At 44.6% G+C, this 55,863-nt stretch overlaps 1 protein-coding gene, 1 long non-coding RNA gene and 1 other non-coding gene across 3 annotated transcripts; 2 read left to right on the top strand and 1 right to left on the bottom strand.

The window, feature by feature from the left end:
- The first annotated feature begins 14,241 nt into the window (after positions 1–14,241).
- trnat-ugu (transfer RNA threonine (anticodon UGU)) lies at positions 14,242–14,315 on the top strand. Its single transcript has one exon. It is a non-coding gene; the product is annotated as a tRNA-Thr (tRNA).
- A 449-nt stretch (positions 14,316–14,764) lies between these two features.
- Positions 14,765–49,924, bottom strand: hexa (hexosaminidase A (alpha polypeptide)). Its single transcript, NM_001140458.1, is given in 14 exon segments — positions 14,765–15,149; positions 19,938–20,045; positions 20,738–20,828; positions 22,978–23,158; positions 25,285–25,357; positions 25,549–25,635; positions 31,273–31,453; positions 35,323–35,455; positions 39,475–39,576; positions 42,049–42,159; positions 43,136–43,182; positions 43,273–43,338; positions 48,742–48,849; positions 49,598–49,924. Coding segments are annotated over 14 exon segments (1,620 nt in total). The 5' UTR covers positions 49,866–49,924; the 3' UTR covers positions 14,765–15,085.
- A 20-nt stretch (positions 49,925–49,944) lies between these two features.
- On the top strand, positions 49,945–51,737 carry LOC145858679 (uncharacterized). The gene is made up of 2 exons (XR_014379162.1): positions 49,945–50,272; positions 51,407–51,737. It is a non-coding gene; the product is annotated as an uncharacterized LOC145858679 (long non-coding RNA).
- The last annotated feature ends 4,126 nt before the right edge of the window (positions 51,738–55,863 follow it).

Below are 55,863 nucleotides of genomic sequence, written 5' to 3'. Positions count from 1 at the left end.
TACCTCTATAACGGAGGTAGATGAGGTCCGTACCTCTATAACGGAGGTAGATGGGGTCCATACCTCTATAACGGAGGTAGATGAGGTCCATACCTCTATAACGGAGGTAGATGAGGTCCATACCTCTATAACGGAGGTAGATGAGGTCCATACCTCTATAACGGAGGTAGATGAGGTCCATACCTCTATAACGGAGGTAGATGAGGTCCATACCTCTATAACGGAGGTAGATGAGGTCCATTCCTCTAGTAGGTAGATGAGGTCCATACCTCTATAACGGAGGTAGATGAGGTCCATACCTCTATAACGGAGGTAGATGAGGTCCATACCTCTATAACGGAGGTAGATGAGGTCCATACCTCTATAACGGAGGTAGATGAGGTCCATACCTCTATAACGGAGGTAGATGAGGTCCATACCTCTATAACGGAGGTAGATGAGGTCCATACCTCTATAACGGAGGTAGATGAGGTCCATACCTCTATAACGGAGGTAGGTGAGGTCCATACCTCTATAACGGAGGTAGGTGAGGTCCATACCTCTATAACGGAGGTAGATGAGGTCCATACCTCTATAACGGAGGTAGATGAGGTCCATACCTCTATAGCGGAGGTAGATGAGATCCATACCTCTATAACGGAGGTAGATGAGGTCCATACCTCTATAACGGAGGTAGATGAGGTCCATACCTCTATAACGGAGGTAGATGAGGTCCATACCTCTATAACGGAGGTAGATGAGGTCCATACCTCTATAACGGAGGTAGATGAGGTCCATACCTCTATAACGGAGGTAGGTGAGGTCCATACCTCTATAACGGAGGTAGATGAGGTCCATACCTCTATAACGTACCTATATAATGTAGCTAGATGAGGTCCATACCCCTATAACTGAGGTAGATTTACATTTACATTTACATTACATTTACATTTAAGTCATTTAGCAGACGCTCTTATCCAGAGCGACTTACAAATTGGTGCATTCACCTTATAATATCCAGTGGAACAACCACTTTACAATAGTGCATCTAAATCTTTTAAGGGGGGGTTAGAAGGATTACTTTATCCTATCCCAGGTATTCCTTAAAGAGGTGGGGTAAGGTAGATGAGGTCCATACCTCTATAACGGAGGTAGATGAGGTCCATACCTCTATAACGGAGGTAGATGAGGTCCATACCTCTATAACGGAGGTAGATGAGGTCCATACCTCTATAACGGAGGTAGATGAGGTCCATACCTCTATAACGGAGGTAGATGAGGTCCATACCTCTATAACGGAGGTAGATGAGGTCCATACCTCTATAACGGAGGTAGATGAGGTCCATACCTCTATAACGGAGGTAGATGAGGTCCATACCTCTATAACGGAGGTAGATGAGGTCCATACCTCTATAACGGAGGTAGATGAGGTCCATACCTCTATAACGGAGGTAGATGAGGTCCATACCTCTATAACGGAGGTAGATGACGTCCATACCTCTATAACGGAGGTAGATGAGGTCCATACCTCTATAACGGAGGTAGATGAGGTCCATACCTCTATAACGGAGGTAGATGAGGTCCATACCTCTATAACGTAGGTAGATGAGGTCCATACCTCTATAACGGAGGTAGATGAGGTCCATACCTCTATAACGGAGGTAGATGAGGTCCATACCTCTATAACGGAGGTAGATGAGGTCCATACCTCTATAACGTAGGTAGATGAGGTCCATACCTCTATAACGGAGGTAGATGAGGTCCATACCTCTATAACGGAGGTAGATGAGGTCCATACCTCTATAACGGAGGTAGATGAGGTCCATACCTCTATAACGTACCTATATAATGTAGCTAGATGAGGTCCATACCCCTATAACTGAGGTAGATTTACATTTACATTTACATTACATTTACATTTAAGTCATTTAGCAGACGCTCTTATCCAGAGCGACTTACAAATTGGTGCATTCACCTTATAATATCCAGTGGAACAACCACTTTACAATAGTGCATCTAAATCTTTTAAGGGGGGGTTAGAAGGATTTCTTTATCCTATCCCAGGTATTCCTTAAAGAGGTGGGGTAAGGTAGATGAGGTCCATACCTCTATAACGGAGGTAGATGAGGTCCATACCTCTATAACGTAGGTAGATGAGGTCCGTACCTCTATAACGGCGGTAGATGAGGTCCATACCTCTATAACGGCGGTAGATGAGGTCCATACCTCTATAACGGAGGTAGATGAGGTCCATACCTCTATAACGGAGGTAGATGAGGTCCATACCTCTATAACGTAGGTAGATGAGGTCCATACCTCTATAACGGAGGTAGATGAGGTCCATACCTCTATAACGGAGGTAGATGAGGTCCATACCTCTATAACGGAGGTAGATGAGGTCCATACCTCTATAACGGAGGTAGATGAGGTCCATACCTCTATAACGGAGGTAGATGACGTAATGATGCCACAAAAAATTGAGCGCTACACAGAACAAAAGCAGAAAAATACTAAGCGCACACTTTCCAACAACTAAACAAGTTCAAGTCGAGCAGTCATTTGAAAGAGTAAGAACATTTCAGAGAGACAATTAACGACAAGATAATGGAATTCATTGGCCTTGACAATCAACCGTTCTCTGTCGTGGATGACGTTGGCTTTCGCCGACTGGTCGAGCACCTCGAGCCCCGGTACACACTACCAAGTAGGCGCTATTTTTCAGATGTTGCCCTACCAGAGTTACACAGTATTGTTGAAACGCACATCCACATCCTTGTTATGGGCGTCACTGCTATTAGCTTCACGACTGACATTTGGGCCAGCGATGTCAGCCCCATGAGCATGCTGAGTCTGACAGTACAGTGGGTCGACGAGGATTTCGTACTGAGGAAATCCGTATTGCATGTTGAAGAATGTGCTGGTTCTCATACCACTGCTGCCATTTCAATGGCATTTGAGAACATGTTTGAAACTTGGAAACATGAACACACTCCTAGCGCCATTCGAACAACTGACTGGAGAAATAAGCTCATCAACTGTGTCAGCAGCAGATGTGATCCCCTGTCATGGCATTGAAACACCTGCTCTATAACACAGACCGTGGGGTTAAAACTTACAAAAGTACTTTACAAGAGGCTGTGAACAAGTGATTTGGGGGCATTCTCTCTTTACTGTATCGCCACCATGCTCGATGCTAGGTACAAGGACCTCTACTTCGATGCAGACAAGAAACCGGGTTTACATTGAAATGTTACAGACACAGCTGGACAAGATGGAAACAGACACAGTGACAGTGCGTACCGAGGAAGAGAGGCCACGGACAGACAGAGCTGAAACTTCACTACTTGACTTGAAGAAATCCTTGTTGAGACTGAACAAAAGAACAATGAAACAGCACAGCAAGTAAGTGAAAGAAATAGGTTCTGATTATGTTTTACTGGTCATGGGAACATACGTAAATGTCAACAAAATAACTTTTTGGTGTGTGTGTGTTTCAACTATTTAACTGTACTGCCTTCCTGAGCGGTATGACGGCTGCATGGACCCATGGTGTTTATACTTGCGTACTATTGTTTGTACCGATGAACGTGGTACCTTCAGGCGTTTGGAAATTGCTCCCAAGGATGAACCAGACACGTGGAGGTCTACAATTTTTTATTCTGAGGTCTTGGCTGATTTCTTTTGATTTTCCCATGATGTCAAGCAAAGAGGCACTGAGTTGGAAGGTAGGCCTTGAAATACATCCACAGGTACACCTCCAATTGACTCAAATGATGTCAATTAGCCTATCAGAAGCTTCTAAAGCCATGACATAACTTTCTGGAATTTTCCAAGCTGTTTAAAGGCACCAGTCAACTTAGTGTGTGTAAACTTCTGACCCATTGGAATTGTGATACAATGAATTATAAGTGAAATAATCTGTCTGTAAAGAATTGTTTGAAAAATTACTTGTGTCATGCACAAAGTAGATGTCCTAACCGACTTTCCAAAACTATAGTTTGTTAACAATATATTTGTGGAGTGGTTGAAAAACAAGTTTTAATGACTCCAACCTAAGTGTATGAAAGCTTCCGAGTTCAACTGTAAATAGTGAAGAGAACAGATCCCAAAATCACCCCCCGTTGTGCAACTTTAGTACTTCAAGAAATTCAGACTTAACCCCATCAATCACGTTGGCCTGAGTTCTGTCACTAAGATAATCATGAAACCACAAACATGTGTCTGAGCTCAGACCAATCGAGGACAACTTATTCAATAAAATAGTCTGATCAACAGTATCACAAGCTTTTGACAGGTCCACAAACAAAGCAGCACATTTCATTTTAGTGTCTAAAGCATTGACAAGATCATTAACAACTGATTTGGTTATTGTAATAGTACTATGTCCAGGACTAAACCCTGACTGGTTTACATTCTAAATACATTTCTCAGATGTGAGGAAAGTCCATATATGTTATTTAATAGTTTTGATGCCTGTAGAGTCATTGACTACAGCTCAGCATTACTACGGATATTGCAGGAGTTTCCTCTTGAAATCAGACATGGTACGGAAAACTCAGCATTACTACGGATATTGCAGGAGTTTCCTCTTGAAATCAGACATGGTACGGAAAACTTGGATGCCGATTGTTTTCAAGGGTGGACAGTCTAACTTTTGTGTGTAGCCCAGACTCAACTTATTTGGTCTTTTTGCAGATTCGTTTTGTTTTGGTTGCGCTCGTTCCAGGGGGATGAGAGTTTTAGAAATGTACATTTTACCAGTTTTTCAAAACACACTTTTGTACATCGCGTTGTAACATACAATTGACCTTATTTTAGTGCCCCAAAAAAGTAATACTTCCAGGTCACCTGTAATATGAATACCATTGTAAAGCACAATTTCTCCCCTTTCCAGCAAAATCAATGAGGAGACCTTCGTGCTGCCTGTCTCTGCATGATGGAAGGCGGCAATGAGCTCCGTCGGGTCTTTTTCAAAATGGCGGGTGGGGAAGCGAAACCTACGACGTGAAAGGGAGAGATATGTCATGTGGGGAAATGGCTTTTTTCACCCGATCTGTCCAACTTATCACCTCTAAAATGTAAATAAAACACTATAAAGAGTTTATGTGTCATTACATACCTATTACATTCCTATTTAAAGGTTTGTGTCGGATTTGAATCAGGTTTTTAGGGCGGCTCCAAAGTTATCTTCAGAAGTAAACAGCGGCTGTCGCAGATTTTGAAAGTCATGATGGCTTGTAGTGATGATGCAAAAAATGAATGCATTCAGTTCTACAATTGACTAGACACCCCCCTTACCCTGTCCCTTTCTTGTTTTGAGAGAGAGAGAGAGAGAGAGAGAGAGAGAGAGAGAGGTGCTACACCTGGTGGAGAGAGGCTGCACAACACAGAATGAGTTGCATTATGGGTGCTGTACATTACGGCATGACACGTCACAATTTAACATACAGCGTTGGAGGGGTCCGTTTTTTCAGCTTTTCTCCAATACTATCGTTCTATTACCATGTCAATCAACGCTTGAATAGAACATAGTTCACTGACTACAGCAACACCACTAGACCTGCTGACTACAGCAACACCACTAGACCTGCTGACTACAGCAACACCACTAGACCTGCTGACTACAGCAACACCACTAGACCTGCTGACTACAGCAACACCACTAGACCTGCTGACTACAGCAACACCACTAGACCTGCTGACTACAGCAACACCACTAGACCTACTGACTACAGCAACACCACTAGACCTACTGACTACAGCAACACCACTAGACCTACTGACTACAGCAACACCACTAGGCCTACAGCAACACCACTAGGCCTACTGACTACAGCAACACCACTAGACCTACTGACTACAGCAACACCACTAGACCTACTGACTACAGCAACACCACTAGACCCACTGACTACAGCAACACCACTACACCTACTGACTACAGCAACACCACTAGACCTACTGACTACAGCAACACCACACCTACTGACTACAGCAACACCACTAGACCTGCTGACTACAGCAACACCACTAGACCTGCTGACTACAGCAACACCACTAAACCTACTGACTACAGCAACACCACTAGACCTACTGACTACAGCAACACCACTAGACCTACTGACTACAGCAACACCACTAGACCTACTGACTACAGCAACACCACTAGACCCACTGACTACAGCAACACCACTAGACCTACTGAGTACAGCAACACCACTAGACCTACTGACTACAGCAACACCACTAGACCTACTGACTACAGCAACACCACTAGACCTACTGACTACAGCAACACCACTAGACCTACTGACTACAGCAACACCACTAGACCTGCTGACTACAGCAACACCACTAGACCTGCTGACTACAGCAACACCACTAGACCTACTGACTACAGCAACACCACTAGACCTACTGACTACAGCAACACCACTAGACCTACTGACTACAGCAACACCACTAGGCCTACAGCAACACCACTAGGCCTACTGACTACAGCAACACCACTAGACCTACTGACTACAGCAACACCACTAGACCTACTGACTACAGCAACACCACTAGACCCACTGACTACAGCAACACCACTACACCTACTGACTACAGCAACACCACTAGACCTACTGACTACAGCAACACCACACCTACTGACTACAGCAACACCACTAGACCTGCTGACTACAGCAACACCACTAGACCTGCTGACTACAGCAACACCACTAAACCTACTGACTACAGCAACACCACTAGACCTACTGACTACAGCAACACCACTAGACCTACTGACTACAGCAACACCACTAGACCTACTGACTACAGCAACACCACTAGACCTACTGACTACAGCAACACCACTAGACCTACTGACTACAGCAACACCACTAGACCTACAGCAACACCACTAGACCTACAGCAACACCACTAGACCTACAGCAACACCACTAGACCTACTGACTACAGCAACACCACTAGACCTGCTGACTACAGCAACACCACTAGACCTACTGAGTACAGCAACACAACTAGACCTACTGACTACAGCAACACCACTAGACCTACTGACTACAGCAACACCACTAGACCTACTGACTACAGCAACACCACTAGACCTACTGACTACAGCAACACCACTAGACCTACTGAGTACAGCAACACCACTAGACCTACTGACTACAGCAACACCACTAGACCTACTGACTACAGCAACACCACTAGACCTACTGACTACAGCAACACCACTAGACCTACTGACTACAGCAACACCACTAGACCTACTGACTACAGCAACACCACTAGACCTACTGACTACAGCAACACCACTAGACCTACTGACTACAGCAACACCACTAGACCTGCTGACTACAGCAACACCACTAGACCTGCTGACTACAGCAACACAACTAGATCTACTGACTACAGCAACACCACTAGACCTGCTGACTACAGCAACACCACTAGACCTACTGACTACAGCAACACCACTAGACCTACTGACTACAGCAACACCACTAGACCTGCTGACTACAGCAACACCACTAGACCTACTGACTACAGCAACACCACTAGACCTACTGACTACAGCAACAACACTAGGACTACAGCAACACCACTAGACCTACTGACTACATCAACACCACTAGACCTACTGACTACAGCAACAACACTAGGACTACAGCAACACCACTAGACCTACTGACTACAGCAACACCACTAGACCTACTGACTACAGCAACACCACTAGACCTACTGACTACAGCAACACCACTAGACCTACTGACTACAGCAACACCACTAGACCTACTGACTACAGCAACACCACTAGACCTACTGACTACAGCAACACCACTAGACCTACTGACTACAGCAACACCACTAGACCTACTGACTACAGCAACACCACTAGACCTACTGACTACAGCAACACCACTAGACCTGCTGACTACAGCAACACCACTAGACCTGCTGACTACAGCAACACAACTAGATCTACTGACTACAGCAACACCACTAGACCTGCTGACTACAGCAACACCACTAGACCTACTGACTACAGCAACACCACTAGACCTGCTGACTACAGCAACACCACTAGACCTACTGACTACAGCAACACCACTAGACCTACTGACTACAGCAACAACACTAGGACTACAGCAACACCACTAGACCTACTGACTACATCAACACCACTAGACCTACTGACTACAGCAACAACACTAGGACTACAGCAACACCACTAGACCTACTGACTACATCAACACCACTAGACCTACTGACTACAGCAACACCACTAGACCTACTGACTACAGCAACACCACTAGACCAACTGACTACAGCAACACCACTAGACCTACTGACTACAGCAACACCACTAGACCTACTGACTACAGCAACACCACTAGACCCACTGAGTACAGCAACACCACTAGACCTACTGACTACAGCAACACCACTAGACCCACTGACTACAGCAACACCACTAGACCTACTGACTACAGCAACAACACTAGGACTACAGCAACACCACTAGACCCACTGACTACAGCAACACCACTAGACCTACTGACTACAGCAACACCACTAGACCTACTGACTACAGCAACACTACTAGACCCACTGACTACAGCAACACAACTAAACCCACTGACTACAGCAACACCACTAGACCTACTGACTACAGCAACACCACTAGACCTACTGACTACAGCAACACTAATAGACCTACTGACTACAGCAACACCACTAGACCCACTGACTACAGCAACACCACTAGACCTACTGACTACAGCAACACCACTAGGACTACAGCAACACCACTAGACCTACTGACTACAGCAACACCACTAGACCCACTAACTACAGCAACACCACTAGACCTACTGACTACAGCAACACCACTAGACCTACTGACTACAGCAACACCACTAGACCTACTGACTACAGCAACACCACTAGACCTACTGACTACAGCAACACCACTAGACCTACTGACTACAGCAACACCACTAGACCTACTGACTACAGCAACACCACTAGACCTACTGACTACAGCAACACCACTAGACCTACTGACTACAGCAACACCACTAGACCTACTGACTACAGCAACACCACTAGACCTACTGACTACAGCAACACCACTAGACCTACTGACTGCTTCAACACCACTAGACCTACTGACTACAGCAACACCACTAGACCTACTGACTACAGCAACACCCCTAGACCTACTGACTACAGCAACACCACTAGACCTACTGACTACAGCAACACCACCAGGACTACTGACTACAGCAACACCACTAGACCTACTGACTACAGCAACACCACTAGACCCACTGACTACAGCAATACCACTAGACCTACTGACTACAGCAACACCACTAGACCTACTGACTACAGCAACACCACTAGACCTACTGACTACAGCAACACCACTAGACCTACTGACTACAGCAACACCACTAGACCTACTGACTACATCAACACCACTAGACCTACTGACTACAGCAACACCACTAGACCTACTGACTACAGCAACACCACTAGACCTGCCGACTACAGCAACACCACTAGACTTGCTGACTACAGCAACACCACTAGACCTACTGACTACAGCAACACCACTAGACCTGCTGACTACAGCAACACCACTAGACCTACTGACTACAGCAACACCACTAGACCTACTGACTACAGCAAGACCACTAGACCTACTGACTACAGCAACAACACTAGGACTACAGCAACACCACTAGACCTACTGACTACATCAACACCACTAGACCTACTGACTACAGCAACACCAATAGACCTACTGACTACAGCAACACCACTAGACCTACTGACTACAGCAACACCACTAGACCTACTGACTACAGCAACACCACTAGACCTACTGACTACAGCAACACCACTAGACCCACTGACTACAGCAACACCACTAGACCTACTGACTACAGCAACACCACTAGACCCACTGACTACAGCAACACCACTAGACCTACTGACTACAGCAACACCACTAGGACTACAGCAACACCACTAGACCCACTGACGACAGTAACACCACTAGACCCACTGACTACAGCAACACCACTAGACCTGCTGACTACAGCAACACCACTAGACCTGCTGACTACAGCAACACCACTAGACCTACTGACTACAGCAACACCACTAGACCTACTGACTACAGCAACACCACTAGGACTACAGCAACACCACTAGACCCACTGACTACAGCAACACCACTAGACCCACTGACTACAGCAACACCACTAGGTCTACTGACTACAGCAACACCACTAGACCTACTGACTACAACAACACCACTAGACCTACTGACTACAGCAACACCACTAGACCTACTGACTACAGCAACACCACTAGGACTACAGCAACACCACTAGACCTACTGACTACAGCAAAACCACTAGGACTACAGCAACCCCACTAGACCTACTGACTACAGCAACACCACTAGACCCACTGACTACAGCAACACCACTAGACCTACTGACTACAGCAACACCACTAGACCTACTGACTACAGCAACACCACTAGACCTACTGACTACAGCAACACCACTAGACCTACTGACTACAGCAACACCACTAGACCTACTGACTACAGCAACACCACTAGGACTACAGCAACACCACTAGACCTACTGACTACAGCAACACCACTAGGACTACAGCAACACCACTAGACCTACTGACTACAGCAACACCACTAGACCCACTGACTACAGCAACACCACTAGACCTACTGACTACAGCAACACCACTAGACCTACTGACTACAGCAACACCACTAGACCTACTGACTACAGCAACCCCACTAGACCTACTGACTACAGCAACACCACTAGACCTACTGACTACAGCAACACCACTAGACCTACTGACTACAGCAACACCACTAGATCCACTGACTACAGCAACACCACTAGACCAACTGACTACAGCAACACCACTAGACCTACTGACTACAGCAACACCACTAGGCCTACTGACTACAGCAACACCACTAGACCTACTGACTATAGCAACACCACTAGACCCACTGACTACAGCAACACCACTAGGACTACAGCAACACCACTAGACCTACTGACTACAGCAACACCACTAGACCTACTGACTACAGCAACACCACTAGACCTACTGACTACAGCAACACCACTAGACCTACTGACTACAGCAACACCACTAGACCTACTAACTACTGCAACACCACTAGACCTACTGACTACAGCAACACCACTAGACCTACTGACTACAGCAACACCACTAGACCCACTGACTACAGCAACACCACTAGACCTACTGACTACAGCAACACCACCAGGACTACTGACTACAGCAACACCACTAGACCTACAGCAACACCACTAGACCCACTGACTACAGCAACACCACTAGACCTACTGACTACAGCAACACCACTAGACCTACTGACTACAGCAACAGCACTAGACCCACTGACTACAGCAACACAACTAAACCCACTGACTACAGCAACACCACTAGACCTACTGACTACAGCAACACCACTAGACCTACTGACTACAGCAACACCAATAGACCTACTGACTACAGCAACACCACTAGACCCACTGACTACAGCAACACCACTAGACCTACTGACTACAGCAACACCACTAGGACTACAGCAACACCACTAGACCTACTGACTACAGCAACACCACTAGACCCACTAACTACAGCAACACCACTAGACCTACTGACTACAGCAACACCACTAGACCTACTGACTACAGCAACACCACTAGACCTACTGACTACAGCAACACCACTAGACCTACTGACTACAGCAACACCACTCGACCTACTGACTACAGCAACACCACTAGACCTACTGACTACAGCAACACCACTAGACCTACTGACTACAGCAACACCACTAGACCTACTGACTACAGCAACACCACTAGACCTACTGACTACAGCAACACCACCAGGACTACTGACTACAGCAACACCGCTAGACCCACTGACTACAGCAACACCACTAGGACTACAGCAACACCACTAGACCTACTGACTACAGCAACACCACTAGACCTACTGACTACAGCAACACCACTAGACCTACTGACTACAGCAACACCACTAGACCCACTGACTACAGCAACACCACTAGACCCACTGACTACAGCAACACCACTAGACCTACTGACTACAGCAACACCACTAGACCTACTGACTTCAGCAACACCACTAGACCTACTGACTACGGCAACACCACTAGGACTACAGCAACACCACTAGACCTACTGACTGCAGCAACACCACTAGACCCACTGACTACAGCAACACCACTAGACCTACTGACTACAGCAACACCACTAGACCTACTGACTACAGCAACACCACTAGGCCTACTGACTACAGCAACACCACTAGACCTACTGACTACAGCAACACCACTAGACCTACTGACTACAGCAACACCACTAGACCTACTGACTACAGCAACACCACTAGACCTACTGACTACAGCAACACCACTAGGACTACAGAAACACCACTAGACCTACTGACTACAGCAACACCACTAGACCCACTAACTACAGCAACACCACTAGACCTACTGACTACAGCAACACCACTAGACCTACTGACTACAGCAACACCACTAGACCTACTGACTACAGCAACACCACTAGACCTACTGACTACAGCAACACCACTAGGACTACAGCAACACCACTAGACCCACTGACTACAGCAACACCACTAGACCTGCTGACTACAGCAACACCACTAGACCTACTGACTACAGCAACACCACTAGACCTACTGACTACAGCAACACCACTAGACCTACTGACTACAGCAACACCACTAGACCTACTGACTACAGCAACACCACTAGACGTACTGACTACAGCAACACCACTAGACCCACTGACTACAGCAACACCACTAGACCCACTGACTACAGCAACACCACTAGACCTACTGACTACAGCAACACCACTAGACCTACTGACTACAGCAACACCACTAGACCTACTGACTACAGCAACACCACTAGACCTACTGACTACAGCAACACCACTAGACCTACTGACTACAGCAACACCACTAGACCCACTGACTACAGCAACACCACTAGACCCACTGACTACAGCAACACCACTAGACCTACTGACTACAGCAACACCACTAGGACTACAGCAACACCACTAGACCCACTGACTACAGCAACACCACTAGACCTACTGACTACAGCAACACCACTAGACCTACTGACTACAGCAACACCACTAGACCCACTGACTACAGCAACACCACTAGACCTACTGACTACAGCAACACCACTAGACCTACTGACTACAGCAACACCACTAGACCTACTGACTACAGCAACACCACTAGACCTACTGACTACAGCAACACCACTAGACCTACTGACTACAGCAACACCACTAGACCCACTGACTACAGCAACACCACTAGACCTACAGCAACACCACTAGACCTACAGCAACACCACTAGACCTACTGACTACAGCAACACCACTAGACCTACTGACTACAGCAACACCACTAGACCTACTGACTACAGGAACACCACTAGGACTACAGCAACACCACTAGACCTACTGACTACAGCAACACCACTAGACCCACTGACTACAGCAACACCACTAGACCTACTGACTACAGCAACACCACTAGACCTACTGACTACAGCAACACCACTAGACCTACTGACTACAGCAACACCACTAGACCCACTGACTACAGCAACACCACTAGACCCACTGACTACAGCAACACCACTAGACCCACTGACTACCAGACGTATTAGACAGGCAACAGGTGGCAGCCCCAGCTGGTCAATAGGCAGAGCTAATTGACCTACAGATGAAATCCAACACCACTTACTGCATTGCCAACGAGGAGATGGCTTTTACCAAATTCACACCCATTTTACTCACCCAGAAAAAGAATGGATTACAAATCAACCCGACATGGAAATGTTGTGTCCTGTGCAAACCTTTTTGGCACCATCGCGGATAGTATCAGGAAGACAGTGCTATAAGGGATCCTTGGGATGTCCCTCCCCTAAAAGCAAGTTGATTTATTAGCGAGATTGTCGATTAAGAAATGGATTAGTAGTTGTGAGAGGAGACTAAACATGTATTACATAATCCACGTATCATTTGACAGGCAGCCTATTGTCTGTTAGCTGATGGCTGTCCTATCATTTATCAGTCTGTCCCGTGTGGCTCAGTTGGTAGAGCATGGTGTTTGTAACGCCAGGGTTGTGGGTTCGATTCCCACGGGGGACCAGTACGGAAGAAAAAAATGTATGAGATGTATGCATTCACTACTGTAAGTCGCTCTGGATAAGAGCGTCTGCTAAATGACTAAAATGTATAATGGCTGATGGCTCTCCTACCATTGTTAATTACCATCCTGTTGCCTGGTTACATTATTATTGTCTGTTAGCTAATGGCTGTCCTATCATTGTTAATTACCATCCTGTTGCCTGGTTACATTATTATTGTCTGTTAGCTAATGGCTGTCCTATCATTGTTAATTACCATCCTGTTGCCTGGTTACATTCCTATTGTCTGTTAGCTAATGGCTGTCCTATCATTGTTAATTACCATCCTGTTGCCTGGTTACATTCCTATTGTCTGTTAGCTGAATGCAAATGGCTGTCCTATCATTGTTAATTACCATCCTGTTGTTTCCTTGATGATGTAGAACACATAACTAGAGAGTGGGTCAGACATGCAACGGTAAACATACAGTATTTATATAGGTAATTTGTTTTGGACAAACAAATGTGATATACAAAACAGAACAATGATTGTATTCAAAAGTGCAACAGCAAACATATGTATACAGGTGATTAAAACAACCCTTATTTTATTTAAAAATACAACTGCAGAACTGTTATTCATTACCGCAGTAAAAAATATATATAATCTGCTGCTCCAAAATTCTGTCTTGTGCTCCTTACTTTCTGAAGTTAGGAGCACCAGTGCTACCAATGAAGAAAAGTTAATTTAAAGCCCTGACAGGTCTGCAGTGACACACAACCAGCCATGTTTCAGATACCCTGATACTCATGTCTGCAGTGACCCACAAACAGAGGCTCTGCCTGGATACCGCGCCTGGGGAGAGAGGGAGAAGAGATTGAAAGGGAGAGGAGAAAGGGAGAGAGGAGGGAGGGAGAGAGGAGGGAGAGAGAGAGGAGGGAGGGAGAGAGGAGGGAGGGAGAGAGGAGGGAGAGAGAGAGGAGGGAGGGAGAGAGGAGGGAGGGAGGGAGAGAGGAGGGAGAGAGAGAGGAGGGAGGGAGAGAGGAGGGAGAGAGAGAGGAGGGAGGGAGAGAGGAGGGAGGGAGAGAGGAGGGAGAGAGAGAGGAGGGAGGGAGAGAGGAGGGAGGGAGAGAGGAGGGAGAGAGAGAGGAGGGAGGGAGAGAGGAGGGAGAGAGAGAGGAGGGAGAGAGAGAGGAGGGAGGGAGAGAGAAGAGAGATGGTAAGGGAGATTTAGTTTCCTTAATGACTATTATAAAACAACTGTATTGTGTGTGCATGGCTAAACACATTTGATAAACATCTTGTGTAGCCTACTTTGATTAACATCTTACTTTACTTAAAGTAGCGTAACCCTGAAACAGTATCTGGGCTGAGGAGACTACGGCTGCAGACAACTCAAAGTAGACGGCCCTAAACCCTCAGCCCTTCAACGACGTTTTAAATCATCACATCCGAGTGTACCTGGAAATGGCCCTTTCCCAAGCGAGGGAGAACGCTGATCAGAGATGCAAAAATCTTGAAGTTGAGCTTAAAAACAAGCAACCTAAAGCTATTAATGTACCTAGCAGGCTAATGTAGCTAGCTAGCACTCCTGTCACGTAGCTAGATACAGTTACCCATAGCAGGCTAGTCATAGACTGTTCTCTCTGCTACTGCACGGCAAGCAGTACCGGAGCGCCAAGTCTAGGTCCATGAGGCTTCTAAACAGCTTCTTCCCCCAAGCCATAAGACTCCTGAACACCTAATCAAATGGCTACCCAGGCTATTAGCATCTACCCCCCCCCCCGTACATATTACCTCAATTACCTCGACTAACCGGTGCCCCCGCACATTGACTCTGTACCGGTACCCCCTGTATATAGCCTCCACATTGACTCTGTACCGGTACCCCCTGTATATAGCCTCCACATTGACTCTGTACCGGTACCCCCTGTATATAGCCTCCACATTGACTCTGTACCGGTACCCCCTGTATATAGCCTCCACATTGACTCTGTACCAGTACCCCCTGTATATAGCCTCCACATTGACTCTGTACCGGTACCTCCTGTATATAGCCTCCACATTGACTCTGTACCTGTACCCCCTGTATATAGCCTCCACATTGACTCTGTACCGGTATCCCCTGTATATAGCCTTGCTATTGTTATTTACGGCTGTTCTTTAATTATTTGTTATTCTTATCTCTTACTTTTTTGGGGGGTATTTTCTTAAAACTGCATTGTTAGTTAAGGGCTTGAAAGTAAGCACTTCACTGTAAGGTCTACACCTGTTGTATTTGGCGCACCTGTTGTATTCGGCGCATGTGACAAATACAATTTGATTTAAAATGAACGTGTTTGGACTGCAGCCGATGACTGCAGCCGACTCTCCTCTCTGCCCAGTTAGCTAGCATGATGAATCAACGACTCTCCTCTCTGGCCCAGTTAGCTAGCATGATGAATAACGACTCTCCTCTCTGGCCCAGTTAGCTAGCATGATGAATAACGACTCTCCTCTCTGGCCCAGTTAGCTAGCATGATGAATAACGATTCTCCTCTCTGGCCCAGTTAGCTAGCATGATGAATAACGACTCTCCTCTCTAGCCCAGTTAGCTAGCATGATGAATAACGACTCTCCTCTCTAGCCCAGTTAGTTAGCATGATGAATAACGACTCTCCTCTCTAGCCCAGTTAGCTAGCATGATACTGTGAACCATCAGATCCTCCTCTCCACCCTCTCAGAGCTGGGCATCTCCGGCGCTGCTCACTCTTGGATTGCGTCCTACCTGACAGGTCGCTCCTACCAGGTGGCGTGGCGAGAATCCGTCTTCGCACCACGTGCTCTCACCACTGGTGTCCCCCAGGGCTCAGTTTTAGGCCCTCTCCTATTCTCGCTATACACCAAGTCACTTGGCTCTGTCATATCCTCACATGGTCTCTCCTATCATTGCTATGCAGACGACACACAATTAATCTTCTCCTTTTCCCCTTCTGATAACCAGGTGGCGAATCGCATCTCTGCATGTCTGGCAGACATATTAGTGTGGATGACGGATCACCACCTCAAGCTGAACCCCGGCAAGACGGAGCTGCTTTTCCTCCCGGGGAAGGACTGCCCGTTCCATGATCTCGCCATCACAGTTGACAACTCATTTTTTCCTCCTCCCAGAGTGGCGTGAATCTGGACATCATCCTGTCCTTCTCCGCTAACATCAAGGCGGTGACCCGATCCTGTAGGTTCATGCTCTACAACATTCGCAGAGTACGACCCTGCCTTACACAGGAAGCGGCGCAGGTCCTAATCCAGGCACTTGTCATCTCCCGTCTGGATTACTGCAACTCGCTGCTGGCGGGGCTCCCTGCCTGTGCCATTAAACCCCTACAACTCATCCAGAACGCCGCAGCCCGTCTGGTGTTCAACCTTCCCAAATTCTCTCACGTCACCCCGCTCCTCAGCACACTCCACTGGCTTCCAGTTGAAGCTCGTATCTGCTACAAGACCATGATGCTTGCCTATGGAGCTGTGAGGGGAACGGCACCTCCGTACCTTCAGGCTCTGATCAGGCCCTACACCCAAACAAGGGCACTGCGTTCATCCACCTCTGGCCTGCTCGCCTCCCTACCTCTGTGGAAGCACAGTTCCCGCTCAGCCCAGTCAAAACTGTTCGCTGCTCTGGCACCCCAATGGTGGAACAAGCTCCCTCACGACGCCAGGACAGCGGAGTCAATCACCACCTTCCGGAGACACCTGAAACCCCACCTCTTTAAGGAATACCTGGGATAGGATTAAGTAATCCTTCTAACCCCCCCCCCCCCAAAAAAAAGATATAGATGTACTATTGTAAAGTGGTTGTTCCACTGGATACCAATTTGTAAGTCGCTCTGGATAAGAGCGTCTGCTAAATGACGTAAATGTAATGATGAATAACGACTCTCCTCTCTGGCCCAGTTAGCTAGCATGATGAATAATGACTCTCCTCTCTGGAGAGCTAACTGGGAGCTAGCATGCATTTCCCCATTAGCTCTGCAAGGATTATATTGTCAAAATACGTTGGTTAGTCACCAAATATGGAGTTTCGTTGCGCAAAAACCTCTTTAATGCCGTCACGCCCGGGATAGACTTCCAAAAGAGGGCTAAATGAAAATGGACACGCAACCCCTAAAATGTTTTGTTTGGAAATAATTTATTGTTTTGAATAAGTGCGCATGCGCCAAATCCACCTCTTCTGCACCTGGCAGCGGCAGTAATAAGTGATTTTTATTGGACGTTCTAGGGACGTCATGTACCCAAACATATCAGGGGACAGAAAGTATGTGAGGATGGCTGAGGGGTGGTCTACAGGGTTGCAAGGCCCCCCCCCCCCGTCCATAAATTGGAGATTTTAGCATTTTCAAACATCTGAAACAGCTTTTTCCAGCAATCTATAGCTGTAATCATTATGCTTAATCTGATATAAAAAAGATATTATAATATATATATCTAACCATACCCCTTGAGCTGACTGTATCCTCCTGACTGGTGGTAATTTTGTAAAGAAACTAAATATACTTCTCGTCATCGATGCTAAAATATGTGTAAAGGATTGAAAAGAATAGAAGTCTTATTCGGTGCATTAGTTATTGCTTTCTTTTCTAAAGTCTACCAACCTTCCTACTCTAACTTATTTGATAACCTGAAATGGCATCTTGGTATCTAGTTATGAGGTTGGGAACCTATCTGGGCTAGCTAAAGACAACTTCATAAAATTACTAGGTGGATAGTAGTATTACAGAAAAAAACATTGAAATACATTTTTAAACAGGACAAATATGAGGGGGCATGTGCCCCCTATAGGAATTATGCCTCTGGAGGTGTCTAAGAGTATTTGGCGCGTTCATTTTACATGACTGGGCAGGGGCGCAGCCATGGGTAGGCCTACCTATTGGGGAGCCAGGCCCATCCAATCAGAATAAGTTTTTCCCCACAAAAGAGCTTAATTACAGACGGTCCCACAGGTGAAGAAGCCGGATGTGGAGGTCCTGGGCTGACGTGGTTACACGTGGTCTGTGAGGCTGGTTGGACATAGTGCCAAATTCTCTAAAATGGTGTTGGAGGCAGGTTATGGTAGAGAAAATAACATGAATTTATATAGCAACAGCTCTGGTGGACATTCCTACAGTCAGCAATTGCACTGCTCCCTCAAAACTTGAGACATTTGTGGCATTGTGTTGTTTGACAAAACTGCACATTTTAGAGTGACCTTTTATTGTCCCCAGCACAAGGTGCACCTGTGTAATGAGCATGCTGTTTAATAATCTTCTTGATATGCCACACCTGTCAGGTGGATGGATTGTCTTGGCAAAGGAGAAATGCTCACTAACAGGGATGTAAACACATTTGTGCACAACATTTGAGAGAAATAAGCTTTTTGTGCGGATGGAACATTTCTGGGATCTTTTATTTCAGCTCATGAAACATGGGACCAACACTTTACATGTTGCGTTTATATTTTTGTTCAGTATAGATTTTTATTAAGTAACAGCAGTAAAAAAAAGCTAGTTACTCACCAAAACTCTATAATTGGTGAGTAACCAAAGTAGTTTGGCATCTTGCAGAGCTGTCTAATGGGGAAACGAATACAGGCTAACTGGGCTAGAGAGGAGAGTTATCATAACCCTGTACCTTAGTAGCCTGCAGCGGAAGTCCACGAGGCGAGGGTAGGCGTCGATCACACTGGAGGTCATCCTCTCATCACTCCACAACCGCTCTGCAGCAGCACTCGCCCTCGGCCTGCACACACATACACACACACACACACACACACACACACACACACACACACACACACACACACACACACACACACACACACACACACACACACACCTTGTGTTACTGTATTTAGATTCTGGCCTGTTATTATTTCTGATTGAAAAATGTCCCTAGGGGCCCTGGTCTAAAGTAGTGCACTATATAGGGAATAGGGTTCTATAGGGTTCTGGTCTAAAGTAGTGTACTATATAGGGAATAAGGTTCTATAGGGCTCTGGTCTAAAGTAGTGTACTATATAGGGAATAGGGTTCTATAGGGCTCTGGTCTAAAGTAGTGTACTATATAGGGAATAGGGTTCTATAGGGCTCTGGTCTAAAGTAGTGCACTATATAGGGAATAGGGTTCTATAGGGCTCTGGTCTAAAGTAGTGCACTATATAGGGAATAGGGTTCTATAGGGCTCTGGTCTAAAGTAGTGCACTATATAGGGAATAGGGTTCTATAGGGCTCTGGTCTAAAGTAGTGCACTATATAGGGAATAGGGTTCCATAGGGCCTGGTCTAAAGTAGTGCACTATATAGGGAATAGGGTTCTATAGGGCTCTGGTCTAAAGCAGTGTACTATATAGGGAATAGGGTTCTATAGGGCTCTGGTCTAAAGTAGTGTACTATATAGGGAATAGGGTGCTATTTGGGCCTATTTTCTATTTACCAGAGACGAGGAGAGAGGTTGGTAGCATCAACATACTCTCCCCACATGCACACCTCTCCACCAATCACCAGTTTCTTCTGCTGCTCTGTACCTGTGGAGGTAAAGTACATAGGATAGTACATACTGCACCTGCCCACAACACGGCACGACACAACAACACGACACAACAACACGGCACGACACAACAACACAACAACACGGCACAACACAACAACACGGCACAACACAACAACACGGCACAACACAACAACACGGCACAACACAACAACACGGCACAACACAACAACATGGCACAACACAACAACACGGCACAACACAACAACACGGCACAGCACAACACAACAATACGGCACAACAACACGGCACAACACGGCACAGCACAACAACACGGCACGGCACAACAAAACACAACACAACACAACACGGCACAACACAACACAACACGGCACAACACAATACAACACGGCACAACAACACGGCACAACACAACAATATGGCACAACACAACAACACAACACAACAAAACACAACAACACGGCACAACAACACGGCACAACACAACACGGCACAACAACACGACACAACAACACGGCACAACACAACAACACAACAATATGGCACAACACAACAACACAACACAACAAAACACAACAACACGGCACAACACAACATGGCACGACGCATCACGGCACGGCAGACAGACAGACAGACAGACAGACAGACAGACAGACAGACAGACAGACATCAAATTAGTGGATTAGTGGATTCTATTTCAGCCACAGCCATTGCTGACAGGTGTACAATATCGAGCACACTGCCATGCAATCTCCATAGACAAACATTGGCAGTAGAATGGCCTTACTGAAGAGCTAAGTGACTTTCAACGTGGCACCGTCATAGGATGCCACCTTTCCAACAAGTCAGTTCATCAAATTTCTGCCTTGCTAGAGCTGCCCCCGGTCAAAACGTAAATGTTGTTATTGTGAAGTAGAAACGTCTAGGAGCAACAACGGCTCAGCCATGAAATGGTAGGGCACACAAGCTCACAGAACGGGAATGCTGAGTACTGAAGCGTGTAGTACATAAAAATGTGTGTAAAAAGCATCTATCCTTACAACACTCACTACCAAGTTCCAAACTGCCTCTGGAAGCAACGTCCGCACAATAACTGTTCATCTGGAGCTTCATGAAATGGGTTTCCATGGCCGAGCAGCCGCACACAAGCCTAAGATCCCCATGCGCAATGCCAAGCGTCGGCTGAAGTGGTGTAAAGCTCGCCGGCATGAGAGCGGTGGAAATGCGTTCTCTAGAGTAATGAATCACGCTTCACCATCTGGCAGTCCGACAGATGAATCTTGGTTTGGCGGATGCCAGGAGAACGTTACCTGCTGGAATGCATAATGCCGACTCTAAAGTTTGTTGGGAGGAGGTTCAGGCCCTTTAGTTCCAGTGAAGTCAAATCTTAACGCTACAACATACAATGACATTCTAGACGGTTCTGTGCTTCCAACATTATGGCAACAGTTTGGGGAAGGTCCTTTCCTGTTTCAGCATGACAACGCCCCCGTGCACAAAGCCAGGTCCATACAGAAATGGTTTGTCGAGATCGGTGTGAAAGAACCCCGTCGAAAACCTTTGGGATGAATTGGAACGTCGACTGCGAGCCAGGCCTAATCGCCCAACATCAGTGCCCGACCTCACTAATGCTCTTGTGGCTGAATGGAAGCAATTCCCCGCAGCAATGTTCCAACATCTAGTGGAAAGCCTTCCCAGAAGAGTGGAGGCTGTTATAGCAGCAAAGGGGGGACCAACTCCATATTAATGTCCATGATTTTGGAATGAGATGTTCGACAAGCAGGTGTCCACATACTACATGACCAAAAGCGTACTTGCGCTATATTATATTATCCATAGACCAGTCTCCTACTATAATAATAACTATAGTCCTAGACTCTATACAGTCCCAGGGCAGCCCTGCCCCAGTCCCAGGGCAGCCCTACCCCAGTCCCAGGGCAGCCCTGCCCCAGTCCCAGTACGCTGCAGTAGTGGAGGAACAAATCAGAGGACGAGCCCATTGGCTGAAATTGAATAAATGGAAAGGTATCAATGTGTTACCCGTTGTTAATTTATTTGATACCTTTTGAACACATCGATTTGATACCGTACCATTCATCTCATTCCCACCATTACATTAAACCTGTTTCACCGATTTTTTAAGTGAAACGAGCTTCTGCACACACCAGTGAAGTTGAGTGGCTGTATGGTGTAGTACGTTTTCCAGTCCTGTCCGTAGTTGATGTGGTTGATGTACCAGGGGGCAGCCAGTATGACCCTGTACCCAGCCAGGGTGATGCTACTCAGCTCCTGCTGTATCTGACCTGGACTACCCTTCCAGATGTGGAGCACCGTGTCCACTGGGATCTGAGGTAGAAAAAAAGTGCCATGTACACTATTGTTCAACAGTTTGGGGTCAGTTTGGGGTCACTTAGAAATGTCCTTGTTTTTGAAAGAAAAGCACATTTTTTTTGTCCATTAAAATGACATCAAATTGATCAGGAATACAGTGTAGACATTGTTAATGTTGTAAATGACTATTGTAGCTGGAAACGGCAGATTTTTAATGGAATATCTACATAGGCGTACAGAGGCCCATTATCAGCAACCATCACTCCTGTGTTCCAACTGAAGATCTCATACAACGCTGTGTCCTACTCCCTTCACAGAACAGCACAAACTGTCTCTTACCAGAATAGAAAGAGGAGTGGGAGGCCCCGGTGCACAACTGAGCAAGAGGACAAGAACATTAGAGTGTCTAGTTTGAGAAACAGACGCCTTACAAGTCCTCAACTGGCAGCTTCATTAAATAGTACCCGCAAAACACCAGTCTCAACGTCAACAGTGAAGAGGTGACTCCGGGATGCTGCCCTTCTAGGCAGAGTTCCTCTGTCCAGTGTCTGTGTTCTTTTGCCCATCTTAATCTTTTCTTTTTATTGGCCTGTCTGAGATATGGCTTCTTCTTTGCAACTCTGCCTAGAAGGCCAGTGACATGTTGTTTTTATGATCCTTGTATGTTTTTTACACTGTCCCACTCTATCCACTCCACTCTATCCACTCCACTCTATCCACTCCACTCTATCCACTCCACTCCACTCTATCCATTCCACTCCACTCTATCCACTCCACTCCACTCTATCCATTCCACTCCACTCTATCCACTCCACTCCACTCTATCCACTCCACTCCACTCTATCCACTCCACTCCACTCTATCCACTGCACTCCACACTGTCCCACTCCCACTCCACTCTATCCACTCCACTCTATCCACTCCACTCTATCCACTCCACTCTATCCACTCCACTCTATCCACTCCACTCTATCCACTCCACTCTATCCACTCCACTCTATCCACTCCACTCTATCCACTCCACTCCACACTGTCCCACTCCACTCTATCCACTATTCACTCCACACTGTCCCACTCCACTCCATCCACTCCACTCTATCCACTCCACTCCACTCTATCCATTCCACTCCACTCTATCCACTCCACTCCACTCTATCCACTCCACTCCACTCTATCCACTCCACTCCACTCTATCCACTCCACTCCTCTATCCACTCCACTCCACTCTATCCACTGCACTCTATCCACTCCACTCTATCCACTCCACTCTATCCACTATTCACCCCACACTGTCCCACTCCACCCCACACTGTCCCACTCCACTCCACACTGTCCCACTCCACTCTATTCACTATTCACTCCACACTGTCCCACTCCACTCTATCCACTCCACTCTATCCACTCCACTCTATCCACTCCAATCTATCCACTCCACTGCACTCTATCCACTCCACTCTATCCACTCCACTCTATCCACTATCCACTCCACACTGTCCCACTCCACTCTATTCACTATTCACTCCACACTGTCCCACTCCACTCTATTCACTCCACTCTATCCACTCCACTCTATCCACTCCACTCTAGTTAAGAGGTTCTAACCCTTGAAAGCAAGGGGCCAGATGGTATAGTATCTAGCCCAGTCATGAGTAGGTCCAGGCTGGTCTAGGTACCAAGGAGAGGCCAGGACGACCCGGAGGCCTGCCTTGGTCACCCTGCGGACCTCACACAGGTAGCATCCTCCCTTCCACACCTCCACCACTGACAGAGAGCTGCAACACAGCTGAAACACAACCACTTTGGGAAACTCTAGCTCATCAGGGGAAACAGCCAACTGCATGAAGACCACCCTCAGTCTAGAGACAGCCTTTGATGTTTTATCAAAATAGAAGGATCTAGGCAATATCACTCACTAACATGAGAGGACCCGGCCCAGAGGACCCGGCCCAGAGGTCCCGGACCAGAGGACCCGGCCCAGAGGACCCGGCCCAGAGGTCCCGGCCCAGAGGTCCCGGCCCAGAGGTCCCGGCCCCAGAGGTCCCGGCCCAGAGGACCCTAGTCTAATCATGTGTAATTAGACCTGGAAAGTGTCTGGGTTTTTACATTAGGGCGATACAGGTATGATCTGAGTGTTTACTTACTTTTTCATGGTAGTCAAACACATCCTGCCAGACTATGGCTGTCTTGTTGAGTCCCTTAGTAATGTTCACCATACTGGAAGATACAAACACACAGGCCTCTGTAGCATCCGCAACTTAAACCAAGCCAGTCCCACAGTCCCAGAGCAGCCCACCACTACATCCTACTTTCATTTCATTATCTTGGAAATAAATCGTGTCCATTTTTTTTAGGTGTATTTCTGAACCATACAGGTCTCCATTTTGGTCCTTTTTTTGTCCACTAACTTTTCCATGTAGTAGGATTCCAGTTTTGTGTAGTCGGTTCCGAACCCCATCTTCAGCATGAAGCCTCGGACATCAGGGTTGGACTTCCTGTGAGAAACAACACATTACAATCTGATCATTCTCGGGTCAAGAACTGGGGTGTATTTCTTCTGCCGATTCTGTTGCAAACGGAACTAAAACAAGAGTTTCTATTGGACAAATTCAGGTAAGTCCCTCCCTGTTTCGTTCCGTTTGCCTTCCGTTTTCACAAAACATTTTGCAACAGACACGGCAGAATGAATACACCCCTGGAAATGTGTGCAAGCTAAAGTACAATACATCTACCGGTTATGTATTTGGTTATGTATTCAAGCTAGAGTTTGAGTTTATTTTATTTTTTACAGGGACAGTGCACATTAATCAACGTTTCAGTAAAAGTGCCGGTTTTAGCCAGCCGGCTAATTTTCAACCGCAGTCCCTGGGCAGGTTATTAAAAACAATTACAATACAGACAATCACTGAGCAGTGAGCACACGCAGAGTAACATAGGACAAGCAAGACATAGCATACAGACAGAGCAACATAGGACAAGCAAGATGTAGCATGCAGACAGAGCAACATAGGACAAGCAAGACATAGCATGCAGACAGAGAAACATAGAACAAGCAAGATGTAGCATACAGACAGAGCAACATAGGACAAGCAAGACATAGCATACAGACAGAGCAACATAGAACAAAAAGCAACAAGCTTAAATCCATAAAAGCTACAAAGTGTTTCCACACTTCACAAGCTACAGACACCAGACAACATGGAAAGCAGCAATACACAGCTAGGGATTATGTTCACAAATCTGATTGACCTTTAGCCATGTCTTCATGGTTTTTGTGAAAGTGTGATAGGTGGTGCAGGTATGTGTGTCTGATGGCAGTGTATTCCAGACATGGGAAGCTCTCACAGAGAAAGTGGATTTACTAAAGGTGCTTTTCCTTAAGGGAACTATACAGTCACCTCTCATGGCAGACCTTGTGGATCTGCTGCCATATGTTTGGGTTTTCTGTTTAACTAAAGTACTGAGTGGAGGGGGAGCCAGGCCATTTAGGATCTGGAATACAAGACATGCATCGGTGTATTGCACAAGATTTTCCCAACTCAGGAGCTCATGCTTTCTGAGGATGTAACAGTGATGATGGCTATTGGGCTTCCTATCAAGCACTTTGAGAGCCTGTTTGTAGACAGACTGAATAGGTTTTAATGTTGTACAGCAAGTTGGGCCCAACTAGACAAGCAGTATGTTAAGTGGGGGACTATCATAGATTTGAAGTACAGTTTTGCTAGTCAAACAATTTGGTATAAATCGGAAATTAGCGAGGTTGAATTTGGTTATTAGAATTACCTTTTTCACCTGCTTTTTAAAAGAGAGGTTGGAATCAAGTTTAATGCCAAGGTACTTAAAATCAGATACCACCTGGAGCTTCTCCCTGATACACAGACATCTGGTTCAGTAGCATCAGATACCACCTGGAGCTTCTCCCTTGATACACAGACATCTGGTTCAGTAGCATCAGATACCACCTGGAGCTTCTCCCCTGATACACAGACATCTGGTTCAGTAGCATCAGATTCCACCTGGAGCTTCTCCCCTGATACACAGACATCTGGTTCAGTAGCATCAGATACCACCTGGAGCTTCTCCCTTGATACACAGACATCTGGTTCAGTAGCATCAGATACCACCTGGAGCTTCTCCCCTGATACACAGACATCTGGTTCAGTAGCATCAGATACCACCTGGAGCTTCTCCCTTGATACACAGACATCTGGCTCAGTAGCATCAGATACCACCTGGAGCTTCTCCCCTGATACACAGACATCTGGTTCAGTAGCATCAGATACCACCTGGAGCTTCTCCCCTGATACACAGACATCTGGTTCAGTAGCATCAGATACCACCTGGAGCTTCTCCCCTGATACACAGACATCTGGTTCAGTAGCATCAGATACCACCTGGAGCTTCTCCCCTGATACACAGACATCTGGTTCAGTAGCATCAGATACCACCTGGAGCTTCTCCCTTGATACACAGACATCTGGTTCAGTAGCATCTGTTGTCCTTATTGTGAAGAACATGCAGACAGTTTTTTTCACATTGAGATGCAAATACGAGTCACTGAGCCACTTTGTAACCTGGACCATTACAGTAGTGAGTTATTGTGCAGCTTGTTGTTTGCTCTTTGCATGCACATAGATCACTGTATCATCTGAAAACATCTGAACCTCAGACCCAGGACAGACAGGAGGCAGGTCATTAATGTACAGGCTGAACAGGAGGGGCCCCAGTATTGACCCATGGGGAACGCCCACATCATAGCTAAGAGTGGGCGACAGCTCATTGCTCACTCTGACACACTGAGTTCTGCCTTCAAGGTATGATTTCATCTCAAGGCATCGGGGGAAAAGGGTTTGGACAATTTTGTGATGAGAATCTCATGATTAACAGTATCAAAAGCCTTCCTTAGGTCCAGAAACACAGCCCCAACAACGTACATCTGACGGTTATGTATTCATGCTAAAGTACATCAGAAAGGTTATGTATTCAAGCTAAAGTACAACTGACGGTTATGTATTCAAGCTAAAGTACAATACATCTGACAGTTATGTATTCAAGCTAAAGTACATCTGATGGTTATGTATTCAAGCTAAAGTACATCTGATGGTTATGTATTCAAGCTAAAGTACATCTGATGGTTATGTATTCAAGCTAAAGTACATCTGATGGTTATGTATTCAAGCTAAAGTACATCTGATGGTTATGTATTCAAGCTAAAGTACAATACATCTGACAGTTATGTATTCAAGCTAAAGTACATCTGATGGTTATGTATTCAAGCTAAAGTACATCTGATGGTTATGTATTCAAGCTAAAGTACATCTGACAGTTATGTATTCAAGCTAAAGTACATCTGATGGTTATGTATTCAAGCTAAAGTACATCTGAAGGTTATGTATTCAAGCTAAAGTACATCTGATGGTTATGTATTCAAGCTAAAGTACAACTGACGGTTATGTATTCATGCTAAAGTACAATACATCTGATGGTTATGTATTCAAGCTAAAGTACAACTGACGGTTATGTATTCATGCTAAAGTACAATACATCTGATGGTTATGTATTCAATGTGCCGCTTTATTATATGGACATACACCGAGAATACCAACACCCCCCCTTCCTGCCCTCAGAACAGCCTCAATTCGTCGGGGCATGGACTCAGCAAGGTGTCGAAATCATTCCACAGGGATGCTGGCCCATGTTGACTCCAATGCTTCCCACAGTTGTGTCAAGTTGGCTGGGTGTCCTTTGGGTGGTGGACCATTCTTAAAATGAATACAGACGGGAAACTGTTGAGCGTGAAAAACCCAGCAAATCAAGTTCTTGACACTCAAACCGGTGCGCTTGGCACCTACTACCATACCCCGTTCAAAGGCACTGAAATATCTTGTCTTGCCCATTCACCCTCTGAATGACACACACACACAATCCATGTCTCAATTGTAACAAGGCTTAAATATCCTTCTTTAACCTGTCTCCTCCCCTTCAACTACACTGACAAATGGATTTAACAGGTGACATCAATAAGGGATCGTAGCTTTCACCTGGTCAGTCTGTCATGGAAAGAGCAGGGGCTCTTAAGCGTTAGCACACATACACGTACATTCTGATATTGTTGTATAGTGGTACAATACATTTAGTATTGTAGATATGTAGTGGTGTAATAATGTCATATGATGTACTGTTTTATACACTGCTCCAAAAAATAAAGGGAACACTTAAACAACACAATGTAACTCCAAGTCAATCACACTTCTGTGAAATCAAACTGTCCACTTAGGAAGCAACACTGATTGACAATAAATTTCACATGCTGTTGTGCAAATGGAATAGAAAACAGGTGGAAATTATAGGCAATTAGCAAGACACCCCCAATAAAGGAGTGGTTCTGCAGGTGGGGACCACAGACCACTTCTCAGTTCCTATGCTTCCTGGCTGATGTTTTGGTCACTTTTGAATGCTGGCGGTGCTTTCACTCTAGTGGTAGCATGAGACGGAGTCTACAACCCACACAAGTGGCTCAGGTAGTGCAGCTCATCCAGGATGGCACATCAATGCGAGCTGTGGCAAGAAGGTTTGCTGTGTCTGTCAGCGTAGTGTCCAGAGCATGGAGGCGCTACCAGGAGACAGGCCAGTACATCAGGAGACGTGGAGGCGGCCGTAGGAGGGCAACAACCCAGCAGCAGGACCGCTACCTCCGCCTTTGTGCAAGGAGGAGCAGGAGAAGCACTGCCAGAGCCCTGCAAAATGACCTCCAGCAGGCCACAAATGTGCATGTGTCTGCTCAAATGGTCAGAAACAGACTCCATGAGGGTGGTATGAGGGCCCGACGTCCACAGGTGGGGGTTGTGCTTACAGCCCAACACCGTGCAGGACGTTTGGCATTTGCCAGAGAACACCAAGATTGGCAAATTCGCCACTGGCGCCCTGTGCTCTTCACAGATGAAAGCAGGTTCACACTGAGCACATGTGACAGACGTGACAGAGTCTGGAGACGCCGTGGAGAACGTTCTGCTGCCTGCAACATCCTCCAGCATGACCGGTTTGGCGGTGGGTCAGTCATGGTGTGGGATGGCATTTCTTTGGGGGCCCGCACAGCCCTCCATGTGCTCGCCAGAGGTAGCCTGACTGCCATTAGGTACCGAGATGAGATCCTCAGACCCCTTGTGAGACAATATGCTGGTGCGGTTGGCCCTGGGTTCCTCCTAATGCAAGACAATGCTAGACCTCATGTGGCTGGAGTGTGTCAGCAGTAGCATTGATGCTATGGACTGGCCCGCCCGTTCCCCAGACCTGAATCCAATTGAGCACATCTGGGACATCATGTCTCGCTCCATCCACCAACGCCACGTTGCACCACAGACTGTCCAGGAGTTGGCAGATGCTTTAGTCCAGGTCTGGGAGGAGATCCGTCAGGAGACCATCCGCCACCTCATCAGGAGCATGCCCAGGCGTTGTAGGGAGGTCATACAGGCACGTGGAGGCCACACACTACTGAGCCTCATTTTGACTTGTTTTAAGGACATTACATCAATGTTGGATCAGCCTGTAGTGTGGTTTTACACTTTAATTTTGAGTGTGACTCCAAATCCAGACCTCCATGGGTTGATAAATTGGATTTCCATTGATTATTTTTGTGTGATTTTGTTGTCAGCACATTCAACTATGTAAAGAAAAAAGTATTTAATAAGATTATTTATTTCATTCAGATCTAGGATGTGTTGTTTAAGTGTTCCCTTTATTTTTTTGAGCAGTATATTTTGTGTTATGTGTAAAGAAAGTGCCTCAATGTGTTTGGACCACAGGAAGAGTAGCTGCTGCCTTGGCATGAACTAATGATGATCCCTAATCAATACCAATACAAATGTTTTGTATAGTGAGTAGATGTATTGTAACGGACAGCCCTCTTCACATTTCTCAACAAAACAAACTGAACAGTAGCAATAATTATGTCCTCTCAGCATCAAGAGATACACTACTTTTTGATATATATATATATATATATATATATATATATATATATATATATATATAGAAACAGACTCCATGAGGGTGGTATATATACTTTCTTCACTATTTAAAAAAATGTCAACAGTTAAAGCTATACAAACTTGATTAACATCAAATCAACCTACCAGCAGGTGAAGTCTACCTCGTCACCTCCCAGGTGGATGTAAGAGTCAGGAAACACTGAGGTGACCTCTTTAAACAGGCGGCTCATGAACTGGTAGCTGGAGAAGTTGGCTGGGTTCACTGGACCGAACGTCCCAGAGGGAACTGTGCCCTTATAGCAGGGGGTCAGGAGACCGGGCTGTCCTGAGGAGAGATGGGGTTAAGGGCGGGGAGAGATGGGTGGGTTAGGGTTATGGTTAGTTAGAACAAGTGGTGGAAAAAAAGTACCCTGTTATCATACTTGAGTAAAAGTAAAGATACCTTCATAGAAAATGACTCAAGTAAAAGTGAAAGTCACCCAGTAAAATACTACTTGAGTAAAAGTCTTAAAGTATTTGGTTTTAAATTGTTGGATTCTGGGTTAAACTTGGACCATTGCTATCCTAGAGATATGATACATCAGATGATAGACTATGGTCTCTGAGGAGTGATAGAAACATCAGATGATAGACTATAGTCTCTGAGGAGTGATAGAAACATCAGATGATAGACTATAGTCTCTGAGGAGTGATAGAGACTGGTTGATACATCAGATGATAGACTATAGTCTCTGAGGAGTGATATAGACATCAGATGATAGACTATAGTCTGAGGAGTGATAGAAACATCAGATGATAGACTATAGTCTCTGAGGAGTGATAGAGACTGGTTGATACATCAGATGATAGACTATAGTCTGAGGAGTGATAGAGACTGGTTGATACATCAGATGATAGACTATAGTCTCTGAGGAGTGATATAGACATCAGATGATAGACTATAGTCTCTGAGGAGTGATATAGACTGGTTGATACATCAGATGATAGACTATAGTCTCTGAGGAGTGATATAGACTGGTTGTTACATCAGATGATAGACTATAGTCTCTGAGGAGTGATATAGACATCAGATGATAGACTATAGTCTCTGAGGAGTGATAGAAACATCAGATGATAGACTATAGTCTCTGAGGAGTGACAGAGACTGGTTGATACATCAGATGATAGACTATAGTCTCTGAGGAGTGATATAGACTGGTTGTTACATCAGATGATAGACTATAGTCTCTGAGGAGTGATATAGACATCAGATGATAGACTATAGTCTCTGAGGAGTGATAGAAACATCAGATGATAGACTATAGTCTCTGAGGAGTGACAGAGACTGGTTGATACATCAGATGATAGACTATAGTCTCTGAGGAGTGATATAGACATCAGATGATAGACTATAGTCTCTGAGGAGTGATAGAAACATCAGATGATAGACTATAGTCTCTGAGGAGTGACACTGGTTGTTAGATCAGATGATAGACTATAGTCTCTGAGGAGTGATAGAGACTGGAGACTGGTTGTTACATCAGATGATAGACTATAGTCTCTGAGGAGTGATATAGACATCAGATGATATACAATAGTCTCTGAGGAGTGATAGAGATATCAGATGATAGACTATAGTCTCTGAGGACTGATAGAGACTGGCTGTTACATCATTAGTTAATGGTGATCTGTTGAAGCCAGATGGCTTTGGAATGTGTTGGGTGGATGGGAGGAAGTCACAGGACCACTATGGGGGATACGGATGGACATCTGTGGATTAGGCGAAGGAGGGGTTGAGGTCAGATCCCCTTAAGGGAGAAATTATGGTTTATTACCCTATTACTTCCTCTTCCTGTCGAACCATAATAGATGTAAGGATTGGAGAGGAGGCGGAGTGCCTAAATTGGAGTATGTATCATTGTGGTGGAAACATGTTTTGTTTAATGCAGCTGTATCGATCCTCTGGGCAGAATAAACTTGGTTAAGCTTTCATTGTGTCCTTTGAGTGTTTTACTCTGAGGATTAAATCCAAACAACATATACTTCAGTATCAAAAGTAAATGTAATTGCTAAAATATACTTTCAGTTAAAAAGATTTAATAATAATTATCCCAACTCCCGTCCATGCAGGAGGCCTTTTGCCTTTTGGTAAGCCGTCATTATAAATAAGAATTTGTTCTTAACTGACTTGCCTAGTTAAATAAATAAAAGGTTAAATCAAAAGTACAAATCATTTCAAATTCCTTATATTAAGCAAAACAAGATGGCTCCATATTATTGTGTTTTTTAATTTACAGAAAGCCAAGGGCACACTCCAACACTCAAGACATAATTTACAAACGAAGCATGTGTGTTTAGTGAGTCCTCCGGATCAGAGGCAGTAGGGATGACCAGGGATGTTCTCTGTTTAGTGAGTCCTCCAGATCAGAGGCAGTAGGGATGACCAGGGATGTTCTCTGTTTAGTGAGTCCTCCAGATCAGAGGCAGTAGGGATGACCAGGGATGTTCTCTGTTTAGTGAGTCCTCCAGATCAGAGGCAGTAGGGATGACCAGGGATGTTCTCTTGATAAGTGTGTGAATTGGACCATTTTCCTGTCCTGCTAAGCATTCAAAATGTAACGAGTACTTTTGGGTGTCAGGGTAAATGTATGGATTAAAAAGTAAATTATATTCTTTAGGAATGTAGTGAAGCAAAAGTAAAAGTTGTCAAAAATATAAATAGTAAAGTACAGATACTTTAAAGTACTACTTAAGTCATTTTTTGGGGTATTTTTACTTACAGTAATTTCCGGACTATAAGCCGCTACTTTTTTCCCAGGCTTTGAACCTCGCGGCTTAAACAATGATATATGGATTTTTCCCGCTTTCAATTTTTTTTTCTCCAAAAAATCACATTCTGTGACGTGCTCAGTTTTTTGGCGGCATGAAGCTTTCATTAGACCAATGAAATTGCCGAACGGGTTAAGGTCAAACAACTTTTTTGTTTACTGTTTAGATTAAATCGAGCGCTCTCAAACTTCCCATCATTCTGATTACGGTAGTCATTTTGTCACCCTCATCATGGCAAAGACACAGAGAAATGCATATGATGCAGCTTTCAAGTTGAAGGCGATTGATCTGGCTGTTGGAAAAGGAAATAGAGCTGCTGCACGGGAGCTTGGTCTTAATGAGTCGATGATAAGACGTTGGAAACAGCAGCGTGAGGAATTGACTCAGTGCAAAAAGACAACTAAAGCTTACTGCTATTTCTTTATTTTTTGTTACAAGCCGTGTTTCGTTAAAGCCTGTGTAAAGTTCATTTGTTTCAATGTACCGGTAGGCACCTGAGGCTTATAGACATGTGCGGCTTATTTATGTTCAAAATAAGATTTTTTTTTTAATTCAGTGGGTGCGGCTTATATTCAGGTGCGCTCAATAGTCCGGAATTTACGGTAATTACTTTACACCACTGGTTAGAATTACTGTAGCAGCTGGAGGAGTTGGCTGGGTTCACTGGTCCGAAAGTCCCAGAGGTAACTGTGCCCTTATAGCAGGGGATCAGGAGACCGGGCTGTCCTGGGGAGTGCGGTCATAAAGCCTTTATAACGGCTATATAAGACATTATAACCTCTGTCATAGAACCTAAGATGTTATGAATCTAGTTAGCAGTCAGAAGCAGAATCCATGACTGGGTGTGTGTTACCTTTGCCCCATGACTGTGTGTGTGTGTGTGTGTGTGTGTGTGTGTGTTACCTTTGCCCCATGACAGAGGGTGTGTGTGTGTGTGTGTGTGTGTGTGTGTGTGTGTGTGTGTGTGTGTTACCTTTGCCCCATGACAGAGGGTGTGTGTGTGTGTGTTACCTTTGCCCCATGACTGAGGGTGTGTGTGTGTGTGTGTGTGTGTGTGGGGTGTGTGTGTGTGTGTGTGTGTGTGTGTGTGTGTGTGTGTGTGGTGTGTGTTACCTTTGCCCCCCGACTGTGGGTGTGTGTGTTACCTTTGCCCCATGACTGTGTGTGTGTGTGTTACCTTTGCCCCATGACTGAGGGTGTGTGTGTGTTACCTTTGCCCCATGACTGAGGGTGTGTGTGTGTGTGTGTGTGTGGTGTGTGTGTGTGTGTGTGTGTGTGACCTTTGTCCCATGACTGAGGGTGTGCATGTGTGTGACCTTTGCCCCATGACTGAGGGTGTGCATGTGTGTGACCTTTGCCCCATGACTGAGGGTGTGCGTGTGTTACCTTCGCCCCATGACTGGGTGTGTCCCGGGGAGTCAAATTCAGCCAGGACCCTGATGCCTCTGAGTCTGGCGTGGGCGATAACCCTCTTCACGTCTATCTGGGTGTACACATGGGTCGACGGATGGAACGCCCCCTAGGACAAACAGAGCCAAGCAGAATATCAGCCAAGAGGGCAGCAGGAAGCCTAGCATCTGCTCCCCATCATTACGCACATCTGTGACCCGTTTCAGGAAACGATGCTTATGTCGCTGGTCACCACCTCACAGTAGAGCCGTTTGAACGTGGAAGTATTTTTTTTAATCAAAAGTAGTTTTTTGAGGCAGAAATGCCTTCTCGAACATGTGCCTTACATGTGCCTTTCATGTGCCTTAACCTGTTATGGCTAGGGGGCAGTATTTGCACGGCCGGATAAAAAACGTACCCGATTTAATCTGGTTACTACTCCTGCCCAGTAACTAGAATATGCATATAATTGTTTGATTTGGATAGAAAACACCCTAAAGTTTCTAAAACTGTTTGAATGGGGTCTGTGAGTATAACAGAACTCATATGGCAGTCAAAACCCTGAGACAAATCCTGACAGGAAACTGAAATCTGATGTGTGGATATCACTTCAAACATGTGCCATTGAAACACACAGGGGCTTATGAATCATTTAGCACTTTCTAAAGCTTCCACTAGATGTCCCCAGTCTTTACAAAGTGGTTTGAGTCTCCTACTATCAAAACTGACTGAAAGAGAGGCTGTGGAAAGTGGTCACAGGTGGAGGGCCATTTACCATTATGACGCGGCCGCCCATGGCTACCCTCCCCTTTCGAAACGTTTTGAAAGACAATGCAAACGTCCCCATGGAATATTATTGAAGCTCTGGTTGAAAAAGGCCCTAAAGATTTATGTTATACAACATTTGACATGTTTGAACGAACTTAAATATATATTTTTTGTACATTCGTGACGACAAGTCCTACTCAGCACGGTACATTTTCAGTAGCCTTCGGAGCGCGCTAACAATTGGGACATAAATGATTAACTTTTTCGAACAAAACTACATTTGTTATGGACCTGGGATTCCTGGAAGTGCTTTCTGATAAAGATAATCAAAGGTAAGGTTTTATTTACAATAGTATTTTTGATGGTTGATCGTTCCAAGATGGCTCCAACATGTATAGCCTAGCCTATTTTGCTGGGTATACCACGTCGTTTATTGCAAAGTGTGATTTCCCAGTAAAGTTATTTTTAAATCTGGCAAAGCAGTGGCATTCAAGACATGTTAATCTATAAGTCTTTGAATGACAATATTACATTTTAACAATGTTTTCGAATAGTAATTTTGTAAATTGTAGCGCTGATTCATCGGAAGCATTTGAGGGAAAAGATTTTCTGAATGTCACGCGCCGATGTAAAATGCTGTTTTTATATATAAATATGAACTTTATCGAACAAAAAAGGCATGTATTGTGTAACATGATGTCCTAAGATTGTCATCTGATGAAGATTGTCAAAGGTTAGTGCTGCATTTAGCTGTGTTTTGGGTATTTGTGATGCATCTAGTTGCTTTGAAAATGGCTGTGTGATTATTTCTGGCTGGGTTCTCTCCTAACATAATCTAATGTACCTGGAATTGTTCCTTATTGTAGCTACTACCACTTTTAGTCTTAATCTTTACTACACTACTCACTGTTTAGCACATGACCTCACATTGGAATCCTTAAAGAGATGGGTGGGGCCGCCTTAAGAGGGTGTGAACAGTGTTGAATGGTTGTGCGGGGGCTCTCCAGTAGGTACCAAAACATTCAAAGGCCATTTTCTCAAAAGTAAGTTAACAAGTTCATCAACTTTCAAAGCAGAATGACTTTCCCATTGTTCCTCAAAGATGCGGTGTATGATATACCATTTTGTAGCTCTGAGTCTCTAGTTTTATCCGAGGTAAAAAAGACACAATTTCAAATGTTGCTACAAGACCGTTTTGAGACGGCCGGTCACACGTCTGCTCCCAATCATTATGCACACCTGGACTTCATCATCACCTTGATTACCTTCCCTTTATTTAGCCCTCAGGTGTATGATATACCATTATTAGTTTATTATTAGACCTGTTATTAGACCTGTTATTAGACCTGTTATTGGACCTGTTATTAGACCTGTTATTGGACCTGTTATTGGACCTTATGCACACCTGGACTTCATCATCACCTTGATTACCTTCCCTTTATTTAGCCCTCAGGTGTATGATATACCATTATTAGTTTATTATTAGACCTGTTATTGGACCTGTTATTAGACCTGTTATTGGACCTGTTATTGGACCTTATGCACACCTGGACTTCATCATCACCTTGATTACCTTCCCTTTATTTAGCCCTCAGTAGCCTCAGTCATCAGGCAGTATTGGTTTTGTTCACGTTCAGTACGCGTCTCCTGTTTTGTTGCCTTGTTCAGGTTAATTAAACTCACCTTCTGCACCGGCTTCCTGACTCCAAATGTTACACACACAGACATTGAGAGGCGCAAGTAAGGTAGGAGTAAAGCACCCTGGGACAAAGAGCCAAGCACAACATCAGCAGAACAAAACATACAGCCTATCTGTTTCTGTTCACCTGCCAAATCCTTACAGAATTGTGAAACAGAACTGGTGACCAGGCTTACAGTTAACAAAGCAGTTCAGCTGCAGAACATCTTTCAGCAACTCATTATCAGAACCACCGGTGTCTATCCAGTTTCCTCAAGTGGAAGGGAAACTACAGTGGCGGCAGGTAGCCTAGTGGTTAGAGCGTTGGGCCAGTAAGCGAACGGTTGCTAGATCAAATCCCCGAGCTGTCGTACTGCCCCTGAACAAGGCAGTTAACCCCACTGTTCCTAACTGACTTGTGTGGTGGCTAATTTCTTTACTATCAAATGAGGAGAGACAAACTTATCACACAAGTCAGAGTTATACTTAAACTAAATATTTAATAGTGAGAGCTTTGCAATAGCAATGGCTTGCTGATGAATCACCGTCTCTGATGATTCGTTGAAAAGTGGCGAGACAAAAGTACAAAGGTCTTTTATAGCCAAGAAGTCGACATAACAAACCACAGATGTTTTGAACGGGTCACAAGGTGAGACTTTTTAAATGAGAAAGGAGTATCCCGTAGCCAGATAGCATTCGCTATAAATTATCGTTCAGTTTGGTCCCTAAGACGAGGTTCTAATCTCGTTCCTGGTACTTCATAGCACAAATACACCAACTCATCCAATGGCATAATTCAATTGTCAACTCTAGATACTTCCATCTCAAGTAAAACCCCCTCTTGACTCCTCTCCTGGACAAGCTCACTGAGGGGAGTGAGCCTCTAGGTCATACACTATCCCAGGATAAGTGCAACATCAGAGATAACATACAATGGTTCCAGACACTACCCCACACATCTGTCTCAAACCTGATCTTCCCCAAGGCCAAAGGAGGGAGTAACTGGCGCAGACATTGTGGAAACCAGTAATTGGTTCCCCATTAATCACGCCATCCCTTCACATGGTTTAAGAATAGGTAAAGACACATTCACATTATGAAGACAATGTTCCCTCCTGTCCTCTTCCCTTTCTGATATTCTGCAGAGCAGCAGGGACGTGTAAAAGACAAGCCTGACCTCTCCCTTCTCTGGGCCCCGGGTGACTGAGCCCCAGCTGAGGGAAGAAGTGCAACTGCCAACACCAGAGTCCAAAGGGATACACTCTAATAACAAGTATATCACATAAGCATATTATGCAGATAAGACATCTTCATTATCTATGTTACCCAACTAATTCTGATTCTTCCACCACACTTGCCAAGTTAAATAAAACACATAAAGAGATCTGACAGCTTTATGTATTCCAGCTTAACATTGTACTCTGCATTTTCCTTCAACACTTTACTTAAGTCCTGCAGTTATATGCATTATAATGCTTTATTACTTGTTATAAGCATGTTTATAATGTGCCTTTATTTTGTATTATAACCACATCATAATGCATTATTAATGCTCTACCATATTCCAGGCCAGAGAGCTACTGTTCCAGTCCTCTCACCTTGCTGGTTTAACATGTTATAAGCATGCATAAGCCATTATGTTTAATAACAGCATCATAACGCATTATAAATGTTTAGCTCCAATACAGGTCCTCTCCTCTTACCTTGCTGCTGAGGTCAGGGAAGGTGCTACTCTGGTAGGGGAAGGAGGGGTCGTCCACGATGTGCCAGTGGAAAACATTGAACTTGTTGTACGACATCGCATCCTAGAAAACAAGAATAAGGATCTGAAGTGAGCATCATTTACATATACCCTGTCAGAGTCAGTCAAAATTGTAACCCAGGGCCTGACACAGATTATAAGCCTAGTCCAGGACTAAAAACCATTCTCAATGGAAATTCACCATTCAAAGTGCTTTGTAGTCCAGGAGTACGCTTAACGTGAGCTGAGAAACTGGACCTCAGTGTTGTAACTCAAATGTATGTATGTACAGAACCAGTCAAAAGTTTGGAAACACCTACTCATTCAAGGGATTTTCTTTATTTTACTATTTTCTACATTGTAGAATAATAGTGAAGACATCTAAACTATGAAATAACACATATGGAATCATGTAGTAACCAAAAAAAGTGTTAAACAAATCAAAATATATTTTAGATTCTTCAAAGTAGCCACCCTTTGCCTTGATGACAGCTTTGTACACTCTTGGCATTCTCTCAACCAGTTTCATCAGGAATGCTTTTCCAACAGTATTGAAGGAGTTCCCACATATGCTGAGCACTTGGCTGCTTTTCCTTCACTCTGCGGTCCAGCTCATCCCAAACCATCTCAGTTGGGTTGAGGTCAGGTGATTGTGGAGGCCAGGTCATCTGATGCAGCACTCCATCACTCTCCTTCTTGGTCAAATAGCCCTTACACAGCCTGGAGGTGTGTTGGGTCATTGTCCTGTTTAAAAACAAATGATAGTTCCACTAAGCCCAAACCAGATGGCGTATCGCTGCAGAATGCTGTGGTAGCCATGCTGGTTAAGTGTGTCTTGAATTCTAAATAAATCACTGACAGTGTCACCAGCAAAGCACCATCACACCTCCTCCTCCATGCTTCACGGTGGGAACCACACATGCGGCTACTCTTCGTCTCACAAAGACAAGGCGGTTGGAACCAAAAATCTCATCAGACCAAAAGGACAGATTTCCACCGGTCTAATGTCCATTGCTCGTGTTTCTTGGCCCAAGCAAGTCTTCTTATTATTGGTGTCCTTTAGTAGTGGTTTCTTTGCAGCAATTCAACCATAAAGGCCTGATTCACGCAGTCTCCTCTGAACAGTTGATGTTAAGATGTGTCTGTTACTTGAACTCTGTGAAGAATTTATTTGGGCTGCAATTTCTGAGGCTGGTAACTCTAATGAACTTATCCTCTGCAGCAGAGGTAACTCTGGGTCTTCCTTTCCTGTGGCGGTCCTCATGAGAGCCAGTTTCATCATAGCTCTTGATGGTTTTTGCGACTGCACTTGAAGAAACTTTCAAAGTTCTTGAAATGTTCTGTATTGACTGACCTTCATGTCTTAAAGTAATGATGGACTGTCGTTTATCTTTGCTTATTTGAGCTGTTCTTGCCATAATATGGACTTGGTCTTTTACCAAATAGGGCTATTTTTTATTTTACCTTTATTTAACCAGGTAGGCCAGTTGAGAACAAGTTCTCATTTACAACTGCGACCTGGCCAAGATCAAAGCAGTGCGACACAAACAACAACACAGAGTTACATGGAATAAACAAGCGTGCAGTCAATAACACAATAGAAAAAAAGAAAGTCTATATACAGTGTGTGCAAATGGTGTGAGGATGTAAGGCAATAAATAGGCCATAGTAGTGAAGTAATTACAATTTAGCAGATTGACACTGGAGTGATAGATGTGCAAGTAGTGATACTGGTGTACAAAAGAGCATAAAAGTAAATAAAAACAATATGGGGATGAGGTAGGTAATTGGGTGGGCTATTTACAGATGGACTATGTACAGCTGCAGCGATCGGTTAGCTGCTCAGATAGCTGATGTTTAAAGTTAGTGAGGGAAATGTAAGTCTCCAGCTTCAGTGATTTTTGCAATTCGTTCCAGTCACTGGCAGCAGAGGACTGGAAGGAAAGGTGGCCAAAGGAGGTGTTGGCTTTGGGGATGACCAGTGAGATATACCTGCTGGAGCGCGTGCTACGGGTGGGTGTTGTTATCGTGACCAGTGAGCTGAGGTAAGGCGGAGCTTTACCTAGCAGAGACTTATAGATGACCTGGAGCCAGTGAGTCTGGCGACGAATATGTAGCGAGGGCCAACCGACTAGATCAACTCTACCTTGTCACAACACAACTGATTGGTCAAACGCATTAAGAGAGAAAATAAATTCCACAAATTAACTTTTAACATGGCACACCTGTTAATTAAAATGTATTCCAGGTGACTACCTCATGAAGCTGGTTGAGAGAATGCCAAGTGTGCAGAGATGTCATCAAGGCAAAGGGTGGCTACTTTGAGGAATCTCAAATATAAAATATATTTTGATTTGTTTAACACTTTTTTGGTTAGCACATGATTCCATATGTGTTATTTCATAGTTTTGATGTCTTCACTATTTTCTACAATGTAGAAAATAGTAAAACAATTAAGAAAAACCCTGGAATGAGTAGACGTGTCCAAACCTTTGACTGGTACTGTGTGTGTAAATAGATATATATATATTTTTACCAGGGTCTTCAGAATAGCGTGTAAAGGTAGGTAGTGACGTGACGTATCCAATAATATCCCTCGGAACTGGAAGCGGGGAAAGTCTTCTATCTCAGTCTCATTCACAAAATACTGGAAATAAATCAATAAACGTCAGATTGATAGAGAACTGAAATGATCAGATCAAGTTTGCTCTTTTTTCGCAAATCATATTGTTGGCAGCATGTTCACTGTTCAGTTCTCACACACACACACACACACACACACACACACACACACACACACACACACACACACACACACACACACACACACACACACACACACACACACACACACACACACACACACACACACACACACACACACAAACACTTGTAGAACTTTTGGTGAGTAAAAATTGATTCAGATTGAAAATCCTATAACCCCTAACCTTAACACCAAAATCCCTAACCCTGAACCTAATTATAGCCCTAAAATAGCCTTTTTAAAACTGAAGACCGACCACAATGTCCTCACTAGTGAGTTTTTTTCCTACGTGTGAGGACTTCTGGTATTCAGTAGTACAAGTACACACACAGTAGGCTACCTGGGTGGCAGGTTCTGATTCTGCTGGGTCCCGGCGTATTCGGGAATTAAATTGTAGACCAGTTAGCCAAAAATAGCTTTAAAACAAGATATAATTGATATTAATGGGTAGAGGTGAGGCCAAATGTAAGATCAGAGCAATTTTGATAGATGTGTGTCAGAAGAAATTGGACTTGGAGCCCAAGGGTCGGCATTTATATGCCCTCCAAGAAAGATCGGTGGACCAAGATTCAAAGGTCAGATTAGGAAGGAAGCGGTGGTGTTTTGCTCGATTGCGCCTCGGACATTGGGGGCAGCAGGTAGCCTAGTGGTTAGAAAGTTGGACGTAACCGAAAGGTTGCAAGATCGAATCCCCGAGCTGACAAGGTCAAAAATCTGTCGTTCTGCCCTCTGAACAAGGCAGTTAAACCCACTGTTCCTAGACCGTCATTGAAAATAAGAATTTGTTCTTAACTGATCCTGCCTAGTTAAATAAAAGTAACATAAAACACACAATGTTAACTGTTCAGTTATGACTTACCTCCCCAAAGTCATCTTGGTAGACCAGCTGACTGAATGACTCCAAACCTGTTATTTACCAGAGGACATGCGGTTACATCATCAAAGGACACCATTGATCATATTGATCACTGATTTCTAAAACACTTGTGTTTCTACCTCTGAGTGCTCCCCATACCGTCTCAGCCCTCAGTGCTGCCTGGCCTGAACGCACACTCAGCTTGTCTATAACACAAGAAAGAAAGAAAGATTCAAATCAGCCATACGTGTATTAAAAGAGGTGTAAAGTAACTCATTACAAATACTCACGTTACTGTAATTGAGTAACTTTTCAGAGTACTTGTATTTTTTCAAAGTCAGTCATTTTACTACTGGAATAAAATGTAATTAAAGTAGCACTACTTCTACTGAAGTAGGATATTTCAGTACTCTTTCCGAACAATGTGAGTGAGAGGGACTTTGAGTGAGGGGGTGAGTGAATGAACTTAGCTCCTACATTCATTTCAGTGAAAAAGGGAGTTTGAGTGAGGGGGTGAGTGAGTCAAGGTGAGAGTGAGTCAAGGGGCGAGAGTGAGTCAAGGGTTGAGGGTGAGTCAAGGGGTGAGAGTGAGTCAAGGGTTGAGAGTGAGTCAAGGGTTGAGGGTGAGTCAAGGGGTGAGAGTGAGTCAAGGGGTGAGAGTGAGTCAAGGGGCGAGAGTGAGTCAAGGGGTGAGAGTGAGTCAAGGGGTGAGAGTGAGTCAAGGGGCGGGTGAGTGAGTGAGTGAGTGAGTGAGTGAGTGAGTGAGTGAGTGAGTGAGTGAGTGAGTGAGTGAGTGAGTGAGTGAGTGAGTGAGTGAGTGAGTGAGTGAGTGAGTGAGCTTCATTCATTTCCTCTCTTCCTTTTTCAATGTGACGATTAACAACGTTCAGGTAACCGTAGCGCAATTCACTAATTATCAAGATAACGTTTTTTTTATTTTAAAGAAGTGTCAAACTCATTCCACAGAGGGCTGAGTGTCTGTGGGTTTTCGCTCCACCCTTGTACTTGATTGATTAATTATGGTCACTAATTAGTAAGGAACTCACCACACCTGGTTGTCTAGGTTCTAAAACACGCAAACACTCCGCTCTCCATGGAATGAGTTTGCCAACCCTGTTTTAAAGGGTAGGAAGTGTTGGTTCCACTTTTCTGGGCTCCATTATTTACTTAACAAATAAAGAACACTCAAAATGTGCACTTATAAATCATAACAATTTTAATCAAAATACAGCTGTTGACAGAAGTCAAAGATCAAACATACAACTGATGTCTCTCCTGAGTTCTGCCCCGAACAATAGAAAGACAGGATCTTATATACACAAGATCGCACCTTATGGTGTGACCTCCTATGTCCAAAACCTGCATGTACAGCTAAAAGAACAAGTTATTCTTAACACAAGGTTTCTGAGAACCTGTCTCAGTGGGATGCAAATCTGGCCTTGTTTCAGAGAAAAACAGACACTGTCTGTATCACCCTCAGTCCCTTTTCTCACCTTCTCTCACAGACGTGGGGCTGCGGGTTTTGGCAGAGAGCTAGACACAGACAGAGGCCTCAATATTCAGCTATACAGTGAGCTTAAGTACAATGGCATGTAAGCAAACTAATAACAACATTATCAATGGTGGGCGTCTTTAGAAGACCCCCAAAATCTATTTTAATCCTTCAGAAGCATGACTTTTTACTCACCACAGTAACATAGTGTGGTCAAAGACTCAGTAACTTAGTTGTAGTAACAATCTGGTTACCTATAAATACAAAAACATATATTTTTTTTGCATATTTATAAACTTATATCCGGATATCATCTACACATTCTGCGGCGATATGCCATCCCATCTGGTTTGCGCTTAGTGGGACTATCATTTGTTTTTTAACAGGACAATGTCCCAACACACCTCCAGGCTGTGAAAGGGCTATTTGACCAAGAAGGAGAGTGATCGAGTGCTGCATCAGATGACCTGGCCTCCACAATCACCCGACCACAACCAAATTGAGATGGACCGCAGAGTGAAGGAAAAGCAGCCAACAAGTGCTCAGTATATGTGTGAACTCCTTGAAGACTGTTGGAAAAGCATTCCAGGTGAAGCTGGTTGAGAGAATGCCAAGAGTGTGCAAAGCTGTCCTCAAGGCAAAGGGTGGCTACTTTGAAGAATATCAAATATATTTTTATTTGATTAACACTTTTTTGGTTACTACACGATTCCATATGTGTTATTTCATAGTTTATGTCTTCACAATTTTTCAGCAATATAGAATGTGGTAAAAATAAAGAAAAACCCTGGAATGAGTAGGTGTGTCCAAACTGTTGACTGGTACTGTACTTCTCTGCAAAAATCTGGGTAAAATATTGAAAGGAAAGTGAGTCTTATTCGGTGCAATTAGTTATTGCTTTCTTTTCTAAAGTCTACCAACCTTCCTACTCTAACTTATTTGATAACCTGAAATGGCATCTTGGTATCTAGTTAAGAGGTTGGGAACCTATCAGGGCTAAAGACAACTTCATACAATTGCTACGTGACTAGTAGTATTACAGAGAAACAACAACAATAAAACATTAAAATCACTTATTGTTTTTCAGGACAAATCTGAGCGGGCTCTTACTCCTGTGGCCCCTATGGGCATGACGCCTCTGGGCTGGCTTGCCGGCATTATTTCAGCATTCTGATCCGTTTTATGTAATAAGTCGAAAAACAGAAAAGTGAGGTATAACTTTGCATTGGGACTTTAGATATATACACTAACACAAATCCATGGTTACGTCAAACATAGGAGTCTGCTTTGAGGATAATACAGCGCCACCGTCGCGGCCCGCTAGGAAGGACTTTGAGGATAATACAGCGCCACCGTCGCGGCCCGCTAGGAAGGACTTTGAGGATAATACAGCGCCACCGTCGCGGCCCGCTACCAAGGACTTTGAGGATAATACAGCGCCACCGTCGCGGCCCGCTAACAAGGACTTTGAGGATAATACAGCGCCACCGCCGCGGCCCGCTAACAAGGACTTTGAGGATAATACAGCGCCACCGTCGCGGCCCGCTAACAAGGACTTTGAGGATAATACAGCGCCACCGTCGCGGCCCGCTAACAAGGACTTTGAGGATAATACAGCGCCACCGTCGCGGCCCGCTAACAAGGACTTTGAGGATAATACAGCGCCACTGTCGCGGCCCGCTAACAAGGACTTTGAGGATAATACAGTGCCACCGTCGCGGCACGCTAACAAGGACTTTGAGGATAATACAGCGCCACCGTCGCGGCCCGCTAGGAAGGACTTTGAGGATAATACAGCGCCACCGTCGCGGCCCGCTACCAAGGACTTTGAGGATAATACAGCGCCACCGTCGTGGCCCGCTAACAAGGACTTTGAGGATAATACAGCGCCACCGCCGCGGCCCGCTAACAAGGACTTTGAGGATAATACAGCGCCACCGTCGCGGCCCGCTAACAAGGACTTTGAGGATAATACAGCGCCACCGTTGCGGCCCGCTAACAAGGACTTTGAGGATAATACAGCGCCACCGTCGCGGCCCGCTAACAAGGACTTTGAGGATAATACAGTGCCAACGTCGCGGCTCGCTAACAAGGACTTTGAGGATAATACAGTGCCACCGTCGCGGCCCGCTACCAAAGACTCAGACCCCCCCCTCCTTCTCCGTGGCCGACGTGAGTAAAACATTTAAATGTGTTAACCCGAACAGACGGCATCCCTAGCCGGGTCCTCAAAGCATGTGCAGACCAGCTGGCTGGTGTGTTTACGGACATATTCAATCGCTCCCCATCGCAGTCTGTTGTCCCTACATGCTTCAAGATGTCCACCATTGTTCCTGTACCCAAGAAAGCAAAGGTAACTGAACTAAATGACTATCGCCCCGTAGCACTCACTTCTGTCATCATGAAGTGCTTTGAGAGACTAGTCAAGGATCATATCACATCCACCCTACCTGACACTCTAGACCCACTCCAATTTGCTTACCACCCCAATAGATCCACAGATGATGCAATCGCAACCACACTGCACACTGCCCTAACCCATCTGGACAAGAGGAATATCTATGTAAGAATGCTGTTCATTGACTATAGCTCAGCATTCAACACCATAGTACCCTCCAAACTCATCATCAAGCTGGAGGCCCTGGGTCTCGACCCCACCCTGTGAAATGTTGTACTGGACTTCCTGATGGGCCGCCCCCAGGTGGTGAAGGTAGGAAAAAACAACTCCACTTTGCTGACCCTCAATACTGGGGCCCCACAAGGGTGTGTGCTCAGCCCCCTCCTGTACTCCCTGTTCATCCATGATTGAGTGGCCATGCACGCCGCCAACTCAATCATCATGTTTGCAGACGACACTACAGTGGTAGGCTTGATTACCAACAACGACAAGACAGCCTACAATGAGGTGGTGAGGTCCCTGGGAGAGTGGTGTCAGGAAAATAACCTCTCACTCAACGTCAACAAAACAAAGGAGGTGATCGTGGACTTCAGGAAACAGCAGAGGGAGCACCCCCCTATCCACATCGACGGGACAGCAGTGGAGAAGGTGGAAAGTTTAAAGTTCCTCGGCGTACACATCACTGACAAACTGAAATGGTCCACCCACACAGACAGTGTGGTGAAGAAGGCACAACAGTACCTCTTCAACCTTAGGAGGCTGAAGAAATGTGTCTTGTCACCCAAAACCCTGACAAAATTTACAGATGCACAATCGAGAGCATCCTATTGGGCTGTTTCACCGCCTGGTACGGCAACTGCACCGCCCCTAAACGCAGGGCTCTCCAGAGGGTGGTGAGGTCTGCACAACGCATCACTGGGAGCAAACTACCTGCCCTCCAGGACACCTACACCACCCGATGTCACAGGAAGGCCAAAAAGATCATCAAGGACAACAACCACCCGAGCCACTGCCTGTTCACCCCGCTATCATCCAGAAGGTGAGGTCAGTACAGGTGCATCAAAGCTGGAACCGAGAGACTGAAAAACAGCTTCTATCTCAAGGCCATCAGACTGTTAAACAGCCATCACTAACACAGAGAGGCTGCTGCCAACACTGAGACCCAATCACTGGCCACTTTAATAAATGGATCACTAGTCACTTTATACAATGCACTCTAAATAATGCCACTTTAATAATGTTTACATATCTTACATTACTCATATAACATGTATATACTGTATTTTATACCATCTATTGCACCTTGCATATGCCGCTCGGGCCATCGCTCATCCATATACTTACATGTACATATTCTCATTCACCCCTTTAGATTTGTGTGTATTAGGTAGTTGTTGGGGAATTGTTAGATTATTTGTTAGATATTACTACATTGTCAGAACTAGAAGCACAAACATTTCGCTACACTCGCATTAACATCTAACCACGTGTATGTGACAAATAAAATGTGATTTGATTTATGTAAGTACCCTTTAAAAGTAACCAAATTACTCTGAATACTTTGTTACATTAGCTACTTTTTACTTGAGTCATTTTTTTTTATACCAGTTAATTTTACTTCTACTGGAGAAGGATATTTCAGTACTCTTTGACCACTGCGTGTATTTACTCAGCAGGGGCTACACAGAGGAAGTTTCAGGGCAGAGTCTCATCACTTACAGCTTTCTGAGGAGTCTGCGTCTGGATAGTCCTCACATTCTGCTCTGTCCACATGGACCACGACGGTGAAAGGGAACCTAAACCACTCATCGTGCTGTCTGGGTCTTGCTGAATCAAACACAAAACACATGAACATAAACATCAATGGACATGCAGTGGCGGTTCTAGACCATTTTAACTGGGGGGGGGGGGGGGGTTACAGTTACATTAGACGTTATTGTTGTCATATCGTTTTCTTCACTGCATTAGCAGGCAAAAGACCATGTTCATAATCATCATCGTTGACAATGTCTAATAACGGATGTAAAAAAAGAATGATAGCAAAAATTTGTTATGTAAAAATTATTTCATAGTGCACATTTAGGGGGGGGGGCACAAGGGGGTCCAGAACTGCTAGTGTGAACATGATGAATTATGTGAAATAACTCACCTGTACAACTCAAAAATCTAAAATGGTATTCATAAAATATGTGAAAACAACTTTGCACGTCTTGCAAATTCGTTACTCTCTAATATAACCAAATAAACTCTGCCTCTAATAAAGGTTAGGTCATGAAGCAGGCATATTCTTAAATGAATTACTTTTAAATCAGCAGGCATATTCTTAAATGAATTACTTTTAAATCACAGGTATTATGCAGTGTTGCTGGGGCTCTGCGGTGCTCATTGAGCTAAAAGTCACATGCCACAATGAATGGGCACCAAACCAAAGGTACCTTTTGTTTCGCTCTACAATGGTTGGCAACATGGTTTTGAAAAACACTCCTTACAACTGACCGTGACCAATGAATGATGAGGACTGATTCACATAACTTTAAAACTCTTATCCATTTATTTTCAAATGTGTTGTTATTACCTGCACTATAATCCGTGAAGATGAGCGGGAAGTATCTCTTAAAAGCCGAGTCCAGAACAGAACAACCGGATTGAACGGATGATCCACTAGAGTACTGAAAAAGAAACTCCCGTGGATTTAGTGTGTACCGGGCCATGGAAGAGCTGATCATCTGAGGCATCGGCCACACCGCATCCACGTAGGATACACAGGAGGACATGATCAAAACCATGAACCCAAACCATTGTTTATAACAACGCCTGGAGTTGGAGATACATTTCTCTTCCATTGTATCAAGAGGGTCTAGAAGGTGAAAGCGGTGTTGTAACGCATGTGCAGTGCGCCGTGCTGTCCTGCGGTATGAGGAAGACGGACCTGAACCCGAGAAGAGTCATGTGACACCGGCGGAAGCGTCAGACTCAAACTAATCACGTGATCAGGGGTGAATTCCCCTCCCAAATCAAACGGTAAACAAACCTAAAACCCTCAGGACTAAAATTACATTTTACATCGTCAGATCCAAGTCTACCTTATTAAAATGTTCCTTGGCCAAGAGAGAGAGGAGGAAAGGGGGGAATGATGGTCTGAGAGGCAACGTCCTCGGTGGAAATGTTGACTTTGAGCTTAAAAAAACAACTATACTGAACGTATGAATGTAGCTAGCAAGCTAACGTAGGTAGCTAGCACTCCTGTCAGGTAACGACACCTATATCTGGCTAGCTGCTTGTATACTTTACTCATATATTACACTTCAATTTAAATTTAAATGTATGTTTAGCTGTGACCCCAGCTACGTTTTATAGCACCTCACTACGAGACTAAACCAATTTCAGTGTCATTCCCACTTGCCCCAACACTAAAATCATTTTATTTTTTAATACTTTCACTTTATTGTATTACATTTGTATTGCATATATCAATTGAATTGCATATGATGTATTGAAAAAATAATATTTAATACGTATCCAATTACATATTTTTTATTACAGAAAAAAACAGTCTACATACAAGAAGTATACAAACAGACAATGTTAATATATGGTTGGGAGTAAAATCAGTGTCATCTATCTATATATATATATATATATAGGTTGTTTTGTAAACTAGGGTCATAGGCTGCATTCCAAACACATAAAAGACATCCTCTCCCTTCTGATAACGTCTGACGAATTGACTCTTGCAGAACAAGGGAAGAATGAATGAACTTTAAATGGACAACTCTTACCCGCAAATGTGTCAGTAGTTCATCCCACCGTTGTGTTTTCAGTCATCATGGAACTGTTGTGTGTGTGTGTGTGTGTGTGGTGTGCGTGGGCGTGGGGGGGGGGGGGGCGTGCGGCGGCGGCGGCGCGGCGGCGGGGGGGGGGCGGCGCAGTCAGTTATGACAGAGGGGTCAATTATGACTGCATTTCATATCTTGGCTAGAAGACAACGCATCCGCAGACATGTTAGCCATCCTACTATATCAGGCAAATCGAAAGTTACAATGTATAAGTGTGATGTCAGGGACTGTTATGTTCGCATATAAAGCCACTAGGGCCTGTAGGACCTGCCTTGTTGACATTGCTGTCAAGGTAGAGCCTTATCGTGAGTAGACTTCTCCCCCTCTTATCTACTGTATCAATATGTTTTGACCATGACCGTTTACAATCCAAGCAGTTTAGTCACCTCAACTTGCTCAATTTCCAGATTATTTATTACAAGATTTAGTTGAGGTTTAGGGTTTAGTGAATGATTTGTCCCAAATACAATGCTTTTAGTTGTTGAAATATTTAGGACTAACTTATTCCTTGCCACGCACTCTGGAACTTACATCAACTCTTTGTTAAGTGTTGCAGTCATGGAGGGAGCTGAAGGTTCGAGTTGCCAAAAGTCGGCCTCGAAACCTTAATGACTTGGAGAAGATCTGCAAAGAGGAGTGGGACAAAATCCCTCCTGAGATGTGTGCAAACCTGGTGGCCAACTACAAGAAACATCTGACCTCTGTGATTGCCAACAAGGGTTTTGCCACCAAGTACAAAGTCATGTTTTGCAGAGGGGTCAAATACTTATTTCCCTCATTAAAATGCAAATCAATTTATAACATTTTTGACATGCATTTTTCTGGAATTTTGTTGTTAGTCTGTTTCTCACTGTTCAAATAAACCTACCATTAAAAGTATAGTCTGATCATTTCTTTGTCAGTGAGCAAACGTACAAAATCAGCAGGGGATCAAATAATTTTTTCCCTCATTGTACATAGACAGCCAGTGGCATGTCATTAGTAAAGATTGAAAAAAGTAAATGGGCCTAGACAGCTGCATTGGGGAATTCCTACCTGGATTATGTTCGAGTGTCTTCCATTAAAGAACACCCGCTGTGTTCTGTTAGACAGGTAACTCTTTATCCATAGCGGGGGGGGGGGGGTGTAAAGCCATAGCACAATTTTTGCCAGCAGCAGACTATGATCAATAATGTCAAAAGCCGCACTGAAGTCTAACAAAACAGCCCCCACAATCTTATCATTTTCTCTCAGCCAATCATCAGTCATTTGTGCAAGTGCTGTGCTTGTTGAATGTCCTTCTCTATAAGCATGCTGAACGTTTGTCAATTTGTTTACTGTAAAATAGCATTGTATCTGGTCAAACACAATGTTTTCCAAAAGTTTACTAAGGGTTGGTAACAGGCTGATTGGTCGGCTGTAAAGAGGGCTTTACTATTCTTGGGTAGCGGAATGACTTTAGCTTCCCTCCAGGCCTGAGGGCACACACTTTCTAGTAGGCTTAAATTGAAGATGTGTTAAATAGGAGTGGCAATATCGTCCACTATTATCCTCAGTCATTTTCCATCCAAGTTGTCAGACCCCGGTGGCTTGTCATTGTTGATAGACAATTTTTTAATCTCTTCCACAATAACTTGTGGAAAATTACAATGCTTGTCTTTCACAATTTGGTCAGATATACCTGGATGTGTAGTGTTAGCATTTGTTGTTGGCATGTCATGCCTAAATTTGCTAATCTTACCAATGAAATAATCATTAAAGTAATCGGCAGTATCAGTGGGTTTTGTGATCATTGAGCATCTGATTCAATGAATGATGGAGCTGAGTTTGCCTTTTTTCCCAACATTTTATTGAAGGTGCCCCAAAGCTTTTCACTATCATTCTTTATGTCATTTATCTTTGTTTCATAGTGCAGTTTCTTCTTCTTTTTATTAAGTTTAGTCACATGATTTCTCAATTTGCAATAAGTTTGCCAATCGGTTGTGCAGCCAGACTTATTTGCCATTCCTTTTGCATCATCCCTCTCAACCATACCATTTTTAAATTCCTCATCAATCCACAGGGATTTAACAGTTTTTAGCCATTTTCTTAATGGGTGTGTGCTTATTAGCAACTGGAATATGCAATTTCATAAATGTGTAAAGTGCAGCATCTGTTTGCTCCTCAATACACACCATGGACCAACAGATATTCTTTACATCATCAACATATGAATCACTACAAAACGTATTGTATGACCTCTTATACACTATATTAGGCCCATCCTTTGGAACTTTGGTTTTCCTAGATATGGCTACTATGTTGTGATCACTACATCCTATGGATCTGGATACTGCTTTCATGCAAATTTCTGCAGCATTAGTAAAGATGTGATCAATACATATTGATGATTTCATTCCTGTGCTGTTTGTAACTACCCTGGTAGATTGACTGATAACCTGAACCAGGTTGCAGGCACTGGTTACAGTTTGAACCTTTTTCCTGAGTGGGCAGCTTGATGATGTCCAGTCAATATTTAAATCACCCAGAAAATATACTTCTCTGTTGATATCACATATATTATCAAGCATTTCACACATATTATCCAGATAGTGACTGTTAGCACTTGGTCTATAGCAGCTTCCCACCAGAATGGGCTTTAGGTGAGGCAGATGAACCTGTAGCCATATTACTTCAACAGTATTTAACATGAGATCCTCTCTAATCTTTACAGGAATGTGGTTCTGAATATAAACAACAACACCTCCACCATTGGCATTTCTGTATTTTCTGAGAGGTAGAATATGAATGTCATCTGTTACTAGCAAATTATTGATTTCATGAACCTTGTTTCTTAAGCAACATATGTTAACATGGGCTATTTTTAGCACTTTTCTTCTGGGATGCTTACTTGCTTTACTGGGAAGCTTAGCAGCAGTAGATGTGTTCATGTGCTTTATGTTAGTGCAGGCTGAGCTGCTCACAGTGGATTTCCTACTAGGGCACACCGGCTTAGTGCTAACAGTATAACTCCTGTTCATAGGCACATGATTGCTGCGTACAATAGCTGTAAGATCATAAGAGGCATTCATGGCAGTTAAAGGGCCATACATTAGGTTATTTATATTGTGTCTACTGATGCCACTGGTGTAATGTACATTTGCTGAAGCATTATGACAACTCTGCTTCACAATGGTAGGGATTAGCTGTGCTGGACTTGAGTCATTGATAAGTCATTGTCTCAACGCAGCCTTATAATGCTGTGTAAGGATCCAGGATCCCACCGGATTTGGGTGGATCCCATCCTCCTTATAAAACCTGTTTTGTTTACAAAAGGTCTTGAATGTCAACAAAAGTTACACCCATGGAGCTGCAATAATCACGTAGCCAGATGAAAAGAATCCTGCTAAAGCGTTCAATACCTCGATTCAGAGAGGGCACAGGACCAGATATGATGGGTCTTTTGTTAGTGTTTAGCAGAGAGTCAATCAGCTCTTTACAATACAGTTTCAACTGTTCAGAGCTGCCCTTCATAATGTCAGTTAAACCCACATGGACTACGATAGAATCCATTTCCATGTCCTGGCGTAATTCATTCAGGAGCAGCTTAGTAATGTAATTTACTCGAGCTCCGAGATAAGACATTGTTTTTATACCTGGAATGGTCACATCTCTTACCATGGAGCTGCCCAGAATCACGGCTGGTGAGAAGGACGAGAAAATCTGCCCGCTCCCACGCTTCTCAGGATTCGGAGAACCCAATGTCAGTAGTGCCTTGCAGTCGGATGCCAAGCAGATGCTCTCGATGGTGCAGCAGTAGAACTTGAGGAACTGCGGGTCCATGCCAAATCTTTTCAGCCTCCTGAGATGGAAGAGGCATTGTCGTGTCCTCTCCACGTCCGTGTTGGTGTGTTTGGAACATGATAGGTCCTTAGGGATGTGAACGACGCCGAGGAGCTTGAAGGTCTCTGACACTGCCATGTCCCTACAGGCTGTCTCATCATTGCCATTTCCCGTATGGTTGATGAGGATCTCCATATTGCAAACGTACGGTCCTCACTAGACGTCCGCGAGTGTTATTAAAATGGGCCGATGGACTCAGGTCGTGCCCCAGGGCCGGATCTTCCGGGAAGTCATTAAATAAATTCTCTCAGACATTTGGTTTACGTTTTATAATTCTTTAAAAAAAAAGGTAATTTTCCCGCTGTTCCACCAGATGGCGAATGGCCGCTTATTGCAAATGGACAAAACATCACCAAAGTGACATGGCCATTTCTCCTAAACGGAAAAGTCTTCGAAGATGAAACTCGGTGAGCACAGGTTTGGCCAAATGGGCTTTTAGCCCAGAAACAAGATGGAATTGAAGTCATTGCAAATGTACGAGGCTGTTTCTCGGCCTGAAAACCTTCTAGAGCCACAACTCACTGTGCACTATCGACTTAAGCTCAATTACATGTATATAAAGTTTCAGAGCTCTAGGTCTGAGTTACCTACGGAGCTCGATTCCCTCGTCGCTTTGACCATCCGTATCGATGGCCGATTACGGGAACTACGGAGGGAGAGGAATTTAGAATTTCGCTCGCACGCCCAGGGATCCCACCTTGCCTCCGAGTCATCCCAGAAGCTCCTGAAGGTCTCGTGGCCGAGAGAACCCGAGGTTTCCCGACCTGCCCCGAGGGCTGCCGAAGATGGCCCGAACGTTCCTGCTTCCCCTGCTTGCACCCCTTTTCATGCAATTCTGCTGTGGGGAGACCAGTACAAATCTCTCCAGGTTCTCATTGACTCTGGGGCCGATGAGAGCTTTTTGGACGCTACTCTGGAGTCCGAACTGAACATCGCCACTCAGCCCCTCTCCATTCCCATGGACGTTAGAGCGCTGGACGGGCGCTCTATAAGCCGAGTCACCCACAACACCACTCAACCTACGGGTGTCGGGGAAACACAGCGAGGTTATCCAGTTCCTGCTCATCAAGTCCCCTCTGATTCCTGTGGTATTGGGATTCTCCTAGCTCCAACGACACAATCCCCTCATTAACTGGTCTGCTGG

Source organism: Salmo salar, chromosome 10 (assembly GCF_965601325.2).
Source record: "Salmo salar chromosome 10, fSalSal1, whole genome shotgun sequence".
Classification (NCBI taxonomy): Eukaryota; Metazoa; Chordata; class Actinopteri; order Salmoniformes; family Salmonidae; genus Salmo; species Salmo salar.
This window is presented reverse-complemented; position numbering and strand designations above follow the sequence as displayed.